Below are 60,948 nucleotides of genomic sequence, written 5' to 3' on the forward strand. Positions count from 1 at the left end.
TCTGGAAGGGGCTGAGCCGGGGCAGCTGGGGTGGGCACGACCCCCCAACCCCGCACAGCCCGCTCTGTACGCGGAGGGTGCGCACGGATGGGGCCAGCGTCTCCAAAGCCCTGGGGCCGCTCCAGCCCTGGGGGAGAGGGGTAACATTTGCCATCAAAGGTCGGAGCAGCAGAGCTCGGCATCCCCAAGTCCCAGCACAGCTCAAGTCAGCTTGTCCAGGGGATACTGATGGCCTCTTCTTTATTTCATTTTTCTTCCAGGGCTGAACTCCAGCCCAGAAGCTCTTCCCCAGACCTGCACAAGGGAGTTATTTTTAGGCGCTGTGGTGGGAGGCAGGGGCCAAGAGTTTGGACCTGGCTGCAGGAAAGCGGAGCTTAGCGAGGCAGGAAGGAGCCGGAGGGTGGATACGAGGAGCCCTCCCTGCCTGCAGCCACCGCGGCTCCTTCCTCTGTCACACACCACCGGCTTCCAAGAAGCGGCCGCCCAAGGGGAAGACACTCGCTTGCCCACCCGTGCATGTGAGGGGCCCCGTGCCGAGCCGTGGGCAGGACAGGAGAGGGCAGAGGTGGTGGTGGGAGGAGAGGAGCTTCCAAGAGCATCCCGTGAGACCACAGCCCGGGGGGATGTCCCCCGCAGAGGCCACGCTGGTCACTGGCTTTTGCCCCCATCCACTGCTGGGAGCGGGGGGAGCAGAGGGAGGATGGGGTGCGGAGGGAGGCAGAGTGGCTTGGCGAGGGGCTGGGTGCTGCAAGGAGAGGATTAGGGGAGCCCGAGAGCTGCGCCGCTGCAACTGAGCAAGCAGGCATGAGTTAGATGCTTAAGTATGCCTCTGCAGGGTACATCAGCAGGCTGGAAAGGGTTTGGATCCAGGCGCAGAGGGCAGAAGATGCTCCCTCCCGAGTGCAGAACCTCGAGGTTCCCATCCTCCCCATGTGCCTGCAGCCTGAAAGTGCTGCCCCAGCAGCACCCCCATGTCCCTGGGGTGCCTGGCAAGGGCTGCTCAGCCAAGCTGCCAGGTCCTCTGCGGGCTCACGGGACAGGATTGAGAGCTCTCTGCTCAGCTGGTGCCTGGGTGGCATCACTGTGATGCTGGAGGACACCTGGGAATCGCGATGGACGAGGAATAAAAAGAAAAAGAACAGCCCGAAGCGGCAGTTCCCAGGCTTTAAGGCAAACCCGCAGATCAAGGGACTGTCTGATCTCAGTGTGTCACCTGCATCCCCGTTTGCCTTATGCCAGCGAGAGGATGCCCCCTCTGAGAGCGGCAGCAAGAAGAGGGATGGCAGACCCCCAGCCTCCTTGCTTGCAAAAACGTCGGCAGCACGTTCCCTGCTCCGTCAGCCTCTATGCACGTAAAGCAGACCTGATACTCAGGGGCAAACCTGCTGCTGCGTGTTTCCCAAAGCGTTCTGCACCCACCTGCCCAGCAATACGTGTCCCAGAGGTTTTGGGTGTATTTGAGGAGGGTTTCTTCTTTCTTGTCTCATGTTTTTGGGAAAGCCTATTTGCATCAGTGGTCCGTCTACCTCCAAAATCCTGTGCCTGCCCTAGCTGTGTATCTGACATTTCTGGGACTTTGAGGTAGATTTACTTCTGTTTTAGGCAAGAAGACCTGGTAGACCAGTCTTTGCAGATCAGATTTCCAACCCCCGTGCTTTACCCAAGCAAATGCAGAGTCTTGCTGCAGGAAAATGGTTTGCAGGCTTGCACCAGCGAGTTCCTTGGGTCTGATGGGCCTGGGAAATTGCAGCTTATCTGTGGGAGAAAGGGAAAATCAGCAGGACCAGAAGTTTTCTTTGCTGTCCCTGCGCTCAGCTCCCGGAGACGGTCCCTATCTCCTCGCCTCTAAAGCGCCTGCAGGTATTCCCACAGTCCCCCCCCAGCTTTGATGGACAACTTCCTTCATGCTGAATGACACTTGGGGACCCACCAGCGTGTGTGAGGGGTTTCGAGGACGGCTGACCCGGTCTCCACCCTGCAACAGTGACAAGAATGAGCCCTTGCCCCCTCCTTAATCCACCTTCGCCCCATCGCCGAGAGGAGCCGGTGAACCCTGTCCCCTGACCTGTGAAACGTGAAAGGGAGGAGGCAGCGAGGTGGGGGGAAAGCCAGGACCCACCGTGGTCGGCCGGCACTGGGCATCCCCGGGGGCTTCAGGCCACCCCCAGCACTCGCCGCCCCGCATTGTGCATCGAGAGCGGGGAGGAAGGGGCACCGGCACGACCCCAGCCCGCCGGCACCGTGAAAGCCGCCTTTGTTGCGGGTCTGTCACCCCGGCACAGGCATCCTGGCCTCTGGTTTCCAGGACGACGGGAGGAGGAGGAGGAGGAGGAGGGTGGGTTGATGGGGAGGAAGGTGAGAGATGGCAGCAGGGAGGTTTGGACAGTGCGGGCAAAAGTGAGTCCCAAAAAGTGGCTGGGTGGTTTCTTCAAGGCACCCTCTTGCTGTAAGGGGAGATGCTGAAGCTGATTGCAGAATCACAGCCAAGCCCACGCTGGGAGCAGGGTGAGCGCTGGGTCAGGATGCGGCCCATGGGCCTGGCTCGGCTGTACCCCACATCGGTGGGGTCCCTTCTGCCCGCATCTCTTGGTCTCAAGTCAAACCTTCCCCAGCTCACAGAGGGGGAAGCTTGCAATGGGACCAGTCAGTCCCAACGGCTACTTGCCCGCTCTAACTGCTAGCTTACGCCACCTCCAACCCCCCCACCCATCCCACCTAGCAGGCAGAGCTCAGGTATATTTTTAGCCAAATATTTATGGTTTGTCCCTTTGCAGCTTTCCATTTCCATCAGATTTCAGGGGAGTTCAAAGGTGTTTTCCTGCCTCCTACAAGCTCTGGGTTATTTATAGCTGTCCGATGTTGGCAGCCCAGTTTTCACGGACAACTGTGCGGTGACAATGTGCGCATGGAAATGGCTCATTGCCTGTGAGTAACTCCAGGACCAGCCAGGAGCCTGAGGAGTGACGGGGTACTGCTTACGGTCCTGGATACAAGGGAGAGTCAGGAAGGGTGGGTGGTGAAGAGCAAAGAGACACTCCTTTAGGCTGGATATGAGAAAAAAGAAAAGTAATCCAACTGGCCAGGGAGATCTCTTAAGGCTTGGGATGCTCCTCGGGGGAAACGATGCTAATCCTGCCCCATGGGCTATTTCAAGCAAGGGTGGCCTAGTTGCCGTAGCTGTTCTCACTGGTTCTAGCTCTGGGGATGCTCTTATTCTACCTTAGGAGCTCAGGAGAGGACAAACATCGTATTGGCACAACGTCGTTGCTGATCTCAAAGCCCTGCCCGCTCAGACCTGGGTGCCTCCACAAGGCACGGTGCCACGAGCCCCTCAGATGCCCGTGCCCAGCTCCTGGGCTGCGGAGAGCCTTCCCTTGGCTGGGACCGGGGAACCAGCACCCGGTGCTGCGTCACTAGGAGCCAAAAGGGTGACTGCTTACACAGCCACCGGCACGCAGCCGGGCTGACCCTTCCCAAAGCTGCCAACGGCCCCGGTGGTGACCAGAAGAGCTGCCAGCCATAGGCGAGCTCTGACCCCCCCCATCGCGGTGCAGGGAGGGAGCGTGTCCTCCTGTGCCATCCGGCAGTGAAATCTGGCCGGGCTGCAGGGAGAAACCAAAGGGGACTTCAGACCAGAGTTTTATCTTTCCGTGGTGACCATCATGTCCGGGGACGCTGAAAAAGACGTAGCATTTGGGTCTTTAGGGATTACGTTGCTTCGGGGAAAAGGAGAGGTGAATCAGGACTCTTGCTTGCATGTCTGGTGTGGTGTTTTTCTTTCTCTCCGCGGAAGGTGCTTATCCCGCACCACTGGGAGAACGCGGCAGGGTGAAGCAGGCATTTCAAAGCTTGAGAGACCAGGGGTCTGGCATCCCTATAAAACTCCATCCTTACTTACAAAGCTGCCAGGAATGACCAGGCACCTGCGATATCTGAATGCCACGAGGGCTTTGCGGAGCTGCACAGCCGGCCACGAGGACGAGCACCGTCCCATTCCAGACCTGACTCCACGCTGTGGCATTTTCCACTCCTGCTAAAAACAAGCCCTCCGCCCGCAACGCGCCTCCGCTGCCGAAGGGACTGCTATCTTCTGCATCTCCTCAAGTGCTTCCCTGCTCTGACCAAGGGCAGGAAGGGGAGAAGAATACCACATCCATCTGCAAGCGCACAGGAACTCGTAGGGAGCTGGAAAAGAACTGTCGGAGCTGGACGGGGTCCAGGGCAGCAGGGACACACACCCCTCTGCTCAGGAAAAGAGCCAGAGAGACTTTCATCGCCACGGCTGCCCCGCATCTCCATTTTACATCCCATCTGAACAAAAACACTTCACCTTCCTTTTTTTTTTTGCGCTCGCGCACACCTCTCCCTTCAGCATCAGCTGCCGGCGTATGGGAGTGCGGTGGACTATTTAAGGAAAACGCCCAATAACGTTACAATTACTTACCATAAAAGCCTCATGTTTCCAATAACAGCCTAATGTTCCAGGCACCTGTCCAACAAACTCAGATTTTTCTTACCTGCCCACTGCAGGATTCATATCCATCACACTTCCCAACAGACATCTGGATGTGCCATTGCAAAACTGCAAGGCTCGGGAAGACCTCAGAATAGCTGCCACATCCGTCTGCAGCGGGGACGGGGGGCTAGCAGGACCTCTCATCACTTACTGGGGTCTGCAGCGGGCTGCAAGCAGCGACTGGTGTTGGAGACGCAATGTTAAAACCAGCGATTCACCTGCAAACGGAACAGTCTGTCTCTGGCTGGCAGCATCTGCCTGGCTTGGACTACCACTGGCAGCTCCAGCGTGGTCCTCAGATGGCCACAGCTTCTCCTGCATCATGGCAGATGACAACGGAGGGGCCCAGTGAGACCAGATGCCGCTCTCGCCTCCTAACACGGTCACCCTGATGCTGGAATGAGGAGGAAATGGACAAATGGAGCAAAAACAAAAGGGCTCATAAATGTTTTTCTTGGTCAGATCCCACGAGCCCAATCAGCAATATCCGCAATGGCTTTTACAGACCAGGCTGGGCAGCGCGATTTTGTTCGAGCGTTCCCAGGGAACAAAAAAAACCATCATAAACATGTGTCTTGCTGAAAACAGTCCCTCTGATATGAAACCATGATTGTTCACCAGCAAAGTGACTTGTGGGCTTGGGAAACAGTTCACGAGCAGAGGAGATGGTGTAACAGGATGTGGGCACCTCATCTCTCCGTACCAGTAGACAGTCATAAGCACTGGCACTCACCCAGCAGTCAGCTACAATTTGTTTGCACGCAGGGTTTGCTGGAAAATTGCATCCAGCCATCCAGTTAATAAAAATCATCCTCACACAGCTCACCGGCAGCGTTTGCTGAATGAGAGATGGATGCTAAATTATTCACTCTGCACCATCGGAGCCTCAGTGGTGGAAGAGAGGGGAGGAAGATTTCAGCGCTGCTAGTCATGTTGTGCTGTCAATTACGGAGCACTTCATTCTCAGGGCTGTAAGGCTACCATCTGGTACTAAATTCACCAAGAAAAATGGGGGGGGGGGAAAGACGGCAGCATTTTTAAGCATTGACTGCTCATCACACAGCAGTTCTAGAACACATTTTCTAACATTCACGGGAAGTACGAATCCAGGGGGAAGTGCAGAGTGGAAGGGATAATATGCCATTTAGAGTATTCCACCTACACAGATGTAGAAGAAAAAAAAAAATGAAGGAACAAAATCCCATTCTGCCTATCCTGCCCGGTACCTGGGAGGTCAGTGGAGAGGGTCGACGCAGCATAACCTCCTGGATGTGTCACTGGCCTTCACAGCCAGGCACTTTCCCGTTCCTCCAAGTATTCGGCTGTTCTCTTTGGCTGCTGAGCCACCTCTCAGCCCACTCGAGTTTTGGACCTGACAACCAGGGACATGAAAATATTTGTAAGGTGACCAGCATTATGGGAGGTCCTTGTTCTCAGTACGCAACTAGAAATGCTCAGAGAGGAAATTTTGAGAAAATTCTGTTGGGCATTCGCAGCCAGGTGCTTTGGTGTCCACAGTGGAAGTGCTTTGGTGGAACTGCGTGGTGACAAGACTTTGGATGCACCGTCTCTGTTTGGAACCACACCTGGCCCTGCTGCATACCACACCGAGCAATGCATTTTATCAGGAACCAAGCAGAGGAGACACATTAAACAGCAGAGCAGAGCGTGTCCCCGCAGGCAGAGCTGCGGAAGAAGATAGAGCACCTTGGCTGGATATGAAAGGCGCCGGGAGAACAAAAGAAGAGAAGGAGGCAACAAAAAAAATCAGACGTGAAAACATGCTCAATAACTTGTTCAAAGAGCCGCAGAGTCTCAGCACGGAACACTAGAAATTTTTTGGGGGGGCTTTAGTAAAGATGGAGGTGAGGGCACCCTGTGATTCCTTAATCTCTTACATGGCCCAGACAGGAGAGAGGGACAAAGATGCAGTGCTGCCATGTGGCTTCCCACAGAGCGTCGCGATGCTGGGAGGAACTGAAGCAACCACCAGATGCCTTGGGTAAGTCCGTTAACTGACAGGCTTCTTCCTTTTCATGCTTTTTTCCTCCAGGCCATGTACCTTTCACCCTCAGTATGACTCTGGAGATCACAGAGGCTGGCATTGCACGGGGAAATAATGAGGGAGCTTGAAAATCAGGTTTAAGATCTTCAACCTGCTGTGGCTTGGACTTAAAGCATCCACAGTGCGCTCAGGAAGACAAAACTTGAGATGTATCCTGCCTTCCCAGCCCTGCCTGCTCCCAGCCCCATCCACACTGCATGAAGCTTGGGTTCCCAGTACGTCCCTCCCCAGAGCTCCCCGCATGGGGCTGAAGGCTCCAGTGAAGGCTATGGTGAGTCTGGTCTGGAAGGCAAGCGTAGACTCATAGTAGGTGGCACGGATTTGCCTGGTAAGGTCCTGTGATAGCTGCAGAAAGTCCTACAGCCTCGCCCATCCTTTCTTTGTTTGGTCCTTTCCTGAGTCATTGCTTCAGCGAGGGGATTCATCCTGCCTGCTGATGGGCCAGACAGCTACACATCGGTGAGATCCCTCACATGGGGTCTGTACTGCTAGTGGAGCTGCCCAAAGAGATGGCAGATCCTACAAAGTCTGAAGCTGTTGATTTACTTACCGCAAAGGTCACTTTTGCACCACATTTCATGACTGGTGCCCCCTAACACGAGAAGGACCCACTGATGGAAGGGGGCAGAACCTGGTTGTCTCTCCTCAGCACCTCCTTACATGCCCCTTGCCGTGTACTCTGACCATCGGCTTCTCCCTTTGGGCACAGTGGCTCACAATAGAGGGAAAAAACCCTGACAGAAGCTTGAATTTCCAGTCTTCTTGGGACTCTTCCACCTCTCCCATCTCTTCCTGCTCTGGAGCATGGACTGCTGAAGCTGCCGCTTTCTTCTCGCCCCAGTCACCATGCCGGTTAAGAAGTGATGCTCCTGCACAGCCGGAGGTGCTGGATGCTCCGTTTACTTTCTAGCTCTCTCTCCCCCCTTTTTTTTTTTTTCTGAAGTTGGTCTTTCTGTCCTTGAGGAGCTGAGGGATGTTCAAAAGGAAAGTAAAACCCCACAGAATACAGGTGGCAAAGCCCATGGGCGCACGCTCCAGGTAAGGCACTATTGCCCTCACCCCGTTAGTCATTCTCTAGCATGTCAGACTCATCCAGCCCACTTCTCTCCCTCCAAAACACGGCGGGCTTTTAGCCCGAGCATTGGGGGGCGTTTGATTTTTAATGCTTACTTATTTATTTTTGACATTGCACAGGCCATTCCAGCACCCGCTTTATCTCCAGTGATCTTTGACCCCTGCGTGTCAGGAGTTCAATCTGGTACGTTCCACTCTTTGCCCCCACTTAATTCTTTTTTAGCTGCTCAGCCTTTGAAACCTGGTGCCATATGCCAGCCCAAAAGAGTCCTGATCAATACCGGGGGACCACGTCTCTGTGACCTTGCAACCTGCACCGCAAAGGGCAGAGGGCAGAGCAGAACGTTGGCCATGTTTTCATTACGAGATTTCGGCTGCATTTGTTGGAGGGGGAGGGAGAGCCTTTCTTTCTTGCTTTCTTTCTTGCTTTCTTTTCATGAAATTTAGTCCAGCTGGGACACCAGAGCTCCTGGCTGCCTGATGATTCCTCTGCCTCGCTTGATGGGAAAAAAAAAAAAAAAAAAACGGGATGCCTGAAAAGGTGAAATAGAAAGACCAGCAGCACATCTCAGCCTAAGAAAGGAATTGTTCGTGCCTGTCCCTTTCAGACAGCCAGGGTGCTGCGGGAGCGCAGAGTATTGGTGTCCCTTGTAATGGAGGGACCCGTTAAAAATCGCTCGGTCCGAACAGAAGCCCTGGGCAGCACAGGTTGCTGCTTGGCAAGGGGGGCACCGGATTTCTCTCCCCCAAAGCTCAATCTCTTGCACAGCTGAGCCTCTGCCCCGGGGAAAGAGTCCCAGGAAGGTGCTGCGGATCCAGAGCTGGGGTGCACGTCCCTGCCCTGCACCCCGCATCGCAGGCACGGTGGTGGGGGTCCCTCAGCCCACCCTGCTGTGTGAACCGTGCCTTCTCGGGGTGCGCTAGTCAAGGGCCGCTGTATTTGGAAGCCACTCTTTTTTCAGGCACAGTCCTGCCTCTTGGTCATTTTTTTCTTTTTTTTTTTTTTTTTTTCTCGTCTGTGCAAAAGGCACAGGCACCTGCTTTCTGCCCCGGCTGCTTTCATTCCTAGAACAAGGAGAAGAACAGACGAAAAGGGAAAAGCTTGTGCCGTCTCCTTGAGACAGCAGGGCTTTGATGGTACTGGTTCCAAAGGGAGATTTAACCCAGCTTCGCTTCATCAGGGAGGAAAACCCAGCAATTAAGTCTAAGCCAGACCTGTCCAGCCGGGAACGGCCAGCTACCGAGTACCTACGGGATCTTCTCCGTTTGGTGCTGCGGGTCCCGTCCCCGTGGCGTTTGGTGCTGCGTCCCAGCAGAGCAAGGCTGCCAGGGACCGTGTGGCAGGACCAGGCTGATGGTGCTATCACCTTGTGTGCAACACGCCAACACGCTCTTTCCCTCGGGCAGGGGTCGTGTCCAGCGCCATATCCATAGCTGGGAAAAAGCTACTCCCCAACACAAGGTCCAGACCTCCAAGGGTTACAGGACAGAGCGTGGCCGTGCCATCGGCCACCACCGCGCACGACATATTGCCCGGGCCACTGGGCTCTGAACTCGGCAGCCAAATCCTGTTAAACCTCCTGGTTCCCCAAGGTGCTGAGCACCTCCCGTATCCCAGGTGTCTGCAGGGTGAAGCTGTGATCGACCCACACCCTTGATAAGCAATAACAACACTTGGAAATGGCTGGCGGGGTGATTTGGTTGGTGTGGATTTGGCTGCTGGTTGAAGAGTTTAATGCCCGGAGTGAGCACGACTGCCCAAACCAGTCCCACCACGACTGTCCTTTCTCCTTTGCCTCCACCTCTCTGCAGAGGGATGCACAGCCCATGCCCGGCTCTGCAGGACCAAAGCTATGTCCCAGCAGGAATGAAAGCACTTTTGAACCATCCTTGCAGACTACCACTTTGGGGTCAGCAGCTTGTATATGACCCTCTTTGAGGGCTTTTGGGAGCATTTTTGAGCTTCGATGAGTTGATGACTCCTCCCTCACCCTAATTACCCCCGTGGGGCTCTCCCCAGGGTGCCCGGATTTCTCTCTGAGGCTGGAGAGCCAGGAAAGCCCCCGCTTGCATTGGTCTGTGACCCAACTCTTTGCCCAAGGGCAAGAACGATGGAGCATCTTATTCGTAGTGTGCGTACCCACTGGCGGCAAGGGGAGCCCGTACCCCAGACAGAGAACTAATTAACCCTTCTGACAGCTTCGATTAAAAATAAAGGGGCCTTCAGGTCCCTGCTGGAGTGGCCTATTTTACGTGTGCATCTCCTTGGTTTTGCCTCAGCATATGATGTTCAGGAGGCGGTTATTTCAGGAAAGGTACGCTATAGATAACTGATCTGCCAGCCAGGTGTCATGTTCCTTCATTTATTTTCAATTACTTTGTCTCTTTAGCTCCGGTGAGAATTGCCTGGTGTCAATTCATTTGGTCACCTCCGTGCTTGCTGCACCTCTCCGGAGGCACTTCTCCGGTGTGGTGTGATCTCTCCCCAGGGGCAGGCTGTTACAAAACAGCTCTGCTTCTCTTTCAGCTTCATCTTGTTCTCATCTTCCGGGCCACCCCCAGCTCCGTGCCCTTTGTCGGGGTCACGCAGAGTTTCTGGGAGCAGCAATAGTGTGACCACGCAGAGGAGAAAAGCTCTTTCGCTGCAAGAAACCCGGTCTTTGGGGCGGGAGCCTCCCCTCTGCTCCTCAGGATGCTCACGACAGCGATAGGCATGGGTAGCAGCCGTGCCCAGCACACCCAGCTGGAAAGGTTTCCTGCAAACCTCCTTTCCCAAGTGCATCTGGCTGTCGTTACTTACTCGGTGGCAAGCTCCTGGAGCACCACAGGAGCCGGGCACTGTCCCGACAAGCATCGGGGTAAGAAGGTTTGTGCTGGCAGCCCCAGGGCTCATCTCATTCCCTCCGTGCACTCTGCTTTTATCGCTTTTCTCCCTCCCACCGATACCAGCACGATGCTGTGCCCCTCCGGCAGCCCCTGCTCCCTCCGCAGCCCAGCCAGAGCTGCTCGCTGGGCTCCCTGACCATCCGTCCGTGCCCACCCCGACCCCAGCTCCCTCTAACAGAGCCGGGACAACTGCTGAGACAGACGGCACCATGCAGAGAAATAGGGACACTCCTGACAGGAGGTGACACCAATGTCACCAGATGTGTCTGGGAGAGACAATCCAGCCCTCCTGCCTCTCGCCGGAGAATCCCACGCAGTGCTTTGTGATTAAAGACAGGCTGAACCCTTGAAATCCAAATTCCCCTATGCCTAGGGGAAGTCCAGACCTGCAGTTTGAGTCTAGGCTCTCCTCTAGCTGAACCCTCTCATGGTGGACCACCTTTAGGATGAAGTATCTTCATGCTTGCTTACACATCTGGGCACCTTTTTACCTGCCTGAGCTGCTCTCCAAGTGCAATCCGAGCCATTCCTGGCATGTCCCCACTCCCGCTGGCACCGCCGAGCTGGCAGGGCTGGTGACATGGGCTCGCTTGCCTGCCTGCTCACTGTCGGCAGCACGGCCAGCTCAGTGCTGATGGTGACAACGGCAGGGACCAAGAAGGGCATGATGTAATTTTCAGATCCGTCGGGAAGGTTTCAGCAGCAACGGCTGGAAAAAAACAGCATTTTCCTGTGAAAAAGGGCACATTTGCTCTGGTTTCAATGAGAAGGAAATAAATAGAAAGCCTGGTAGTGACTGTCCTTAATTGATTAGTCATTTCTGCAGATGATAATTGCACATCAAAAGACTGAGATCCTACTGTTTCATGCAAATGTCCTTACGAATAACAGCAAGGCACAGGGGAAGTGAGTACAGGAAATAAATCCTTTAGAAGCTACCCAGGAGAATTTGGAGTTTGAGCTTCATTTGAGGAAAACAATTTTGCTCTGAATGTGCCTGGAAGAAATATCCTCAACCTCAGGCACTCCCCGAGCACCAGAAACACGGAGAGGGAGGATGCCACGGGCAGCGCCCAGGTGAGGAGCTCTCTGAGGGGAAAGCGTGGCTTCTTCAGACACCAGTGGAGAACTTTACGGTGCAGTTGGCTGCAGAGCCAGGGGCTGAGGCGTTGCTGCTTGTGCTTGTAGGGGTATGGTAGTAACCCCAGGAAGAGCAGCATCCCTGCAGCTTGGTGCATCAGCTGCCAAGGACAAAGTCTGGGGCAGGACTGAGGTGTCCGGAGGAAAGTGCATGTCAGTGCCTGGACTAAAATTGGAAGATGGACCTCCTGCCGCTCCTGCTTTTTGTGCATCATCCCCAGTTTAAGATCTTCTCCGCACATTGCAGTTTTCTGCGCTCTCTGACACGTGTCTGGGGTGTCCAGTCTGACTCCTGATCCCCAGGCTGCAACGTCTGGGGCACCGGTTGAACCGCCGGCTCCTGGGCTCACATGAGAATCTCCGTGCTCATTTAATTATTTCAGCGAAGCTGCTAGCCCTGGTGTCTGGCAAAAGAGGCTTGTGAGCATGACTCAGTCAGCCTCCAAAAGCAGCAATGAAAAACAAGAATCTGCTGTGAGCTGCATCTTGATTTTTAAGCCAATCTCGTGATGTGCTGCAGGGCCAAAGCATGGCTCTGTAATATCGGGGCAGCACCATAAACTGCAGGCGTTTCGGGGTGCTTATAAGCAAACTGTCCATTTTGTAAAAGGACCGTGGGACATTGTCATCACTGGGGTCACAGACACCCTCTCGCCTGCAGGGAGCAAGACCCCCCGCTGCATCCCCGGGGCTGCAGTCACAGCGTGGGTGAAATTTTGCAGGTGTCATTTCTTGTCTGGGCTACTTCAAAGGCTCCTGGCTGCCCTCACACCGGCCCCCTCGCTGGTCCGGGTGAATCCCAAAGCCAGGATCCCTCCAGGGCCCCATTCCCCAAACATCACTGAGCAGCTCTGAACCGTGGTAGGCAAGGCAGACCCGGCGGGGGGGAACACAACATCAGACGGTTCTCTCGTATCTGCCCTGACTGGAGCAGCGTTCGCTTCTTCAGGCCAGAGCAGCGGTCAGAGGTCTGCAGAGCAATACTCTGCCATCAGCTCTACATGGAAGATGACCATGGCCAAGCGAGGAAGTGTTTATGGCCGTGGAGAAGCCATTCTGCAAATCCCTCCAGCCTAAACTCCCGCCCCATGGTCCCCACAACCGATGGTGACAGCGGGGAACTAGATTTGACCTTCTTCCTGGTCCTATCCCACTCTGAATGCCCGGGTTCCTACATGCGTATCACCTTCAGCGTGAGTCAAAAACCAGCTGGCATTTAATTATTCCTTCGTCTCCTCATCACCGTCACTGATGAAGTCACTGACGAAGCAGCGCTTTGGATCCTCAGGGTAGGCTGAATTCCCCTGCTGACCCATTGAAACCGCCACAGCGGCCAGGTTCAGATCCATTACCTTCAGATGTCTTCGGCGTGGAGGGCTGTCGAGAGCTCCTTCCCTCTTTGTAGTCAGTGAAGAGAAATAGGCACTTTCAGGGCATGAGTCATCTGACCTATTTAGCCATCTTAGGAAGAGATGAATGAGTCCTTAAGAGGGCTTGTTTCTTTCCACTGTCTAGACAGCCAACCTCTCGACTGCAAACACCTACCCTTGCTCTCCTGGTGCACGCCAGGAACCCTTCCCAGGCTGGTGAGGGATGATGGCTTCTTGCGGGTTTCCAGCACAGGCAGAGGGTAGGATCACACCTGGACATCCTCAGAGGGATTTGAGTTTGGCCTAACTTTGCTTGCTCTAAAGGCAAGAGAAGATTTTTAACACCAAAAGGGTGGAAATCTACTTCTGGAAAACCTTCTCTGAGGGAGGGTTTCGTGGAGTTCTGGTCCTAGGACAGCATGGTGCAGGCCATTTCAGCTCTGAACAACATCTGGCTGTGCTAGCCAAGAAAAATTGGCTTATTGTTCTAGGCTAAACCAGCAAGAGTGGCCCAGCCATCCAGGTGGTAGAGCTACGGACTGCCACCTGGTGCCACCACCACAGGGGCCCTGTGCCATGGCATGCCTGAGCCCGTGGAGTCTCCACCTGGTCTTCACACAGATGCAAACCAGAAAAGATTGTGCAGTTTAAAGAATCACCCTAATCTTAGGAGAAAGCCCAGTTCCTGTCACTCTTTGTGATTCCTGGGACCACGACAACTTTCTTTACACAGGAGAAGGAAAATGCCTGAGCAAGCAATTACCATCTTTCTCAGATCATCATGGTCTGTAGGCCACCTGCCCGTGCTTCTCTCTAATCTCACATTACAGTTCAGCTCCTGGGCTCTCCTTCACCCTTCCTTTACAGGACCACAGCTGATAAAGATCCGTAGATGCCGGTAAGATTTGGTGGCATGAACTGATGAGGACAGGGAAGGCTTGGGAAGGTGGTACTATACAAACCAAAAGGGCTCTAACGTAGTTAAAAGAAGGCTGTGCATCTAGGAATGAAACTGGTTCGCTGTGTCCAGGAAAGAGGGACTTCGGCACTGGAAAGAGCCAACGGGTGACAAATGGCCTATAGCCATCTTTTGTTTCAAAAGCAGGGGAAGAGTGAGCCACAGCAGGGATCGGACTCACATCTGTACTCCACAACCCTGAGGCAGATCCTCAACGCTGTGGCTGAGGCATCAGAACACATTTTGGAAAGCATGCTCTGATACCAGCAACGGTACAACAGGACTCCAAGACCAGTAAAACAACCTGAGAAAAGGCTTTATGGGGAACGACACGGAGAATGCGTGTTTTTAATTAAGCGCCAGGGTTGAGAGGGCTCTTGAGCACAGGTCTAGCCTAGCAACACTGTCCTACGAAAGGACCCTTGCAGCTAGAGGAAAAAGGTTCAGCCAGACTCAAGGGCTGGAAGCCGAAGCCAACAAATTCACATGGGAATATGGGAGGTGCCACTAACCACGGGATTCATTAGCCACCGAATCGGTGTGGAGGGACTTCATGCTCTGGAAGTGCTCGAATAAAGATCCGCCGACTTTGTGAGAGAAGAGCTTTAGGCAAACAGAAGACACCCTTGAGCCAAGAAGTTGTTACTGGGCCCTGTGCATGCAGAAGTGCACGGAACACTGCCCTGTGATATGCACGGGGAGAGCAGAGGCACCAGCCTGATCCAGCAACTGCTGGTGCTTTGGCCCAGATTCATCCTTTTGGGGCTAAACACATCACCGAGGTGCCTTCTGCAGCTGGTGGGGAGAGACAGCCGTGCCCCAACCGCAGTTCCTCCTGCAGATGCCCATTGCCCTGTGGCATCACCCCATCTCTCCTGGCAAGCAGAAGAAGCCTTCGGAATGTGTTGAAATCTCTGTGGAGTGACTGAAATCCCCCAAATCTCAGGAACTTCTTACCTCAGTCCCTCCCTATTTGCTCCTTCCTCAAGGATCTGGGACAGTCGCAGCAGGGAAGCTCACACTGAGATTTTTGAGGTTTTCCTTAAGCATCAGGAGAGGGCTACCAGGGGAGATCGCATGGAGATAAAAACGATGCCCCCAACACCCAGTCCGTGCCAGCGCAAGCCCAGCCACCCAGCACCCCACAGCCAGTACGAGCCCTGCCGAAGCAGGAGTCTGAGTCATGCCCCGGCCATCAGGAAGACAAGAATGAGACCACGTTCAAAATTAATATATATTTTTATTGAATAGTTGCTCTAAGTGGGCTTGTGAAGCCACCCATAGAATTACTTCTTTCATCTCAGCAGTGATTCAGTAACATTTATTAGCTTTGCAAGAGAAGAAAACCAAACAGAAGAGGGTGCATTAAAATAAATAGGTTTTTTTTTTCTTATCTTTAAAATAAACTTTTCAAATAAATACTTTGGTTTTTTTTTTTTATTTTTTTTCCCTTAAAAGGTACAAGAGTATTGTCAAAAAACAGCCATCAGGTTATAAACATATATTATACCTTATAGAAAGGAACCCAAATCAAGACAGCTGGGGGAGGGACCTCTTTATACACTGTACAGAATGCCTTTGTACCAATTAAACGGAGAATTAGAGGCTTCGGTTCTTGGTACGAGACTCTCCTTTGAAGCCAAGGGTGATCCGTCTTCTAAGGAGAACTTTGTGCTGAGGACACCCGGGGAAGCAGGAGCCCGCGGCAGCCGCTGCCGGTCCGCAGAGCATCGCGAGGGAACGGCTGGGAAGGATGGGCGGGGGGGAAAGGCAGGGCAAGGGGCTCCCATGGGGCAGAGCACGGGCAAGGCAGGGACCGGCTCCAGGATGACCACACACCTCTCGGCTGATGCTGCCGTTGGGACAGAGGGTGCGAGAAACCTCCTCTCCCAGTGCCCAGGCCTGCTGACCAGGGTGGGTTTGGTCCTGCTCATGCTGAAGCTCCTTGGGATGCTGCGGGAAGGTGCAGCAGGAGAGAAACCCAGCGAGAGACCTCACGCTGCTTCCCCTCGCCCCGCACTCGCACGTTCGCTCTGCCCCGCGGAGGTGCGTCACCTCTTCCCATCCGTCCCGCGTCCCTCCTGCCTGCAGTCCCCCTGGAAGGGCAGCGTTCAGCCATCTGGGGATTCTTCCGCAACATCACCCCAAGCAGGACAACAGATCCCACCTGCGCAAGCAGGGAGAAAGACTTTGCAAGAGATCCCGATGCTCGCTGAGAAACACCCCGAAGCAGACTGAGCCCAAAGATATCACAGCTCCGGTTTGGCCCACGTGGACCAGATGCCGACCAGCAGCACCAAGTGCTGCAAGCATCCCGCAGGTCTGGGCTCCGCGGGCTCCTTGAAGGAGACAAGCCTGAACTGGATCCTATTCAAGACCAAGAATGGGCTTTGGGGTGGGGGTACATCCCTTATCTGCTTTCTTCACATGCTGATCACTAAAAGTTAAACCTTCTGATATCTGAAGACCTCCCAGCTTTCTCCAGCCTTGAAACACCTGAGGGCGAGAGACAGAACAAACTAACAAAGCGGGTGCTGGAAACAGCAAGTTTGGGGCACGGTGTGCTCCTTGCCCGTGCAGCCCAGCCGTGCAAAGCTTGCAGCAGCTCCTCTCACCCCTCCGCTCATCCCTCTTTATTGCACTAAAGCAGCCGCTCACAAACCGTTATTCTGAGCTTTGGCATCTTTTGGTTGATGACGCTTCCCCGCCAGTCTTTGGGTTCACATATGGGGATGGGGGAAAGCGAACTCAATGGGATTTTATGGGAATCTGAGAGTCCCAAAGAGCTTCCTCCCTATTCTTTGAGGTACTTGGCTGGCACCGAGATTTCTCAGGGACGAGTGGACAGCACTCCAAGGACCACTTCTGCCCTTCCACCAGGAGGTTTGGGGGAGTTGGGATGGAAGGGAGACTCCACCTCAGTCCCCAGTGACCCCCCCGCTACCAGCGCTGGGACTGACCACACATTTGCCAGTAGGGAAGGAGGGGAGCAGGACCAAGGGAAGCCTTGGAGAAAGCAAGCACCAGCGGGAGCTCATGCGTGGACGGAGCTTTGGAGGTCTGGGTGGGAAGAGGAGGCTCCTGAATGGGGAGCAGAGCGGGGGGACCTCAGGTCCTACTCAGTAGCTCCTGCCTCCTGCTCCTTTGGCACCTGAGTCTCCCTTTCCATGTCTAAATCTGCCCTAAATCTGCATGTTTCCTGGCAAGGGAGCCCACAACAGGTAGAGACACACAACACAGAGCAACGTTCCCTCGCAAAGCAGATCCATCCTTGTCAACTCACAGGGGCGCAGGGAAAACGGAGGACTCAACATGCGACTCTCCCATAAGAAAACCAAAAAGACACGTCAGGACAGAGAGAAACCCAAACTGCCGGGACAAGCAGCTGCAAACAAACATCTGGAGCAGATGTTATCTGACTCATTACAGGGTGGGGCAGGAAAGGGGCTCACAACCCCAACCAAAATTGGAGTCCTCTCTGCAGGGAAACCAAACTATCTGGCAGCCGGAGGTGGGGAGGGAGCAGGATGGATCTGGTCTGAAGATGTTAGGAAAAGCTCAGGAAAGAAACCACAATCGGAGGCTCCCTGCAGCCTTCCTGACACCAGATGAGCTCAGTGAACCAGAGCTGGCCTCCTCAGAGAGCTTTTGGCAAGTCCCAACCCGTCCTTTCTGCTGAGAGCGAGGAGTGGGAGCTCGCTGAGGGCCCCCCAGATGGGGTGGGAGGCAGGAACCCCACGTGAAGCCACCGACGAGCAGGGTGGGGGCTAACACCTCTGCACTTCTCTAGCCCATGCGGCTGCAAGGCTGGGATGTGGCTTTGCCCTCAGCACAGTCAAACCAAAGCCCTGCGCTGGTCTGAGCACCCTCAGCACCCATCCAGGGTTCTCCTCCTCCCCAATTCCCTCCTACGCGCCCCGTATTTTGTAAAATACGTCTCGCGGGTTTGTCATTTCTTGGAGATGAGAGACATCCAAGAGACCTGGAGGGACGACTCAGCCCTGCACCCAGGCGATGGCACGATTCCCCGGTAGAAATGGGACTTCTGCACCGACCCAGAAAAAGCCCATTAGGCAGAAGGCTACTGGCAGGCGTCCTGGCCTCCTACCAGCTACCGAAGGTAAATATGCTGCAATAGTAGTGCAAGGGCTCCGCCTCGCCGTGCTAGTGCCAAGCAAAACTGGCTCCGGGGAGCTGGGATGTGGACAGCCATCTTCTCATCCTACAGCTCCAGCACCTGGGGGAGGTCACCCCGTGCTTGCATGACTTCGGAGGCTGTGAAAATGATGAAGCCTCACATGTTGAGTCATTCCACCATCAGGAGAGGAAGCAATGAATTGCAAAGATACAGAGGTGGTAACTAAATTTACAAGTAGGATCCATTTAAAAAAAGGAGGAGAAAAAAAAAAATCAAAGTAGAGCAAGTTGGAAAATTCTGTTCATTAGTTTTCTTTAAAAAGTTTCAATGAACTATTTCACATTCCCATTCAAGTGAGACAGTTCCTCAAATCCTCAGTGAAAAAGGGACCATTTTTCCCTAAAAAAGTTTGACATTTTTTAGGAATGAAGGAGTTTAATCAGCACCAATAGAAAAGTGAACCGAGCGTTCAAAAGGAAGGGTGCCTCTTGGTGGAAGTCTCTCCCCCCAGCATCGCTTGGAAGTAGGGAGCCAAGCAACTATTGGCATATGGATAAGTATGTTTGCAGTATATTTTATAACTGCTGCCACAGAGACACGGACCGATCTTATGGGGGTACACGCACCTACGGGGCATCCTCTGAGAAGGGCATTGCCTTGAAACCCAACCGATTTCAGAGTCTGGCCTCAGAGGATGCGCAAACTGCACAGGCGCAGCCCTCTCCCGTCCGAATGCCGGGAGATCCCGACTGTAACCCAGAGCATCGTCCTGAATTCCCACAGCTTATGGGAGCGGGCTCTCCATCTTTGGCCAGAGGAAGCATCTTTCAACACCCACCCCTCCCCTAGGCTCCAGGTGAAATCAGGGTGAGCATTTCGGTCAGGTCCGTAATGTGCCCCAGGCACAAACTTCCCACCAGGGATGGGATTCATCTCCCCGTCCACAGGAACCGCAAGTTCAACGTTTGGGTCCCATTTAGGTCAAGGGAAACAGGCACCACCAGAACATAATCTAATGAATAATGTTTTCAAGCAGGATGAATCACTCTCTGGAACCGCTTTTCTCTGCAAGAGAGGGAGCTTGGATCAGCCGCGATTTTTAGATAGCACATGTACAGAAAGAGGAATCCCATCGTGAGAGCCTACCTCCTGCCTCCCCCCACAGCCAGCACTAAATCGCACCCTCTCTCTGCAAAGCAGACCCCCCCCAGGACAATCTGTAAACCTCCCTTTCCCCCCTCTCCCGACTACCTAGGAACTAAAGGTCTGGGAGTAGCAATAAACAGACTGGGACATCATCTTCCAGCATGTGCAAGTGCACCAGGAAGCCAAACCTCGCACCTGGCACCGTTCACAGCAGTATCGTGAATATTATTAGTAATAGACCTAGCCATCCTAACGTTATATTTATATATACAAAAATAGATCCACAGAACTCTACGCAAAGAGGTGGCGGAGGGAAGGGATGAGCCCTGGACAGCGGGGTCTTGGAGGAAGCCAAGGGACATGTTGCATATATTTCTCCGGAGGAACCATTCGCTTCCCTCTGTGCTCACACCCCTCGTAGGAGGGACAGGCGGGCAGAGCCGAGCCCTGGGACACCATCCCGGCTCCACACTCCCCCGACCGATGCCAGCAGGGTCACAACTGAGAGCTGGCGCCGCGCGCTTGCAAGAGGAGATGGGGCTGAGTCCAGGACCAGGAGGAACTCCCTGCAACCGTAGGGTTTGGCTTATCATCATCATCACAGCAAGTAAACCGTGCAGCCCTGACCCCCACCCAGATTTCCTTCTGGTCTGCAGACGGTCCAGCCCCAGGGCTTGGTTCAGACCCATCTCCAGTTTGCCGCCGGCGTCTGCTGTTGCAGAACACCCTTCAGCAGTGCCGGCAGGGTTTGCTTGCCGGCGTGACGCTGGTGTCGGCGTGACACGCCGGGGCGGGCAAGGAAAGTGAGGTGAGGATGCAAAGGCAGCTTCTGCAGGGAGGGAAGGTCAGGCTCCCCGTCTTTTGACACCCCCTTCTGCTCTCTGCTTCCCTCCAGCCCAAAGCAGGAGCTGCAGAAGTCCCCAGGAGCGGTGCTAGTTGACACAAGAGCAGTGCGAGCGGCAGTTGTTGGCAGTTGTGTTTGGGGTGGTTTGGTGTTTTGTTTTTTTTTTTTTTTTAAAGTGAATTCAGTGCTGGTGGAAGGTACCAGATCGGGGGCTCGAGCACGGAGCCGGTGCCTGTGGCATCTGCTCGGTGGTGGGGTGGAGCTGGGCGGCAGCTCCCATCCCACCAGGGTTTGTGCTCTGGAGGCAGCCCTTCAAGGCATTGAGAAATGAATGGCAATTTCAAACCAGCTTCTTGTTCTCAGCCAAATCCCAGAGGGGACCTTTCCCTCGCTGCAGTCGGGCAGAAGCGAGTGGGCTGGGCTGCCTCCGATAGCTCCTTCCCCTGCCAGAAGGTTTCTAAAGCTTCCCACACCTTCCCTTCCTCTTTGAGACAGAAAAATACGATGCCACCTCATTTTGAAGCTTGCTTGCTTCTCCCAGCAACTTCCAAGCCCAGAGGGAAGCCACTGCCACTGGTGGGACCCCACGGCACACCAGCGCCTTGGGGAAAGCAGACCTACTGCCACATGAGAGGAGAGAGACCACCCATGAAAAGTGCTGGAGAGAGAGAGAGGAAGAGAGGGAAGGAGGTCTGGCTCCTGGAGGACTCTTGCACAGGGGATGCGCCGACCTGCCTCTTCCCCGCATCGGGAGGGACCACACCGTGGGGCAGCGGCAGGTCCTCAAACCCTCTGAGAGCAGAGTCCAGAGGTGTTGTGTCCCCCCCCAGCCCAGCCCTGGGTCGCCCTTCCCCACGGGGAAGGTCCAGGGAGGGCACCCGCAGCTCTCTGCCTCTCCCGCTCCCTCGCCGGGGTGTGCAAAACCGCCGTTCCCCCACCAGCTGGTCAGCCAGCCGCCTTCCTGCCGGACCGGGGGACCCCCAGTTCACCCATCTCATTCCCAGGAGGTGATGGTGGGCAGGGGGGAGTGCTGCAGAGCAAGGGGAGACGAAGGAGAAGGGGGATGGAGCGGAGAGGAGGAGGAGGAGGAAGAGGAGTAAAGCCTGCTTCTCCTCCCCGGGAGGGTCATACCGGCTTATCCAGCGTCTTGGGGAAAGGCGTGCCGCTGGAGGAGGAGATCTTTCTGCAGACCGTGTTGGTGTGGCTCTGGCAGCGGCAGCCGGGTCGTTTCAGACCGTCGTAACCCCGCTGGCAAAGTTTGAGGCACCCCAGGGTAGGAAAGTAGCAGCAGAGGCAGGGCATGAGGAGAGAGAGGAAGCTCATGGCAGCCCAGCGGGCGCAGCAGGACCCCGGCCCGCAGGAGCAGGGGTCGTCGGCGCAGGTGTCCTCGTCGTCGGTGGAGCAGTGGTAGAAGAGACCCTTGACGCAGCAGAGGCAAGTCCCGTAGTCGAGGAGGCTCTCGGGGGAGCAGAGGCAGCGCTGGTTGCAGAGCCAGCAGGAGGGCAGGCTGCGGGCGGCCGTGCAACGGGCACACTTGCATCGCCCGCACTCCTCGCAGATGAAGAGGTGGCCGGTGTGGAGGGTGGGCTTCTCCGCCACCCCCTTCAGCGGCGATTCCTCCGGTTTCAGCTCGCCGGCCCGGGGCTGCGTCCGGATGAGGGAGTGCCCGGAGTGGGAAGGCGTGAGGCTGCTCAGGAGGCGCTGGTCGGAGGCGGTGGTGCTTTGGGAGACGGAGCTGGCTGTGCTGGAGTGGCTCATGTGCTGCTGCAGAGGTGGCATCTGGTGCTGTTGGCTGTGGCTGCGGTGCAGGTCCTGGAAGGTGGAAGACACCAAGCGGTCCTGGGACCACTCTTGCTTGTGCGGTGGCTGCGACAGGGATGGGTTGGAGCGGGCTTGCTGGAAGCAGACGGCCGGTCTCTCCACGTAGTTGTTGCTGGCACGGATGGAGCGGATTTGGTCAATGGACAGGACCTGCTGGAAGTCCTCAGCGGGTGGGTCCATCGTCTCGTCACAGCTGAGTTCAGCCACACTGGAAGAGAGCTGCATTTCCAGGAGCGAGGAGACCCTGCGGCATCAGGGCACATCTAAAAATCCTAAAGGATGGGGCAGGAAGACAGAGAAAACATTTGGGTTACATTTTATAATGGATCCATCCATACAAAGCAGGAAGCAAAGACTGGCTGGAGAGCTCCTAATGAAGGTATTTCCAACAACCAGACTCAAAGTACTTCTGCGCCTGGGGAGAGAGGCTGGACACGTCCAGAAAGCAAGGGCTGTAAGATCTGTCCCTTGAAACAGGTGGACGCAGCATCTCCCCACACTTTTGACCTTTCCGTGTCCTTCCAGAGGATTTCCCATCCCCTCGCCAGCACTGATGGGCTCCATCTGTCCTCCCTCTCCTTCCCCAGGGGAAAGCACCGGCCCTCTCTAGAGGAGGGGAAATTTGAAGTTGCGACTTATCCAGAGCCAGTGACAGGGCTGGGAACGGCATCTCCTCCGGAGCAGGAGACCCTGTTTTGGGGCTTCCCAGCACTCCCCGCTCAGCATCCCGGTGCGGTACCTTGTACGCGCCCAGGGGCGCCGGGATAGAGGGGAACTGAACGCGTTTAATTTCAGGCGGCATCAGCAATAAATTGCAACTAACGAGGGACACGCTCGGCCAGGGACACGCCAAGCCACAGACTCCCCGAGTCCTGGCGCTTCCCGCTGCAGCATCCTGTTTTCCCACGCACAACCCAGTGACAGCCCAGCAATGAATTTACCCCCGTGAGGAACACTGAGAAGGGCAGGCTTCTCTTTAAGCCCGGCACAAACACAGGGTGAAGCAGGGAAAGCAGACTTTGCATCAGGCAAGCCCCGTCTTGTTCCTCACAGCGATGCTGCCATGCTGTTCGCCGTCGTTTTCAGGAAACGGCACTTCCCCGAGTCTGCAGTGCTGGCGGCGGCGCCGGCTTTATCCAGAGGGAAGGTCAGGAGCGTCCGAGGGCTGTGGGCAGGGAGCACCCCCGTGTCCCACAACTCCCCCCTTCCCCGGCAGGTTTGTCCTCATGGCATCAGCACCTTCGCCAAAACCTCGGGGCTGCCAGACCCTGCCGCCGGCATCTGGGTGAAGCCTCCGCGGGGCTGGGGCTGGGCGAGGAGAGGGGGCAGGCAGGAGTGGGTCTGCCACGGAGCCACGGCTTGGCCCTTAGCAGGGAGGGAGGGAGAAACTTCCCGCTTCTGCTGCTGGCAAAACGGAGCTGCCCAGGAGCGCGCAGAGGACGGAAGCCATTCGTTGCATGCCAGCCCCCAGCAAAGAGCTTTCCCCCAGCGCCTCCAGCCCAGCTTTCAGTATCGGATACGTGCTTTCCGTGCTCAGCCAACTTCCCCGGGACAAAGCCGTTCTCCTCTGGCAGATCAAACGAGTGATCCCTCAGTGACACAGATATTGTCACGGTGCCCGGGCCCACAGGAAGACTCTGTTTCGATAGGAAGCTCCCCACGGGCCGTGCACATGGTCAGCAGGCCAGGCGGCCGGCAGCGGCGGAGGCTTTCAAGTAGGTGAGGGGCCACAGGTAGAATCTGCTCATGCAGCAGAGAGAGGCAGAGGGAAGATTGATTTTCATTAGCTAGGCTGACCTTGAAGAGCAGGGAAAAGCAAAGGCAACTTACGTTGACTGTTCAAGCAAGATCTGGCCTCTCCCATCCCCCTTCCCCGGAAAGAAAAGGCAACTGATCTGCTGAGATTTGGGGTTTTTCTGCGCACGGAGCCCACCTGCCGCCCCCTCCGTGTGCTCTCAAGTGAGATGCTCACCCCGTCCAGGGAGATGCAGACGGAGAATGAGTCACTCTCCCAGGACACCCACAATTGGTTTGGACACCAATTTGTGTAACAGAAATATCAAGGTGAATTAGGAGGGCATGGCTGACCCAGGGAAGGTTTTGTGAGCACCGTGCCAGGATAGGAACGGGCCACGGAGGCAAAACACCCTCTTGTGAGCTGTTACGCGCCACCACTGAGCTCCTCACCTGGGAAAGCCTTACTAAAGCACAGGCTGGTGAGCTGGAGCCCTCCGGACCCCTGAAGAGATACGACACATCTCAGTCCGCAGCCAGGACCACGCAGAGGGGAGCAGAGAGCAGCCTCAGGGGGTTCCCACACCCCTCATGACCCAGATCCCGTCTTGGGGTGGGATCGTTAGGGGACGATGCTGATTTACAGCCAGGGAGGAGCTGCTCGCATCTGGGTGTCCGTCACCTCTAAGACGTGCGCTGAGTACTTGGGCACTAGGACTCGGCCAGCGAGACTCCCGTCAGGTTCCCGTGTGGGATTTAAACCAAGGTGGGACCCAAAGGGAGAGACGGAGGCAGCGGAGGGTCCCACTGCGATGGAGGCAGTGGAACTGGGAGATGAAGAGCAGCCAAAGATCAGATCCAGTACAGCTACACCCAATCCTCTGTGCGAGACCTGGAGCTCAGGAGGCACGAGGAGACCCGGGAGCTGTGCCTAGGCAGGACAAGATGCACCGGGGACACGGCGGGACGAACAGAGCCGCAGGGACAGCAGGCAGAGAGGAGCCGGCAATGGGGCCACGCAGCGTGTTGCAACCCGGACACGTAGGAGCTGGGTCCGGGGATTGCACGCAGCATCCCGGGCAAGACAGGTCCTGGGAGGACCCCCAGCACTCAGCGCTCCTGGACGTAGGATCTCCAGGCGTAGGGTTAGACATGGACCCAGGCTTGCTGGCGAGGGGAGGCAAAGCTCCCTCTGGGACCCAAGGGGACGTGAGCCTGAGGATCTGTGGGATCCAGTCAGCGGGATGGAGGGGAAGAGGGACTGAATGACCGGAGCTGGGACCCCCCTCCTTCCCCCACCCCGGGGGTGGGGGGGGGCGCAGTGCCCCCCACTTGCTCCCAGCCTTCCCAGCTCCAGCCCGATCCGCGGGGCTGCAACCAGTCCACATCCCGGCCCCCATCCCCGAGCACTGCTGCAGCCCTCCCTGCCTACCTGCCCGCCCGGGGGGGACCGGGCAGCGTGTCCCCAGCCTCCTCCTCCTCCTCCTCCTCCTCCTCCTCCTCCTCACACCCTGCCTGCGAGGCAGGCATGCCAGCCCCGGAAACCGGGCGAGCTTTATGGCCGCCAGCAGCCCCAAACATATAAAGTTCGTGTGATAATGGGCCAGAGGAGGGATCGTAAAAGCAAATGATTTACAGGCTGGCGGTGGCTGCGAGCCGGGGACGAGCTGCACGGGGCGCCCAGGTGGGAGAGAAGGGGCTTTTTCCCTCCGGAGGGACCCCCGCACCCCGCGCCGGGTGCTGCGGGGTGGAGCGGGGCGGTGGCGAGAGGCCGATCCCCCCCCCAGCCCCGCTCTGCACGCAGCCCACGCGTGGCCCGGATCCGGGCTGTAGCCCCCCGTGCACAGACCCGCCGTGTGCTGGCTCCTCCAGCCCTCCGTGCAACACAGCCCACGCGCGGCTCGGAAACGGATCCGTCCCGCAGCCCCCAGCCCCACCGTGCGCACAGCCCACGCGTTTCCAGGACCTCCGAGCACCGCCGTGCACGCAGTCCGTTCGCGTCCAGGACGCCTCAGCCCCTCCGTTGACACAACCCACGCGTGACTCTGACCCGCACCTAGCCCCCAGCCCTATCGCATACACCCCACGCGTGTCCAGGACTCCCAGCTTCATTGCACACTCACAGACCGTGCGCGCCCAGGGACCCGCGTTCCCTCGGCAAACAGCCCACGCGTGTCCAGCACCCCCGCCCCCTCGACACGCACTGCCCACGCGTGTCTACAACCCACCCACCCCCCTCCTCACGCCGCGCACACAGCGGCGTCCCCGGCCCCGGGATCTCCACCCGCGCCTAGCCCCGCCGCTCACACCCCACGCGTGTCCCCGTCCCGCAGCCGCGCCGGGCGGACTCACCCCGCCGCCGCCGCCTCCGCCGGTCCATCCGCCCGCGGAGCGCCGAGCCCGGCCCCGGGACACCGGCCGGCCCGGAGCGGAGCGGGGCTGCCTAGGGGCGGCCGGCGGCGGGCATGGACGCGGGGCACCGCCCGCCCGCCCGGCCCCGCAACCGCGCCGTGCTCCGCGCCCCGGGGAGCGGGAGCGGGGCCGGGCCGGGCCGCCCGCGGGGGCAGCGAGGCAGAGCCCGGGAGGGCTGCCCGGCTCCGGGTTGTGAATGCGGGCTGGTCCCCGGCGCTCCTTGTGAATGGGGGCAGCGTGGAGGATGGGAGGGAGGGATTTATTGCTGCCCGTTAGCATCTCTCTCTCTCCCTCTCTCTGCCGCTCGCCTTCCCGGAGCTGGAGCTCTTAATGCTTACCTAAGTGGCGTCATCCACTGAAATTGAATCGGCCCATTAGCGGTCCCCATAGAGCCCCGGGCATCCGCTCCCCAGATAATGACTGCAACGGAGCCGAGCGCAGCGCCGGGGCTGCGGGATGCAGCAGGCACTATTTAAACATTTCCGTCTGCCTCGGGCTCCGCTTCCCCCCCCCCCCCCCCCCCCCCGCCTCCCTGCGCCCACCGGGACAGCCCGCCCCGGGCCCCGCCGCCCCCCAGCCCGTCGTGCCCCCTGGGACCGGCCGCAGGGGCCGCGCTGCCTCGGCACGGGAGGGGGGGGGAATCGTCGGCTCCCGGCGGCGCAGGGTGGGCTCGGGTCAGGCTGACGCGGTGGGCAGGTTGTGTCGGGCCGCGAAGGGCCGCTACGGACTATCGGGGTCCGTCGCCTCGCGTGGATCGCTTGATCCGTACGTCACCGTGGAATGGGCACGGTCGCCTTCTCCCCTCGCACGCGCCTGTCCAGCTCGACTCGTCCTGGGCATCTCGGGAGGCATCAGGGGAGCCCAGAGGCCGTCCACCCCGATACCACCAAAAAAAGTCTCAGCCGATACCTGAATTGGGTCCGGTAATGGAAGCTCAGGGCAGAGAGGCTGGAAAGGGGCTTTTCTGCACCGAGATCTGCAGAACCAGTCCACGCCCGCCCCATTCCCCCAGAAACAAAACCCTCAGGCTCAAGGTCCAAACAGGACCTGGACTTTCCATCCCAGATGTTTCCCCGAGTCGCTGCGCGCTCCCTCCTGGTGCTGCTTCCTCTAAGGCAGCAACCGCTGCTGGAGCACCAGGGACCCTTGTGATACCTCTCGGCCCCGTTTATAAATAAATTGGACCTGGTTCGGCAGTCCCAAAGACACAAGGCCTCTCCTTGATGACACCGGACATTGGCTATGGACCCCACCAGAGCTCCCACCCTCACTTTATTCCTCTCAACACTTCCAGGTTGGTCACCCATCCTCTCTGGTAGCGTTCGCCGGATGAACGAAGCAACATTACCAGCTCAGGGAGGGCTCAGAACCTGTCTCCAAGAAGTGATGCTGAAGCCACCAGGCCCTCAACCGCCCCAGCCAGTCCCTGGCAGCGTGGGAGCCCAGTCCCCCGGGGCGGGCAGCTGCCAGAGGCTCGGCCACGCGTTGCCGGTGTGGGCTGCTGATGGGCAGCGCGGGGTCTGGGTGCGTGAGAGCAGGCTGGGGGGACAGGGAAGAGAAGGAGCCTGGATAAGGGCAACCGAACCAGCTCTGCCGCTTGTTGCCCTAACAGATGGGCATAAACCGGGATGATCCCACTGACCTCAGTGGCTCCCTCCCAGTTGATGCCAGCAGAAGCGCTGGAGTCCTCCCAGCAAGGGCCAGTGCCCCTGCTCCCCCCACGGGGTACCCAGCTGAGCCTCTCCAGGCTCATTTTTAGGCATTTCTAGGCTGAGTGTTTCTCCGTCTCCACAGGATCCCGCCAGAGATGCTCCTCCAGGAGGGGTTTCTCCAGGACGAACGAGTCCCTGACAGCATCCCTCAGCTACAGCTCAACGCTGCATCCCCCTGTGCCCCCACGAGCCCCTCCTCTTCTCCCCATCGCTCTCAGCTCCCTCTTTAAAGGCGCAGAAAGGATCCGAGTTGCCCGATTCCCGGCGACCGCCAGCTGGCTGTGAGCACCTGACTCCTCAAAGCACGTGTGATGTCCTCCCTTTCTCCCAGCCCAAATCTATCACTCCCACCTTGAGGTGCCGGTGATTCAGGCTTCCCTCCGCTGGCTCACAGCATCCCTAGCGCAGCCTGCGTCGTGCTCAGCCAGCGCTGCTTTATTCCTCACCCGCTGCCGAGGGAGGGCCAAAAAGGCATGAATGCAGAGATACCGAGACAAGTGGGAGGGTGGGAAGCCGAGGGAGAATAGCAGCCTCCTGGTGAGTTATTGACCGCAGCATCTCTGAAGAGGAGGGCTGGGAACCCGAGTGCATTTGAAAAGCAGAAAAGTTTAGAGCCGCTCCCAAAGGAAGGGTCTGGGACAGAACCTCGGGCAGGTTTTCGGAGGGTTTTTGGCTGTCGGAAGAGGGATGGGGTTCCCTGACGGTGCACAGCCATGATATGAGCCGTGTCAGAGGAAGGTGTCAGACTTAGGAGAATCTCTCCCCGCGCGGGGTCTGCGGGAGCGAGCGGCTGCCCCGAACGCGGGATTTAACATCCCCGGGGCCCCAAGCACCGCTGCCTCTGCCCCTTTCGGCCACTACCGGAGCCGACCCCAGCTCCTCTTCACCGGCTCTTTGGACTGATTTCACTCCTCCTCCCGGTTTGGATTCAACACCTTTTAACCCCTCAAACACCCTTGGGGTCCTGTTCAAAGGCACAGGGAGAGAAGCAGCTGCCAGCAGTCCCCTTCGCTGCCCTTATTTTAGGTGCTGTCAGCACATCTCCCGCCTGGGACAGCCGATAGCACCGAGATACGGGCGCTGAGCCGGCAGCACCGCATCCCCGTGTCCCCAGCTCCAGCCGAGCCCGCTCAGCCAGTCCCCAGCGCCTGTTGCAGATCTCTGCCTTGGGGGAACCCTCACCCCCGGCAATCCCCACGGGTCACCAGTGTTCCTCCCTGCTTTGCTCTTTCTGCTCCCCCTGCACATCCCCAACACCACAAAAAAAGGTGGGGAGTTACTCGCCTTCCTTTCCCTCCTCAATAAATGTTTCTCTAGCTACACGTGCACATTTCACAGCTAAACCTGGAGCCTGAAGAACTTAATTGCGATTTTAAAACAACCAGGAGAGCTCGGCACTGTTTTCTAGGCACGTTGTCCAGCCGCCTCCAAGCCTGACCACCGCTGGTCCTGCCTGTGCAGACAGCCGAACAATTAACCGCTGCAAATCAGTCCGGAAGCGGGCAGCCGAGAGGAGAATATCCCAGAGCAAGGCCGAAGATGTCTGGTGTCTTCTGATGCTATTAGCCAAGCTTGGGCACAGGGGGAGGGCAAAGTCGTCTTCAGTGAAAGACGATGCGGGGTGGAGGGGGAGAGAAAAAAAGGAGGGGATAAAGAGAAGATGCGATTCCCCTGATTAAATCAGCCAGAAACAATGAGGTGCTGGTGCCCTCTAATTTTTAGATTCACAGATTTTAGGGCCAGAAGGGACCGTGATGTTCATCTAGCCTGACAGTCTGTATTACGTAAAAGCCACTTGAAGCCAGACAGTGCCACTAGCTTTTTAGAAGCAACAGCAAGCGCTGGGGAACTTATTAAAAGACCGCGACTCTCCTAGGGCGGAGGGACACGTGGCTCCCAACACACGCTTTGCTAAGGAGGGGGCCAGGTACATCCACCCCACTGGGCTCCAGCTGAACGGACGGCAGCGCTGGGGGAAAGAAAACATCCTTTCCCTTCCCTATCACCGAGTTCCTCTGCCCAGCAAAGAGGGATAAGCAAGCAGGGAAAAAAGCCAGCCCTTCCCTGGGTTTTCCTTTTCGACCTTCCCTAGTCCCTGGAAAGAAAACGCCCCGCAAGGATTCTGGCCCCAAGACGTCTCTTGGCCACTTTGCTGTAAAAACCCCTCCGTTTGCAGTGGTGCAGCCTCGTAGCAATCAGAGCTGAGCCCCAGCCTCCGCGCGAGCCAGATCCTGAGCTCCTCACTCAGCCTGCAGCACGGCGGAGGTGTAGTCATTGACTGCAATGTGAGTTTTCCTCTGAAGATGGAGCCAGGCAGCATAAAACATCAATAAAGAGCTCAGGATGTGTCCCTTTAATGAGATGAGATTGTAACACGCTGACGGAGCTTGCCAGAAGCTGCCCATTCTGTCAGGAGGAGTAGATCCTGCTGGAGAAGTGTTAAGTGGGTCCTGCTGACTCATTGATGCAGATGGCTCCGTCCCCACGCGGACGGCGGTGCTGTCTCAGGGGAGAGCATCCAGCGCCCGGGCTGAGCTGGTACCTGGCGGGTGAACCCAGCCGGAGGGTGAACAGAAAAGCAGATGTATTCCCCCCCGCCCCGCCATGGCCCATTACGTATAGCGAGCGCCAAGCGTTGGGCAAAGCTCGGGGCATCCCGGTGCCTCGAGGGGCTCCCTGTGCTTCCGCAGCAGCTCTTCTTCCACAGAAAACACGTTTGTCCCCAGGAGGTCCCCTGCCCAAACCCACACTGCCCTCCCAGCAGAGAAACCAGAGCGGAGACGTGACTCGAGCAGCGAGTGTGGCTCCAAACACGCGACCCAGGGACCCCAACCCTGAGCTGGACGGTGCATTGGTTATAGAGATATCGGGGGGGCCGTCAATACGAGCGTTACCACGCTGGGAAATTGTTAACTCCATCTTCCAGCTCCCTGGAAGGACCGGCAGATGCCTGGGCACGTGTTCTGCCTGCGGTGCGGGCAGCCAGCTCTGGAGCCGGACCCCTCGCACCGTATCGGCCAGCCGGCTGCGCGGGGTCCTCCCTTCGGCCGACGAAGGGCGCGGAGCTGAAGGCTCCTCATTCCCGTTAGGAACAGGCTGGCTTTGGTGACCCAAAGCTCGAGGTCCGTGCGGGGTGCCGTGGGTGGGTGCCGTGTATTTCCCCACCCAAACCCCATTGCTACACCCACCGGGGAATCAAGTACCAAAGGGTTTGCACCCTCCGGACCCTGACTGTCCCCAGAAAGCTCGTGGAGCACCGGTGCCTCTTGCCGGGCCTGACCCTGCATCCGCAGGAGACGTCACCTTCATCCAGCCTGTGTCCGTACGGCACATCCAGCCCCTGGCGTGACGGGGACGTGATGCTCCCCCGGCTGTCTCTGCTGTCCCCCAGCCCGCAGGGCCATCGCTCTCCCTGGCTCCTCTGCCCCAGCGATGCTTCTCCACCACCCTGATCGCTCCTGGGAACAGCCACCCCCCGCCGTTTCAGGCCTTCTTCAGGCTTTGCCGAGGTCCCGGACCGAGTTCCACCACGAGCGTCGGGCATCCCTCCTGCAGATGCCCAGATGTGCCCAGCTCTCCGCAGAGCAGCTGCTCCACGCACCCAGGAGCAGATCTTCCTCCTCCTGCTCCCCTCCAAGCCCGGGTACCCGACTGGAGCATCCTCCCCCCTGGGTACCACCCTTCCCACTCCACACCCAGCCCCCTCATGCCCCACCGAACAAAACTCATTCCCCGGGGATGGAGGTGGCGGGATGGGGGGGACGCAGCTCCCCCCGATTTCTTTGCCTTCAGCACTTTGAGTTCCCTTTTCAATGTCACTTTAACTTGAGCGCGTGCGAGTGCAGGGGAGAAAGGCTCGGTATTAAATTGCCAATCTGGTCACATGTTGCCTGGGATTTGGCCGTAGCTAAGCAGCACCACCCCCGCATTCACTTTTTTGGCTGGTGACTCCTCTGCTCGGCGTAAGGCAGAGCCAGCGAAGAATAGGAGAAACCGGAGGGGGAAGGAAAAAAAAAATAATAATAAAAAAATAAGGCGAGTCATTGTGAATGTCAGGAGCTCCTCGGCTGCGGGTGTGACAGCGATCCTCCCCCTCCAAACTCGCTCCGGGTGAGAGCCAAAGAGAGGATTTCATTAGGATCTGGTAGCAGGCTATTTTCAGAGCTGACATCCTACCCACGACTAAAAATAGCCGGTCCCCTCCACGCAAACCAGGGTTTCTTTTCTGTTAAACTTTAATAAACCTCGGCAAGGCTCAGACCTTGCTTTCTCCCCACACTTTGCTCCCTTGCTTGCTCCGCTCCCTTCCATCATCCCTTGCTTTCCCCCTTCGCCATCCCTCATTTCCCGCTGCCCAGGTGTCCTCTCCCTTCTGGTCCCAGTTTGGAGATGTCACCGCAGCGGGGCTGGGGGGGCTGGGCTGGGCTGGGGGGGGGGGGGCAGGGGGCTGGGCTGGGGGGGGCAGGGGACTGGGGGGGCGGGGGGCTGGGTTGCCTCCTACCCAAAAGCAGCATCCTGCGCACGGAGCCGGGGGCTCCGGGAGGCCAAGCAGGCAGCGAGGGCTTGAGCCCCCCCGAGCTGCTGCCAGGCAGAGGCAGGAGCCTCACACATCCCTCCGGCACCCAGCCCCACTCCCGGATGCTCCTCGGGGTGCCCCGAAAGGAGGGACCACCCGCTGCGCCCCAGGAAGGTGCAAAAGCGCATTGGGAGTTGGGGCAGAGCCAGCCCCACCGCAGCCCCCCCCGGGCTCAGAGGGGTCACGGCACGGAGCGGTCCCACTGTAGAGGCCAGCTCCAGCACCCGGCCGCAGCCACCTCTGAGAGGCTTCTCCTGAATCTCCTAAAAACCCCAACCAGCCTAAAAACCGCCTGCCTCCCCCGGGCCCCCGGAGCCACCGCTGCTGCTGCTGCTGCCGCTGCTGGCCCTCCTCTCCGGGGGGCTGCTCGCAATTCCCTCCCTTCATTAGCGCTGCCACCCCGGAGGTGTTTATAGCCAGCACCCACCCCCTCCTCCCGGCTCCTCTAAAGACAACACCAATTTCAGCCCTTCCCAAGCTCCTCTTGACTCCAGCCCAGGTAACCAACCTCTGCAGAGACCTTCCCCGCTCGGTGCATGCACCCTCCCTGTCCCAGCCCCAAACCTGCCACCTCTCTCCGATCCCCACACGGCCGAGCCCCGGCAGAGGCTGCAGCCGGTCTGGGCTTTGCTGCTCTGCGGATGGAGCAGCGGTTCCTCAACAGATGCATTCTCACCCCGTCCCGGCTGCCCAAAGCAGCAGGGAACGGACCCAGCCCTGCCGCCTCGGAGCATCCCTTGCCCCGCAGCTCCAGGCAGCTTTCCCCCCCCCGGGGCACGGGCAGAGCTGGCTGGGGGACAGCCTTGCACACCATGGGGACATCCAGCACGACCAGGACTGGTGTCATCAGCTCAGCCTGGTGCCCGCCGGCACGATGGGCTCCGCTCGCCTTCTCCCTCCGCTCCGCGCCGGGTGTGCGCCAGCCCTTCGGAGGCCCTGGCCGCCGGCCAGCCAGCCATTTCCTGGTAATCTAATAGCTGCAGCAGATGAACTGAAAATGCATTTCCTGCCACCGTGCTGTAAAATTTTTATTAATGTAAGGAGAGAACGTAGCGCTGGCTCGCGCCGCCCGGGGCTGCAGCGGGGCGGAGGGCAGCGGGGGCCTCGGCAGAGCAGCCGGGGCCGGGGGTCGCGGGGACGGCAGCGGTGCCCCCGTGATGCTGCGGGAAGGTGGAGGCACGGGGCCGCGTCCCCCGCCGGCAGCATCGCAGTACGGGGAAACTGAGGCACAGGCAAGGGAGGCACCTCACATGGAAGTAAAATCAGTTCCCCAGGACAAAGGACCACCGTGGGTGGGTTTTGCAAAGTTTGCCCTCTCCAGCCACCGGACAGCTGTGTCCTTGAAAGCCACCTGAGACAGGACCGCTGATGCTGCGGGTCCTTCTTCCTCGTGCTCCTCTCCCTGGGCACCCGCCTCCGCGAGGATCCCGGCCAGCAAAGGCAGCGTGGAGGGGACGGAGGCAGGGTGAGAGGAGCCGGAACGCCCTGGCAGACGGGCACCGCGGTGGGAGACCTGCCACGCATCCCTGCCTGCTCTCCGTACGGCAGCTCGTCCGCCTCCTGCCTGTCGTCGTGGCCTGGGCTGACCCCTTCCCCGGCTGGCAAAGGGACGTCCCAGTTAAAATCCCCCGTGACGGTGCTCCTGGGCAGGGAACAGCCGATAGCAGCCAGTAAATAGTGACCACCGGCCGCTGAGTTTGCCCAGGGAGGGGGCAGAAACGCCTGCTAGGGAGGAGCAAGGTGCTGGAGCTGGGGCACACGTGTCCTCGCAGCTCCGCTTCGGCAGCGGTTGCTGTGTCCGCACACGATCCGCAGCCCTCAAGGGCTCTGCAAAGCACCCGCAGGGCCAGCAGCCAGCTCAGCACCCCCCCACACCCCTTTAGCATCCCCCTCCCCAGTGACCCCCAGCCCCACATCCCACCCGGACCGTGGCACCACCCCAGGGCACCCTGCGGAGCGGAGGGGGGGCCGCAGAGCTGGAGCCCTTTGCGCAGCCCTTTTCCCACTCAGAGCCTGCTCCTTGCGCCAAGGCAGAGCTAAATTGGAAAAACACACACAATGACCTCTTGTGGAATGTAGTATGAATATTTGATAGGTCTAATGTAATCATATCCAATCGATACAGGCAGGAATATCTCTCTCCCCCCCGTGCTCTCACTCTGCCCTGTCCCTTCCTCTCTTTTCCTCTCTCTCCCTCGCTCTCTCTTTCATTAATGCATTCTCCACTTTACATTATTTATTAACTTCCTTCCTTTTTTTTATTTAGAAAAAATAAATTAAATAACAGTGGTTATCTGGAGGCTCAGCCCCTCCTGCCTAAGCGCTTTTGGGCCAGGCAAAAACTTTTCTGACCTTCTCTCACCTCCTCGCCTTCCTCTGCCGAGACAGAGAGGCTCTGCCCCACGGCCGTGACCCCTTGACACCCCATCCCTCGCTGCCCCCCAACACAGCCCATCTCCCACCTCCCTGTGGGCACCTGCTCTGCTGTGAGCCCCAAAATCCCCTGGGCACGTCCACCCATTGCCCGTGGCACAGCAGAAGATGCCCGAAGCCGTTAAGCAAGCCCCCGAGGCGCAGGCAATGCCTCGGAGGTCGAGGGTCTCCAGGTCAGGCCAGAAGGGTGGTCTGCTCCCCCCCCTCCAGCACGGCAGGGCCAGAGGATTTCCCCCGCGGCCCCCAAACTGAGCTGGGCTGGAGCCAGCGCAGCGGCGGGGGTGGTGGTCAGCCCCGTGGTGGGCGGATGCTCTGCTCCAGGGTCTCCCAAACCCAGCTCATCCAGCCCTCCCCGCGGTTCCCAGGAAAAGCATCTTCCCAGACAGGCTTCGGGGCTCCACCGGAGAGCGGGGAGGGGGGTGACACCAGTGTCCCCCAGCTGCCCGCACCCCCCCCAAAAACCACCTTTCAGCAGTGGCTGGAGCTTGTCCGGCTGCAGATCCCGGCCACCGGCACTTGGTGCGGTGGGACCCACAAGCGGGAGGAATGGGAGGCCAAGCACGCGGCGAGGAGGGGTCTTCTCGCGCACCGGCACCAACGCGGGGTGAGCTCCAGCCGCACGCCCCCCGCTCCCCGACACCCTCAGAGCTGGTGACAGAGAGCAGCGGAGATGCTTAAAGCCCCTTAATGGGCTGAGAAAGGTGGGGGGAGGAGGTTGAAGCTCCCTCCGTGGGGCTGGGCTCTCCCCCCCAGCTGCTTCTAGGGCTTCCCGGAGTGGCCAGGTATGTCCTGGCAGCCCAGGGATGCTCCCCAGGGATGCTCCCCAGGGATGCTCCCCAGGGATGCTGCTGGTCCACGCTGCCCTACCAGGGTGGGCTGAGCGCGGGGGCTTGCCTGGATGGGGACAACCCCACCGTCTGCCTTTGCGCCAAGCGTCCCTGACACCCAGACCCCCCCCCCCCAGACCCAAAGAGCCCCCGGGGCTGGAAAGCCGCATTCCTGCGCTCTGAGCCGGACCCGAGGGGCCGTGGAGGGGCTGGGGCAGGGCCAGACGCGGCTGCAGGCAGTGGGAAAGCTGGGGCGGGTGGGGAAAGGGGCTGTGCGGCAGCCAAAGCGGTGACCCCGGGGTGACACCCCATTTTCCCAGGGGGTGCAATAGGAAGCTGAAGGTTTTCTGACAGGGGCAATGTGAGGCTGAAGGGGTTTTAATTTTCCACGAGCGGAGGGTGTGAGCGCGGGCTGGGAGAGGACCTGCTGCTCCACCACAAATACACAGGCAATCAAATTCAAAGGACGGACTTGGCTTTGCCCACACCGGTCAACTCCTCCCTCTCTGGAGGACATCACCAAGCTCACATTCATGGAAATCAGGAAATTAAGTCAGTTCACGGTTCCTGACTCAGTTTACCACTTACGATAGGTGCAATGGCTCATTCTCAGTCTGCAGTAACTTGGGACGGATCCTTCCCGCTGCCACGCTGCGGGAGATGTGGAGGACCCCCAGGGCACGGCCAGAGGAGGAGGTTGGCCGCTGCTCTCCAAGACATCACGATCTGAAGCATCTTAGCCAGGGGACATCACAGAGCGGGCTGGAAGGAGGGCGAGGATCCAGCCTCAGTGTTGGACGTAGCTTCTCCCCCGCTGCTGGTGTCCCCGGGCAGGCCAGGGGGACATGCAGGATTCCAGCTGGGAATGGGATTGAGAAAATCACGGGCTGCCTGGGGAAAGCGCGTCCGGATCCACCTGGGTCTGTCTGGAGGGAGCGAAGGACAGTTCATCCGGATCCACCTGGGTCTGTCTGGAGGGAGCGAAGGACAGTTCATCCCCAGAGCAGAGAGGGCTGAGGGTTTCCTGCTTCCCCACCGAAGGGTTCCGGACGGGCCCCGAGGAGGAGCTGCACTTCCCCACCGCTGGATCTCAGGGCTGCTCAGGGCACAGTGGGGGAAAAGCCGCTCAGGTCTCCCAGAACGCCGGGCACAGCGCTGGCAGGGACCTGGGGGACGGGGACAGTTTTTGCCCGGACAGCTGCCCCATCACCCTCGCGCCCCGCTTGCGGACGCGACGGCACTGCCGTGGCACGTGTCACCGCTGCCCGGCCCCGCTCGCAGGGCCCTCACGGCTGGGCTGAAGCAGGGAAATCGATAGCGGCTGTCTGCTGACGGCCAGACCGGGGCGGGGGGATCAGACGGAGGAGAGGCAGGGGCTGAGGTAGGGGGGAGACAGGAGCGGGGGGACCCCAGGGGCTCGGGGAAAGCCAGCAGCGTCACGCGGCAGGAGAAGGTTTGGACGGAGGAGACCTGCGAGGGTTGGTCTCCCATCCCCGGAGGGTCTGGAGGGTTCACCCCGCTGACGCAGCCCCCTCCTTCCAGCCCCTGGCAGAGACGCACGGGAACCAGCAGAGCCTCTGCTTTAATGCGAATCACTTACTGACCCTGCAGAGCCGAGGGCGGAGGAAGATTGAAAGGAGGAAGTGTAGGGAAAGAGCTCCAATTAGCAGCATCGAAGCTATATATTACCCTCTGGAACGAGCGCCCGGGCCAGCAGGCAGCGAGCCAGCATGGCGCTGGGGTGACCTGGCCTCGCACAGAGCCCGGGGACCCCCCAGAGCATCCCCGCTCGCTCCCCAGGAAAGACCCCAGCGCCCACCACCCTCCTCCGCGGGGAGAGGCGGCACGGCTCGCACCGTCTGAGCGATTCCCTCTCACTTCTCCAAGACACCGAGATGCTGGAACAGATGAGGAAATTTGCTGGGAACCCCAGGAAAAGCTGCTCCACGGCAGATGAGCTGCTGGGACGCGGGGCCCGAGGCAGGAGGTCTGGGAGCCGCCTGCGTTGCCTTGGCTGGGAGAAGGTCAAGTCTCGCGGGTGAGGACATCAGCAGGAGCTGGGTGGTGGTGGCAGGGGACACTCCCCCGTATTTCCTGCTGTTCTCCCCTAAGGAGGGGACACCCAAAGCACCCAAAGGGCGTCTTCAGGGCCCCTCCACTGCTGCAAGAAAAACACCTCTGAGAGCAAATGCTCCATCTCCAACACAAACCCCCTGTTGCCTTCTTGCTCCAGCATTTTCCACCACAACTCTCCCTCCGGTACCTCCAGCATCGTCCTTTACCCTGCAAGGGTCCCAGGGGCTCGTCTCCTGAGCCCACCCAAATGCATCCCTGACCCCAGGGGTCCTGGGGGATGAGGCAGGGTCCCACCTCCCCCAGAGCCACCCCAGCATCCCTGGGCAGAAGCTCTTCCCAGGAGAGTTTCAGAAGTTTCCTGAGCTGATCAAGCCCCCGTTGCACATTCCCCTTTCCTTTGAACTGCATCCCTGCCCTCGACGGGGAGTGGGGAGCGAGAGGACCACCCAGCCTCCAGCTCCCCCACCCAGCACTCACCCCTGGCACATCATACCCCATAATTATTTGCCTCTTACGGGCCACGTTGAGCCCATAAGGGGGTCTGTGATGGCCTCGGACATCGCTGGATGCCCACGGTTGAGTGGGACCATCCCGGATGAAGAGGGTGAAGGTCTGTGAGAAGCGCACAGCTCACACCCCGGCCCAGGTCCCTTGCGGGTTCTCCACAGCCAGGGGTGAACCGTGGGTCCCAGCCCCACCGCGGGCGGGGGGCTCAGAAGATGACGCCAGGGCAGGGTGGAGGGAAGCGGGGTTGCGGGGAGATGCTCTCCTCGCAGACACCCCACCGAGAACGGTCCCGTGAGCCGGTGAGAACGGCGCTGCCTGTCCGAGGGGGAGCGGAGGCAGCGAAGGCAGCTGGCAGCACGCGGCCCCAGGCTGACCTAATCAGAGAGAAACCGTGACGTCAGGCCGGGGGAAGCGGGGTCCCGGCCTTTCCCAGGCTCTGCCGTGCTCCACGCTCCGGTTCCCTGCCAGTTTATCGGTCGCTGGAGCGCGACCAAGGGAACATCGGCCAGGACAGAACAAACAAACATCCGAGTTTGGGCTTCCTTCCTTCCTTCGAATAACTAAAAAAAAAAAAAAAAAAAAAAAAAAAAAGAGAGAGAGAGGGGGAATTAAATTTAATTAATTAAATTTAAAAAAACCCCAACTCTGAAACAAGTCAAATAAATAAGCATTTGTGTTTCCATAGGGACGTGATGCATTCCTGGGAGTGGGAGCTTGGCCTCAGGGAGAAGTAAAGCGGGAGCAGCGAAGCCCGCGACACCACAAGCGGCCCCGTGGGCAGCCCACCGCTGCGCCCGGAGGGACCCGGCATAGCTCCCTAGGCTCCGGTCGCCCTTGGAGGATCGCACACCGCAGCCAGGACCCCAGCCGCAGCACGGGCTTTGCTTCAGGTGGTAGCTCGCTTTCTTAACACGGTTGCGTGCTCCAGGTTTTCCTGCTGGGCTCTGATCCCTCGTTCCTCTTGAAATCAGTGACCAGGATCACTGTAAGAGACAGATGTTTAGAGGTGACTTTAGTGCTAAAAGGTGCCACGAAAGGAGTTAGGAGGAGCAGAGAGGGTCAGCCCCTGATTACAGACCACAAAATCCCGCTGGATCTCAGGCCCCTAACACACAGCCACGTCTCACCAGTTCACAGACTAATTGGGGGGGGAAGTCCTGGTGGGTGGAGGTTGGTTTGCTCCTTCTACTTCATCACAACAGCCCTGCAGCAGCGCCAGGGTAGGACCAGCGGACCATCCTCTCCCTGACCTTTCTAAAAGGTCCTCTGGATTTTCCTCTGATCCTGCTGTGCTGTGTCACCCATGTTGGGTTGTGTCGAGTTGGGCTGGGTTGCATCATTTGTGTTGGGTTGTGTCCTTCTCGTTGGGTTGTGTTACGTTGGGTCATTCGTGTTGGGTTGGGTTGTGTCCTTCTCGTTGGGTGGTGTTACATTGGGTCATTCGTGTTGGGTTGGGTTGTGTCCTTCTCGTTGGGTTGTGTTACGTTGGGTCATTCGTGTTGGGTTGGGTTGTGTCCTTCTCGTTGGGTGGTGTTACATTGGGTCATTCGTGTTGGGTTGGGTTGTGTCCTTCTCGTTGGGTTGTGTTACATTGGGTCATTCGTGTTGGGTTGGGTTGTGTCCTTCTCGTTGGGTGGTGTTATGTTGGGTCATGTTACATTGGGTCATTCTCATTGGGTTGGGTCATTCTCATTGGGTCGTGTCATGTTGGGTCATTTGGGTTGAGGTGGGTCGGTTGCGTTGGGTTGTGTTGGGCTGTATCATCCAGGCTGGGTCGTACCGAGTCGTGCTGTTCGGGCTGAGTTGGGCGGGACAGTGACGTTCAGGTTGGGCTGGACGTGCATCAAAATGAAACAGTTCCTACACCCACATTGACTTTTTTCAGCATTTTTGTCCTACGGACCATTTCCAGGAATGTCCCCTATCTGCTCGGCCACCCTTTGTTCTCACTGCTCTTGTGGAAACTGCCACGTTTCCTGTAAAACGTGAATTCCCTCTCCTGACCTGCGGAAGTATCTCCCAATTTTTGCCAGCGCAGAAGCCACGTACAGAAACCCGCGTGTGCCCTGCACGTCACCGAAAGCACTGCCTGCGGCCGCACCAGCAACGCCACCTCCCAGACATCCCGCGAGCGGGGAGCAGAGACTGATTTCTTGCACGACCCATCAGAGAGGGACAAGCGAGCCTGACGGAGGATGCATCTGTAGGATGCGGAGTCACTTTCCTCCGCGCGCGGCGATGGGCCGCTGACCTCGGAGCCCCGCGGCGCGGGAGCTGCCGGCAGGGACTGGCAGGGCCTTTCCCAGGCCAGGGGCTAATTCTGTACCCTCCAGGCCGGATGCGGTACCTCGTCACCAGAACCCGTTAGAGAAGGGAAGAGCATTGTGTGGGCTGTTGCTTTTTTTAAAACTGTTTGTGACCCCGGGACGAGCACGCGAGTGAGAGCTGCTGCTGGAGGAAAGGGGGGGGGGGGCCAGAAAATTCCCAGATCCCAACTCTCGCTGGGAAATCCCCAGAAAGCTCCCAGGCTCTTCCTTTCCCAGCACACGAGGTCCCACGTGCCGGGGCCAAGCAGCAGGTGCACCCGGGAGAGGCGGCAGCTCTGCCTGCCCCTGCCCACGCGAGCCAGCGGGTACGTGCCAGCAGCAGGAGCTCGGCTCTGCGGGGCACAGGAGGGATCGCAAACCCCGGCGAGCTCCGGAGACCGCGCTGCACGCCCCGCAGGGCGGCTCGTCGGAGAAACAACCCTGCGAACCACGAACCGCGGGACGTCCTGATGCCGCTGCACTGACCAAGGGACGGGCACTGCCCGAGGGCGAGGAGCACGGGGCCAGCCATCACCCGCACGGCTGCTGCCTCCTCCGGGGAGCTGACACCAGGGCACGCTCGCGCCCCGGCAGCCCGGGAAGTGCCCGCAACAAATTCTCATGGAAGCCGAGATGCCTCCGCCATGAGCTCACCGAGTGACTAACTTGTTTATCTCCCCCGGGAGCTGCACCGAGATTTTGGGAAGCAGCAGATCCCCGCCAGCTCCTCTGCCTGTTCCAGGCGCCGCCCCCACCCCTTTCCTCAAAAACACTCTCGGAAAACAGAAACCTGCGGTGACACACCACCACGTCCCCTCGCCGCGAAGGCTATCGTGGCAAGCAGCTGGCTTGCCTCTTGCCACACCAGCACACCCAGTGGGTGCGATGGCAGGGAAACTGGAAGGACTCAAAAAAGGCCCGAATTTTGGAAAACGGGGTGTGGAAATTAGGGCACAGCACAGATACCACACTGGGGAAAAGCACCCGCTGCTTCGCTGGGGCAGTTTGTCAGGGGCACACGATCCCCAGCAGCTGCCTGCCACGGATGTGGCCCCCACCCCAGTGACCCCTGCAGAGGCGGGGGCTCAGCACCGCTCAGAATGCGTCCGATGGGCTGGGGGGGGGGGGGGCAGCAGGGCCGCCCGCTTTGGGAGGTCCCGCCATCCCCACTGCCTGCCAGCACAGCGGTCCCCAGGGATGTCCCAGGACACCCTCCAGGTCAGCCAGTGACCTGGGAGCCCCCGCGGGGAGGAACGGGGTCTGGGGGGGGCTTCTCCTCAGCACCACACATGGAGCACGGACAACTGCTGACGGGACGGGGCTGCACGGCGCAGCCACCCACTTCTCTACAGAAACACCACATTAAAGCACACAGCTGACAGGTTAAAGCGACCCACGCCTCAGAGCTCCAGGTGCCACCATGGGCCGTTTCTTTTCACCCCACGCTGCCAGCCCCGTGCTCCTGCTTTCGGATCCAGCTCCCTCCAGACCCCGGCCCTTCTCCTGCCCCGAAGGTGCTTCGTGTCAGAGGCAACCCCGAGGCACCTGGCAGCAGAGCTGCTGCCCCGGGGGACCCCGCTCAGGGCAGGGTGACCAGCACCTCCGGCTGGGAGAAGCCCCAGGGCTGGGAAAAAGCCCCCAGCGAGGCGGCGGGAGGGCGGCGGGGCCGGGGGGAGGCGGCAGCCGCCACCGCCGGGATGAGGCGGCCCTCCAGCGGGCGGCACCGCTGCCTGTCAGGCCCCGCCGCCCGGCTCCGTGCCTCCTCTCAGCCTCCCCGCCACACGAGCCGGTGTTCCGGTGCCGTCAGATGAAAAATCAGCATTTTAGCGTTTTACACCCCAAAAGGTCCTGTCTGACACCCCCCCCCGCCGCCCCGCGTCGTGCCGGCAGCTCCCGAAGGCCCGGCCCCGCTCCACGGCACGCCTACGAGTCCCCCCGGGCGCAGAGCCGCAGTGCAGGCCGAGCGGAGAGGCCCTGGGGCTGCTCCGGGCCGGGGCCGCCGCTTCCCCCCCGCCGAGCTGGGCCGAGACGCGGCCCCGCGGCCACCGGCAACATGGCGGCCCCGCCGCCGGCCCGTGCCCCAGCGCAGTGCGCATGCGCCGCCCTCACCCCCCCACCCCCCCCCCCCCCCGCGACGTTCTGTGCTGCGGCGTGTCTCTCTATGGTCTGCCCCCTCCCCGGGGCGCTCTACGGTTGAGGAGGTGCAGCGCTTCCTCGCTCTCCCGGCAGCGGCGCTCACGGGCCGGCCCGCCCGCCGTACGGCGGGAGCGGTGAAAAGTGCCTGCGCACAGAGGCTGTCTCTAGAGGGGCTCCGGCCGTCTCCCACACTCTCAAGACACCCAGGTCTCTATGGTGCGTGCGGCGCTCTATCCGCCCCCTCAGATCTCTATGGTGCGCGCGGCGCTCTATACGACGGCCTCCCGACTCTTTATAATCGGGGGGGGGGCCGCGTTCTGTAGCGTCTCCTGCCGCTGCCCGGTGCGGGCCGTGCCTTGCCCTTCTCCCGCTGAGCGCGGGGCTGCCCCGGCCCCTGCCGCTCCCGCGCGTTCTTCATCCCGTACCGTCTCTATGGGTGCGGGCGCTCTACCCCGCGAGTCGTTCTCTATGGCGGGCGGCGCTCTAGCCCAGCCCTCCCGCCTTCGGTGGTGCGGCTCCGCCCCGGGGCGGCCCGCGGCGCCTTTTGACGCCGCCTGAGGCGGCCCCGGCCCCGCCGCTGCTCCTCGGCCCGGCCCGGCCGCAGCCCCGCGGGTTTGGGGCCCGGTAAAGCCGCTCGGGAGGAGCCGCGGCGGGTCCGAGCTCCGGGGGAGCTGCCGAGGTGGGTCGGGGCCTGAGGCGGGGGCCGGGGCGGGGGATTCCAGCTCCCCGGAGCACCCGGCTCTCGTACCGGGGCTGGGGCCGGGCCGGGCGCTCTCCGGGTCTCGCCCTCCCCTCCCGGAGCCCGCCGTGCTGGGAGCTGGTGATGTGGGGGCTGCCTCGGCTGAGCGCCCCAGGAGCTCAGCGTGCGGTCTGTACCATGGCTTTTTCTCTATTTATTTACTTTTTGCCTTGAAAAGGTCAGCGAGACCCCGACTGAAGAGCCTGTGGTTCCTCCTGAAGTCCGCGCAGCAGTAAATGTGTAAAAGCCTTCGAGCGGCGTTTGCGGCCTGGTGGGTGCGGGGCCCGGGGCAAGGAAGCGGGGAAAAGCCGTGGCCGCCGGTGGAAGCCCTTGGCCGGTTGTTCAGCGTCCCGAGCCCGCCTGAAGCCTCGCTCCATCGCTTCCCCTGCCTCAGCCCCGTGCTCGCACGGTCCCAGGTAACTTTGGCCGACCCGGAGTTGGGATAGGGATTGTCGGATCCCCATTAGCCTGGGAGTGAGAGCCTGCAGCTCATGGGCAGAGCTATTTTCTCTCCTTCTCTGATAAAAAGACAACCCCTCCCTGCCCGGAGAGCTGCCTGGCTCCTCTCTGCCAGGGCAGGACCCAGAGCAGGTGAATAAAGTGATTTAATAAGAGTTTACCACAATAAGTATCCCTGGGGGGTATGTACCACGAGGGCTGGCTGCTTTGCTGGAAAAAAAAGAGTTAGAGCTTGTTTCTGTGAAGCTGTGCGGCCTGAAGAGGCTTTGCTTTGAGATGGATGAAGTAACTGCAAACAGGAGACTGCAGTAAGGTTACGGGAAGGGGGGTCTGGAGTCAGGTGGTTGGCGTTAAAACATGGGGTGAGCAGATAATTACCTTTATTTCTTGGAAAATGAAGTAGCTGTGAACCTGGCGGTGTCTGGGATGTCTTTATTAGCTCCTTAATTTAATTGAGGTCCCTTGTGGGGAAGGGCTGGAAGGGGAATCTGATTCCTGACAGCTGAGATCTAATATAGTTGTCTGCCGCAGCGGAGCAGCCTGCGGGGGGGGGGGGCAGGAGCCTTTCTCAGCAGGGGACAGCCAATCTGCCTTTTGTTTCTTTTGTAATTAATAGGTAAGCTAGGTCAGCTCGGGCTGTTTAAAGGTTTAACTCTGAACAGCCAAGCGCGTGCCTGAGATGCCTGCCAGCCCGGGGGACTTGGTCTGCCACGGCGTCTGTCACCTGGGGGAGCGTACTTCGCTCCTCTGGTTCTGGCACAGCCCTCCAAGGCAGCAGCTCTGTCTCAGCCTTTGCACACTCCTTGGGGTTTTTATCCGTGTTACCTTCGCTCAGGCAGTGGCACTGTGTGGTGTTGGGGTACGTCTTCCAAAGCGGATGGAAATGTCAGGTTAAATGAGCCATGTGTAGCCCAGAGGCCAGCAGGATGTGTGCCCTGTCTGAGATCTGCAGACAGAGTATTTCTCTGGCTGCCTCAAAAAACAATTTATTTTCTCTTTCTCTCTCTCTCTTTCGGAAGGCCTGTTGTGCTGCTGAACTTTCCTATTTCTTATGGATCAGAAACTTTTGCTTTAGCCAGATGCTTCTAGCCATGAAAAACGATGCATGAGTGTAAGCAACTGGATGTTTGGAAATGCTTGATGAAAACCAGATAATTTTTTTTCAGATGCCAAATGAGCTTGAAAAACAGGCTGGACACGTTGTCACGGTGATGAAACAGGTCTGTTCACAGCACCAGCAGTTAGGGCACCAGAGCGGCTTCCCTAGTGCCAGCAGGCCAGCGTCCCTGTGTTCCTGGAAGGTTTTGGCTAAAAGCTGGCTAAAGACCACAGACTTGTGTGGTTTCTCCTTCCGTATACGTTTTCATTGCTGAAACTAATTGGTTACTCATTTTTCTAGCTCAGTGTTTTTCTTTGCTCAAAATGGGAATTGTGGCTTTTTACCAAAAGCCAGTCTCAGTTACTTCAAATGCCTTTTGTGTCAGCAGGGAGATGAACCGTTGAAGGGCCAGGCGGGAAGTCTCCTGGACAGACCAGCCCTTCATGGGGCCCGCTCTTCCTTCCTCCTCCTTTCACAGCATCTCTCCTCTCTTTTTCTCTCAAGAGATTTACGGTAATTCCTCAAATCATGATATATTTGAGTTTTCACATATAATGTCTGCACAGGATTTTGTCTTGCTTGGGCAGACTTGGTAACTGAATGTCTCTCCCTTCTCAAAGGCCACTTGTGTTCACATGCAGGGTAGCCTAGTGTCTTCTTCCTCCTGCCCTTTCTTTTTGAATTTTGAGGGAAATTTTGTCTCGAAATCTCTGAGCTGCTGCATCTCACTGCTGCATCTCACTGCTGCCCAGTGGACTGCATGTGGTCTGGACAACATAAAGATGAGAGGCATAAAGGTGAGATGCTCACATAACTAATTCCAGCCAGGAGAGAGCTGTTAGTTCTGATTAACCAAACACAAAGGCAGAATGTAAATCCTCTCTAATCATACAGACTTTGTTGTTGTTGTTTTCAGCTCCTCTTAGTTTTAGTATCTCTTGGAAAGATTTAATTTATGGCTTCTCTGTGAGCTGTTTGTGGTGTCTGCTTCCAGCCAGAACAGCAGAAAAGCAAGAGGTCTCATTGATTAGATTAAATATCTGGGTCACTTACCATTACCTGTGTTTATTCTCTGGTAAGTTTTGATATTGGAAGAGGACGAGATAAAAGGAAACATGTGCAGAAAGAGATAACTGTGGCAGGAGCCGCCCCAGGCAGAGGCCACCTTCGAAATGGATTTGTAGCTGAGCTTTTCCCATCAGTTTTGTTTGGGTCCTGTGTGAGGAGATACCAGGCGTGTGCAAACAAGCTTACTACTCTTTCCCCTGCCCCGCTCTTGGGTTAGTGGATGTCCTTGATATCCAAAAGCCAAACTGGACAGAGTCTTCCCTCCTGTGTGTCTTTCTCAAAGAATAATCTTAAGCTTTGTGAGTTGTAATGCTTGGGTCAGGAAGTTATAAGTTTTGGAAAGTCAATAAACATCATAGTCAGCTCCTGGTTTACTATAGCTGTAGATTTTCTTCACTTAATTAACTTTGCATATCAAATTTGGCTAATTCTTTTTCCTATACTACATTTTCAAAGCTGGGGGAGTGGAGAGGGGTGTCGGAAAGCATTCTCCCAGAACTTAGCATTGGCATTTCTGCCAAAACTGATATTCTGGCTGCCTGGAGACCACCAAAGGGAAAGTCATTGTTCTTGTGTCTTCAGATGCCTGGTAGCTCTGGCTCAGGCTCTGTAAGTTCTCCAGTGCCCCAAATTTCTCTGTCTGTAGTGAGAATGCTGGAGTCTTTCAGGATGTCGCGGCTCAGTCAGCATCGATGAAGAGTTTCCCGGTGGTGTCTGAAGTGCAAGGTCAGCTGTGCTAGCAGAGATCTCAGTTACTGCAGGTGTCAGGCAGCAAGCAAGGAGCTCCCAGTGCCTCCCCTCCTGCTATGTGGAGCGAAACATCAGCTTCTGGTCTGAAACCAGCCAACTTGCAGGACAGCCTGGTTCCCTGCAGCCTGCCGAGGCCCGAGCATCACATCTTAGCAGCTGCAGAAATCAGAAACTTCTGAGTTAAAATCTTTCTGCGGCACTAAAGCTGTCAGTGACTCGTACACAGGCTGTGGCCAAAACCTTGCAAAACTGTGTTTTATTGTTTTCCTACTTAGCGGGTTGTTGTCTGGGAATACGGCACCTCTGTTGATTTTATTGTTACTACCGAGTTTTGAGATCTCTGCACTGAGTCAGCTATGAAGTGGGGAAGGAGGTTGGACAGCCAAAGTCACAGTCCCTGTACTTTTCAGGTAAGAAAATGAAGGAAAATCAGAAGTCTAGGATAAGAAATGCTTTCCGACTCTGTATCTTATCGAGTGATACTGCGTTTCTATCCACTTCAGACCAAAGTGTTGTTAAAATCGTGCTGGGTTTAGACCTGACCTCTGGAAATTAATAAACACGATGGGACATCTCGACCATGGCTTCATATCTTAAAACTTGCAAGGTTTTTGCTCTTTTTACATTGAAGAGTTGTTACAGATGTCCCTCTGAGAAATCACTTTTTAATCTCTAGCCTAAAATTAACCACAGTTGGTTTCTCTTCCATGCCAGCTGTGTCCTTCAGCATAAGTAGAGATCTTCCTCCTCCTCATTGTTTTGCATACTTCTAGAACTGACTCAGTTACTGGGTTCCTCTAGTCCTTGCTTCTCTTACCAAGGTCACTTCACTTCCCTGATCCCTGTAGCTCTGTCGAGGAATGGTGAACTCAAACTGGGAAAGCTGGAGAGGGGACAAGACCTGCAGCAGATGAGGTTTTGCCGGTATTTTGCATAGGAGCATTGACACAGCTGTGTCTCCTGGAATGGCTTTGCCTGATAAATCCTAGCATCTCATTTGTTTCTTCTCAGGACTGTTTTCTGCTGTGGTTTACAGTGGCCACAAAATAAGCAAGACACCTTTCTCTCTCCTCCTCCTCCTGTTTCCAGTTGATGTGCACAGATTGGATTAGCTTGTTTAAAAATATTCCTTGCCCCCCTAACGGTAAATTCCCTGTTCCTTCCACTACATGCAGTTTTTGAGGGCAGCAAGTTTTCACGTGCAACTTCACAGTCTTCCTCTGAGGTGTTAGTGATGTCTGCAAAAGTATCTGCTGCAGCTGGCCTAAACGAGGGCAAAGCACCCGATTCGGTGGAGATTGCTGCGTCATCTGCGTGTTGTTAACAGTAAGCGTGGATTGTAGGCGCTGGAAAAAGCTTGGCAGTGTGCCTGATTGCGTTGTCACTGGGAGAATGAAAAAGTGACGCTGGTACTCGGACTTGGCAGTGAAGGTGTTTTATATGAGACTCCAAACTCTGTGTTTAGTTATTTTTCACGTCCAAGTGGTGCCTAGGAGGTAGGTGACTCTCTCCTCTGGCCAGGCTGCCAGTCATCGTGCCCATTTCTTTTCTTCCTCCCCAGTGGACTAGTTCTCACTCGCCTCTTTAGTCAGTTAAATTACAGTTGTGGGGATGATACCACCTTTCCCAGAAGTGCTTACGGTGCCTGGCATAGGAGCGCAGAGATCAAACCTGGGATGTGAAGCAGCGGCACAGCCCAGTCACCTTGTTCTTTCTCTCTCTCCTGGCTGCTCAGGATGTGGTGCAGGAGGCTGGCGTGTCTGTTCAAGGTGCCTTGCCGGCTGAGTGGAAGCACGAGACATCGCTCGCCGTGGCTGCCCCGTGGCAGAAGGACCATCCTCCCTCCTGCGGCTCGCTGGCATCACACAGCCCCGGAGTCCCTCAAGTGTGCCTGGCAGTTGCATGGTGATCATCTAGGTAGGTGTGTTGGGGGTGTGTGTACCTGCTGCTGAGTCTGTCTGGGGAGAGGAGTGAGGTTTTCCCAACCTTATTCCCTGGGAGTGTATTTTTTATTTTCTTCTGAAACGGCCTGCCTTAGAGGGATGCACGCTGGAGTTCATGTTTCATGTTCCCTTTGGGAATTCCCAAAGGCAGGACAGAGCAGGTTTGTCTGCTGGTCCACTTTTATTATAAACGAGGCAATGGTAAATTGGAAATGGAATTGAGGGATTCCTGAACAATAACCGCATTGCCCTGCCAGGCACTTACTTTCCATGTAACGCTCGGGGCTCTGGCAGGCGGGGTGGCTGGCTGGTGTGTGCCCAGCTCTCTTGTCCCCACTTGTGCAGGTTTTCCCTAAAACACTGATGTATGGACCACAGTCGTTAGAGCGGGTTTGCCTGCAGCCTGTCTGCATGGCTGCATGACCTGAGCAGCAGGAGCTGGGGGGCATAAAAGCCTTTTTGATGGAAATAGTACCTTGCTGTGAGACTGCTTAAGGAAAAAGCAGGGAGAGCGTGTCTTAATGTGAAGTAACGCAGCAAGCCAGTTATAAATGCTGCCTGATGCTGCTTTCTGTCCTTCTGTGTCTGGAGGTGACTTGGTACCTGAGGCACATGTTGCCCCGTGGCCTGTTTGGTTTGGTTGTGTGTCTGTCTGCCTGGGGCTAGTTAGATGTTGGTACTGAGTCACTCGTAAGCAAAAGGGAGTTGCTCGGTACTTTATCCAATGCAGTAGCCCCAAGAAAGGACGTTGTTGTTGTCCTGCTGCAAAGTGGCCTTGGATACCTGGATTTCAAAGCTGAGCAGGACTAGAGCAGGAAGGACTCTCCTGTTGCCCCTGCTGGCTCTGACCCCCTTCTGAAGGGCTTTGAGTATTGCTTAGCTGTCTCTCTTATTTGACTCTTAATCTGCATTCCTGTGCTGGGCTCTACAACTATGTACAGCAGCTGCTGTACAGCTCCGAATTTACTACTTGTTGGAGAGATGATAGATGTAAGTATGTGACCAGCATGTCTGTTAGCCATGCTTCTTCGTGTTGCAGGATGAGATTGCCTGTAGATTGGTAAGAAGGGAGACCACGGCGAGCACACTGACCGCCTGGCCTTCTGTGAAGGTCTTCTGCCTGGTCTTCATCCTGTGACAAGCTAGCTTAATCTGTGTAAAGAGCTGCTAAGGCTAACGGCCTCTGCACCCTCTCTAAGTGGGATCAGAACTTGTGCGCTCCAGGCACCAATGCATCTTTTGAGCCTGTCCCTCTTTGCAGAGCTCAGGTATGCGAACACGCTGATGCGCTTCGATTTTGTCTGGCTGCGAGACCACTGCCGCTCGGCTTCCTGCTACAACGCCAAGACCAACCAGCGCAGCTTGGACACGGCCAGCGTGGACCTGGGAATCAAACCCAAGGCTGTCCGAGTGGATGAGACCACGCTCTTCCTCACGTGTAAGTAGCCAAGTGACTGTACCCTGCGTGTTTTGCAGACCGACAGCCCTGTTTGGAGGGAGCCTCGTTGATGGATCCCACCCTTAGGCTTGCTGGGAGAGGTCAGCCTTATCTCTAAATCAGTAGCTGTTTTGGGAAGAGATTTAGCTGTAAGCAAACTTTAAAATCTGTTCTTCTGAGCAGCACTGTTACTGTAAACATGCCTCAGTCTTAAATTTGTGTTTGTCTTTCCTCCCCTTCCCCCCCAGCTCTTTTTGGGTAGAGATGTGTGTATCTGCAGTGTCTGGGTATTTTACTGGTTGGTTTGAACACTGCAGCGCTGCGGGTAGTGAACAGGTTGGTCAAGAAATGGTTGGTTTTCCTTACCCTGTCCTATTTGAGCTGGTCTCCCTGATCAGAATTCACATTTTCTGTCCTTTCTCCTCAGCTTCCCAGCTGCTTTCTTCCTTTTGTTGTAGCTCACCTTTATTTATGGGCTTGTCTTCAGTGCTTTACTTCTCCTTGGAGTCCTGTCAATAGAAAACAAAGCCACTCAAGTTGAAGCACTGAGCTCTGGAGTCATTGCAGCAAGGACAATGCTTCTTAGGACTTGTGGCCTTAACCAGATAATATTTTGGGTGGCATCAGGGTGCAGCCAGACACGATTAAAAGGGTGAGGACTGTCCTAGACTGATGATTGCACTGACCATGATCTGGGGCTGTTCAGTGCGATTGTGGTGACTGTGTCCCTTCTCCCTTGTCAAAGGGCCGGACGGGCACGTGACGCGGTATGGGCTGGAGTGGCTGGTGAAGAACAGCTACGAGGGGCAGAAGCAGCAGGTCATGCACCCGCGGATTCTCTGGAACGCAGAAATTTACCGCCAAGCCCAGGTCCCATCTGTCGACTGCCAGAGTTTCCTGAAGACGGATGAGGGGCTGAAGGAGTTCCTGCAAAACTTCTTGTTATATGGGATTGCTTTCGTAGAGAATGTCACTCCCACCAAAGAGGACACAGAAATCTTAGCGGAAAGGATCAGCTTAATCAGGTAAGTAGGGCTGCCCTGGGAAGGGTAGACTGTTGTTTTCCTTTTGTTTGGAAAGGTGCTGCCCTCTTACCCCTGTATATTGTGCGCTGTGGCCTGGTTTGCAAACAAAAGGTCTGGGTCTTCTACAGTCTCTGGCCAGCCCACTTGAGCTGAGATGGAGTATGGCCCTGTGGGATCTGCCCTCTTCGTAGGGGAGAGCCTGGAGCCGCTAGGTTATGGAGCTGCCTTGGGAGTGTGTGATGACTTTAGTGACAGCAGGACTGCACCAGAGGAGTGACTGAAGGATGTAGCCTGTCTGGGAAGACTTGAGCTTTGCAAGGAGAGACATTTCCTGTTATGACTTGAAAGGTTAGGAGGGCAGCCCTGGCCCTGGGAGCCAGGGAGATCAAAAACAATTTGTAGCTCTTGCTAAATGAAAATATTGAGAAATGTTTCTTCTGTGTTTGTATAAAACACACCAACAGCATGGCAAGACGGGGTTTGAGTTTCAAGTTTTATCCAAGCTGCAGAAACAGTTTAACTTGCCTTGGGCCATTGGAAGAGGAGGGATTTCTTTTAATGAATAGTGACCCTAAATAGAAATGAGGGCCTCCAAGGAATAACCAGCCAAGTTCTTTTTCCCCTCACCCTGTAGCCCCTGAGCACTGTTTGTCTTTACCTTCTGTCTGTCCCCTTCTGTGTGTGTTGTAGGGGGGAGGTGGGAAAATGCAGGATCCTAAGAGCAAGAAATGGGATTATTAGGCAGCCCTGTGGCGGGTACAAGCAAGGGCTAACTGCGCTCTGGCAATCCTCAAGTCAGTCAGTGGCTTCCTTGATTTGGCTGGGACTGATGTTTGGTGTGGAAAGAAGATCCGTGTTTGTGGAGGGGAAGCAGACTCATGGCCATCAGCCACCTCGAGGAGGAAAGGGACAGACATTGAATACTAGAGGAAGCATTGGAAGCACCATCTCCTGACAGCGTGAATTTTGTTAAGTCATTCTGCTTTAATTTACTCTGTACATAGGATGAAGGGGAGTAGCTTCAAATGCAGGAGAGGGTCAGCTTTACCACCACCCTGATCCCCGCAGCACTTTGTGATAACCGCCTGCCTCTTTTGCAGGGAGACCATTTACGGTAGGATGTGGTACTTTACCTCCGACTTCTCTCGGGGAGACACTGCCTACACCAAGCTGGCTCTGGATCGTCACACCGACACGACCTACTTCCAGGAGCCCTGCGGGTACGTGATCTTGCTGGTTCACAGACACAGTGCAGAAGGCAGGAGCGATTCGCAGTGGTGCTGTTTCTAGCGACGTGGGCTTCGCTGTCTCCCATGCTGCTGATGGGATGTACTTCTGCCAGTCGCACAGCAGTCCTGGGTCCTCTCTGATCCCTGTGGAGCGGGGTAGTCTGTAGGTCATCTTTTTCCTATGTTTGAAACTTCTAGGTCTTCCAGAATGCAGGCGATGAAGGACTTGGCTGTTAGATAGCTGGCTTGGTATCCCTGTGGTTCAAGTAGCCTTTGTAGCCACAAAGGTGGCTCAGCGCTGTAGTCCATTTCTGTGCTACCCCGAAGCTCCTCTGACAGTTTGTTCTGAAATCACCCTCCTCAGGCTCTGAAGTGACTGACACAGCATTCAGCCCCACGGACAGGAGCAGTTCATTTGTCTTTTGGGTACCTCTGGCAAGGCTCAGCTCCTCCTGCAGCAAGTGCCCCGTATCAGCTGTTGTCCAAAGGTGCTGCAAAAGGTTGCTTTGACTTAATCCTGCTGACCTGGGGCAAACCCTCCTCACCCACATCAGCACCGTCGGTTTTGCTGGCTGAGCTGGGTTAGCGGTAGCCTGTGGGGAAGGAGGGAGAGCAGCTCACCTTGGCACAGCCTGCAGCAGCAGTCTCTGCCCTCCTGAGCTGCGAGCAGCAGCGATGTACGTGCCGTGCTCACGTATGCTTTGTGCAGTCGCTCTGCTTCAGACAGGTTGGGGTTTGTGTTTTGGCAGTGGTGCAGCCCTGTAGGTATGCAGAAACCGGGCTTCCCCAGCCCTTCGAAGTTCACCCGTGTCTGTGCTTTCAAAAGCAGTTTGTAGCTACAGCACTGTTCCTCAAATGCTAGTTTGCAAACTGCTTTTCTGATACAGCCTCTGGGCTGCGAGTTTTACACACAGCTGGAGAAAGAAAGGCAGCAGCCCTGATCGTGGTTCACAGTGAAGTGCAAGAGACTTAGGCTTTATTTCTAGCTTAATTTTTTTTGTCTGCTTTCATTTCAATCAAGAGGGGAATCATGGGGAAATGGCCTGGGGGAGAGCTCATGGAAGTACTGTGATCTGCTATGGAACTGGGGCTACAAAGAGAAGTCATCCAGTCCACGCCTCCTGCCCTAGGGCAGGATTAGCTCTTCCCAAGTGAGGCAGTTAACTTGCTAAACATCTTAATGGCAAAGGGCTGTGGTGCAGAGCTGTAAAAGCAGGGGAGGACGACGAAGGGGCGAGACCTGCTGGCTGCATGTGGGTTGGGGAGCAGCCCTTCAGACCAGTAGCGTTCATTCTGAAGCAGCTCGGTGTTGGGAGCAAGGTGAGTGGGTTTTAGTGTGCTCTGCGGAGCTGGAACTGTATGCACAAAGGTACTGCCACACGCCTCAAGCCAGATCTAGGTGGATTCCCTGTTTTCAGTGAACTGACTGCAGAACCCGTGTGCTTTCCTGACCTGCACAGGGTTACATGCTTGGCTGACTTGTTTTAGGAGCCTGCAAAATCTTCCCCAAAATCAAATTAAAAAAGTAATCAGTAATCAGAACTTCAGCTTACAAAAGAGCTTTGATTGAACTGCTTGGTGCCAGAACCATAGAGCTCATTACCTACTTTTATACCTTTCTTTTCCACTTGGAAGGGTTCCCTTCAGGTAGGTGTAGTCTCATCTGCAGTCAGCTGAAGTATATCAAGCAATGACAGCATGGGCTAAATTGGTAGGGCTAACCATTAATGCTTGCAATTCTGCAAAACCATAGTTGTGCAGGAAGAACATGAATTTCTGGCTTTCCTGAGCCCCCACCTCTGCCAGACATCCCTTCTTCTCAACCTGTTTTAGACTTGCTTCCGAAACACTTGAAACAATCTTTGACCTGCTTCTAAATGAAATGAGGGGTTTTTCAAGAAAGATGTGTTCATTTGAATGTCTGCTTTCCCCCACTGCTTTGGCTGAAATTGGCCAAATCTGAAGTTACGTTACTGCAAAGGATAGAGGATAGAAACTCCCCAAGCTATGGGAAAGACTGCAGTGTTCTCTCACCGGCCGGGTACCAAAGAGCCTGCCCTCAGAAGAGGCTTCCTCGGCACCCTGAGCTCCAGGAGGAGATTGTTACCTTCGAGGCACAGAGTGTCCTTTGCTCCCATGCCTGTGGGCTGACTTTGTAATATTATCCTGAAACTGTTGTGGGGATAAGAGTGGTGAGGGTGGAGCTGAGAGGTCCTGCCACCATCCACCATCGCTTGCTGTGGGACTGGGTTAAGAGAGATTAGAGGGTAAAGGCTTTCCCAGAAGCTCACAATTAATCTTCTGACAAGTGAAGTTGGTACAGTGCAAAAATTGGGAGTAGGCAGCTCCTGGGTATTTGTTCCTAATGGCACAATGCCTGCCTTGCTTGGATGAAGGGAAAGAGAAGCTTCAGAGAAGTAATAGGACAAAAGCTGGGTTGGATGGTTTCCCACTAGGGAGGGGATGTCCCTGGAGGCAGACTCCTTGCTTGGGGACTCCTCTGCTCCAGGCTTTCCAAAGGGTCTTTAACGTGCGGCCATGGAGGGTCTCCTGACCGCCTGGGGAGACATGATGTACCGCCTCTGAGCGAGAGTCACCCTGGGCTCCCCTCCTAGTTCCTGGAGAGCTCAGCAGTACAACCAGCATTTCTTTAACTGTCCTCTTGTTCCAAGATGTTCTAGGGAAGTTAGTTTTGTGCTCTTGAAGCTCTGCATCCTACTGCCTGGGTAGACTTTGCGTGATGTGAGCCTGATCTTACACCTCTTGAAGTCTCCCAGACTCACAGCACTTGATGTGGGAGACGGTGTATGCAGCTAGCACTGTTCTTGGAAAGTGAAATGTGTGAGGATGGGACTGAAGAAACAGCGAGTACAGGCGTTTCTTGCTGGTCTGTCTCCATTCCCTGGCAGGTCTTAGAGAAATAAAGTGTATTGCAAGTACGTCTGTCGCAACCATCAGAGAAAGGTTATGCATCCATCTGTGTCTGTCTGGGTCCGTGGGGAGCACCTTCTCCCCACAGGACAGGCAGCCAAGGTCTTTCATGCTCTGGATTCTCTCGCCCATGCAGCATCCAGGTGTTTCACTGCCTGAAGCACGAGGGCACGGGCGGGCGGACGCTGCTGGTGGACGGTTTCTACGCGGCAGAGCAGGTTCTCCGGCAAGCCCCCGATCAATTTGAGCTGCTCAGCAAGGTGCCACTGAAGCATGAGTATGTTGAGAACGTGGGAGACTGTCACAACCACATGATCGGAGTTGGGCCGGTTCTCAATGTCTATCCCTGGAACAACGAGCTTTATCTGATCAGGTAATATCAACGTGAGGCCTCTTGCTTATGGGGAGGAGGGGGGATTGTGGCTGATGGTAGTGGTTTTCCAGAAGATATCGTAAACTAAAAACCAATGTATGTTTATGGGGCAGGGGTGAAACCACAGAAACATACTACGTTTCCTCCTGGGCTGTGCATTGCTGCTTCAAAGGAAGTGTCAGAACCACCGATAGAAAGATGGGTGTCAGTGCTGAGCTTTGATTTGTCACTCCTGTCATCCTTCCTTCAGCTGCCTGCCCTCATCTCGCCTCATTTCAGAGGCAGTACAATTCGGCCGTTCTTTGAAAAAGCCTCTGGAAACTAGCCTGGCGCACAGGGAATGGGGAGAGCAGAGACCGGTCCCCTTCAGAGGAGATTCGGGCTGCTTTCTGAAACTCTGGCTTGGCTTAGTGCAGGAGGCTGTCCAGCGCTGCTCCGCACTCTTATTCTCAACAGCCCTCAGTCTTGCCTCTCGCTGTGGCGTATCCTTCCATGGAAAAACAGCGAGAGCAGTTTTACACTTGCCAGTAAACTCCTCCTTGCTCCCAGTGTTGCGTATTCTCCTGAAAGTCCCTCACTTGCAGCGTAACCTCCCTAGTCATCTGCGTAGCCTCCCTTAAATACTGACTGATCTTATGAGCTCCTGAGGTTCCCGTTGGAAATACCTGGCTGTGCTCCTGGAGCCACGTGGGCGGTCTCTTATCTCCTCTTTACTTCTAGGTACAATAACTACGATCGTGCTGTCATCAACACTGTGCCTTACGATGTCGTGCACCGCTGGTACGCTGCTCACCGCACACTCACCACAGAGCTCAGGAGACCGGAAAACGAACTGTGGGTCAAACTGAAGCCGGGCAAGGTAGGACATGGAGCTGGGAGGCTCCTGTGTGTTTGGTAGAGGGAGGGTGGCAGGGCGCTCCTTCGGACGCACAGGCTTGTTAGGACTGAGGTGAATGCTTCAGGCAAGCTCTGTATGCTGCAGTTTTCCTCTTTACAGCTGGTTTAAGGTGCCCTGTGTTGCACTACTGGCATCTGGGGGGTGTGTTCCTACTGTCCTAAAAGACTAGGGGCTTCCAGATAAGGCAGAAACGTTTAATTCAACCCCTGCCTCAGAGGATGTTTGTCCCAAGTGGGGGAGAAGAGGAATATCTTTCCATCTTTGCAGTCACTGAGATGAGGACCCTCAGAAGGAGAGAGGCTGGGAGCACTTAATGTTCAGCCTCTAACTTCTTCTAGAAGAAAATATAAAGGTGTGGGAAGCCAAATTTACTTCTGAGGTTATATTTGAACCCTTACATTGCTAGTGGATCACAAGAGACCTGGGCTATCCTCGCTGTCCCAGAAGTGGCTAGTACACCTTGGTACCGACAGGAAAAAGCTCTGCCCTGTGTCTGGAAGGTCGATGCTGGGTGCAGCTTTGGAGGAGCTTAAAGAGCCAGAGCCACGGTTGTAGACTTGAAGGTGTTACAGTGCATGGCTGCTTCAGCTGTGCCTGCTTGAAGGGATTCTAGTCCTGTAAAGTCTAGATTCAGCCTGAGCCCAGGGCCCCAAAAATTAAGCAGCCCAGCAGGGAAGATGATCATATCAGAGCCCCTACAGCGCTCTGTTCCCAAGGACGCCTGGGGGAAGTGGCACGCAGAGGCTGAAGATGGCCGGTTTCTGGTACTGGTGAACTATTGCACAACCTCTCCAACAGAAAAGCCAAGAAACAGCCCAGGATGTATTTCTGGGCTTTGCTGGCTGTCATGTTTTAACTTGTGTTAGAAGCAGAACAAAACGCTGGCTTCAGGTAACCCAGCTGTGCCAATCACATGAAACATCTGGCTGTAGTCCGATGTGGTGAGCGGGACAGGTCATGCCCGCTGCGGCAAACCCTTACTTGCCCTTCCAGTCCCAGGGACCTCCAGCCCTGGCCACGGTGGTTTCCCTTCTTCTGACGGCCCTTTCTCTTCGCCTGCAGGCACTGTTCATAGATAACTGGCGCGTCCTGCACGGACGGGAAGCGTTCACAGGGTACCGTCAGCTCTGTGGCTGCTACCTGACGAGAGATGATGTGCTGAACACCGCGCGCTTACTGGGACTCCAAGCGTAGCCCAGACCACCCTCCATGGAGAGGCAGTCAGACCTCCAGCACCGCCATGCGGGTGCGTCACCGCGACCGAGATGTTGCACATACCTCAGACACCTCCACCCTCTCCAAGCAGTTCTCGGTGCCCGCTCAGGAGAGGGAAAGCCAAAGGTTATGGGAGCTTTATGGGACCCAATTCTGCCTCTGAGCATGGTCGGCTCTTGCTGTCTGTGTGCCCAGCCTGGTCTTTCCAGTCAGTCTGTCCTCCTCAGCTCTGCTGACGCCACGGGAAGTGCTCCCAGCACCTATTGATGTGTAGTGCTCCGATCAAGTGCCTTCAGGATTTGAAATATTTGCAGTTTTCCCTGTTGTTCAGCCTCTTTGTCAGCTGGCAGTCTTCGTTTGTTGGGGTTTTTTGGCAGAGCAGAATGGAAATCTTTGGGGTCTTGTCTCACCCCAGGCTGGACTTTACCCCTTGTAGAGAAAGCAAAAACCTACTGTCCCTGTTTGATGAAAACTCCACTACTCAAGCTGAGGGCTGTTGGCACGTTTCAGGGACTTCTTTCTTCTTAAACCCACTGCCTACCCCTGTAACAGGCACTGGTACAAGCCATGCTGCCTGAGAGGTGGCCGGGAAAGAGAACCTGGTATAGTTAGGGTATTTCTGGAAAAGTTTAGGCTAGAAGGAAAGGGGGAAGTAGCAAGATCTGCGTGTTGGGAAGGAGAGATGACTGGGTTAGATGAGAGATGTATTTCTTGCATTTCCTTGCCTTCCAATAATGTAATGCTTCTGTTCTTTCTGCCTCTTGCGCTGTGCTTGTATCAAGGGCGACGGCTCAGCAGCTACAATATTTGCTGGCAAATTTCCCGCTGTGCCTGCTCCTTCATCTTTTCTGAAGAAGGAATTTGCATTCGTTTGTCACCACACGGGCTGCTGGATGAGGCTGACCGTTTGTTCAGGGTTTTTCCCAGATTCCCCCGCATACGGAGGCAGCGAACACAGGGGTGCCTCTCAGCTCCTGCTACCTGGGAGGATAAACTGGAGTCTGGCACACTGAGGGCGCAGTGTAAGGAACAAAAGCAAATCCAATCATTATTAGAAACATTGGCATTTTAGAACCAGAAGGGGATTTTAGGATTGGTTTATCTTTCATTCTCTTGTATCTTTGGGGGTGTCCAGTCGGAGGAGCGAACCTTAAAACAGGGCTGGTCCCTTTTAGTCCTGGCTTTCCTGTGCGAGCAAGATGCTTTCGTACCCAAGGTACAAGTGCAACACAGATGCATATGTGCTAAACTTGCTGCCCTCATTTAATCTAAATACTGACTATACAGATCCTAGTGTTGAGACACTCTTGAAAGCTTCTCCTCATGCGGACTGAGCTGCCTTGATGCTGTCTCTCACAGTATTTCCCACCGCTCCAGTCCTCAGGGGTTGAGAGGGGTTTCCGAGTGAAGGCTTGGCAGGAAGCTGTTGATCAGAGGATACGCGAGGAAGTGAAACGTGAGCAACGGTGGCAGGCAACACAAGCTTGAAGTAGCTGGCGTCTGTCAGGTACGTCTCCCAGGCCTGTGAACGGCAGCCGCAGACACAGGCAGGAACTTGAATTTTCCTCTAGGCTGAGCCAGTGAATTCCTTGAGCAGCCTGCAGCGCGTGTTCTGTTACTTTATCAGGCTTTTTGTTTATAGATTTTCCTTAGGTGCCAATTGCACCAGCACAACTTAGATGTGAAGTTTTACAAATCTACGTTAATCGTGTTGAAGTAGCAAAGCACAGGAGTTAACGTCCGCTGTCGCTCACGCACCTCAGTGCTCCGGGGCTGGTTTCACCCTGGGCTCCAGGCGAAGCCGTGGCCTGGAGCATGGGGGAAGAGGAGACGTGGTCACAAAAAACAATCTCTGTGTTAGTCGACAAAGGAGCCTGATCAGTATTTGAAACCCATGAGCGCTGGAGCCCTTTTTCATATTATTTGAGGGTATCAAGGGTTCCTGAGCTCTTTTTGCCCCCCTATGCCCCTAGGCTACGAGGGAAAGTTCTTGGGTAATGTGGAAACCTTCCCTTGGTCAATGAGATTGACTTTACCTTCCCCTGCTCGGGGGACCTCAGTCTATCAGCTGCAAGCTGAAAATCTGCCGCTACCCTGAGCTGGAGTGTGCAGGACTACGGCTGAGCCCAAGGGAGAACTGACCAAAGTGTATCGATAACATTGTCATGACAGAGGTGCCTTTTTGACACAGAACATGGTGACCGTGGCTCTGCCTCGGCAGCTGCTGCCCGGGGCTGTGGTCTGCAGACGCTAAGCTCTTCTTCTGAGCCAGCTCCAAGCCAACACACTCCTCAAGGCGACTGTGTAATCTGTTTTGGGGAGAATTCTTCACAGTGAATGTAGAAGCAGCACACTTCCTCATAGGTGTTACTCAAACTAAATATTCAATAAAACGGGGAACGGAGAGAGCTTTGTTTAGATGTTGTGTTTCACCTCTCCCCACTTCCCAAGAGGGCTAAATTCTTCCTAAGCAGCTTGTGAGCATCAAACCTTTAGTTGAAGGAACAGGACTTCTTGGCGTTGTTTGTGCCGTGTTACGGAGCGGGTTCTGTTTGCTGTAATGATACCGGAGCAGTTTCTGTAATCGAGCTTTTTCACTTCTTTCAGCCAATAAATGATGAACTGCTTCTTTCTCCTTCCCACTCCCGTAGTGATCCAATGTGTGTGTTTAAGACATTTTCCAAAAGGAAGAAATCAAGTCTTCACATAAATGATTTATAAAGTGGTCAGCTTGGCAAAATGTGTATTTCAAGCAATGATGAACTTGAAAATAAGTTTTTATGAACCTCAAAGGTGGAATAAACATGAGGAGCAGTAAATCAATGCATGGCCCTTGACTTCTCATTGTTCATTCTTCCACTGGCCACACGATGGCAGAAGATGCAAGAAATTAAGATTGAAAAGTCGAGGAGTCCCATCCCTTTGTGGTTTAGGGCTGGCAGTGGTGCTGGTTCTCTTTCTTTGCTGTCCGTTTCTTTTGAGAACCCCCCGACCTGCCGTTCCTGGTGACGAAGGGCTGCGAGAGCCGCAGGATGGGTGACTGTCGCGCCAAGGAAGGGTGGCGAGGGGAATGGGGTGATGGGGGACGGGGACACACGGAAGCT

General features: G+C 56.4%; 2 protein-coding genes and 1 long non-coding RNA gene across 7 annotated transcripts; 1 reads left to right on the forward strand and 2 right to left on the reverse strand.

Moving 5' to 3' along the window:
* Nucleotides 1-15,246: 15,246 nt before the first annotated feature.
* Nucleotides 15,247-28,268, reverse strand: SPRY3 (sprouty RTK signaling antagonist 3). 3 transcript variants are annotated; one of them, XM_054839602.1, is made up of 2 exons: nt 28,168-28,268; nt 15,247-22,230 (listed from the first exon to the last, which is right to left on the reverse strand). In XM_054839602.1, the coding sequence occupies exon 2, from the start codon at nt 22,181-22,183 to the stop codon at nt 21,263-21,265; it is 921 nt and encodes a 306-aa protein (XP_054695577.1). In that variant the 5' UTR covers nt 22,184-22,230; nt 28,168-28,268; the 3' UTR covers nt 15,247-21,262. The 3 variants fall into 3 exon arrangements, with proteins under 3 accessions (XP_054695577.1, XP_054695575.1, XP_054695576.1); XM_054839600.1 differs by lacking the exon at nt 28,168-28,268 and adding an exon at nt 26,443-26,600; XM_054839601.1 differs by lacking the exon at nt 28,168-28,268 and adding an exon at nt 26,045-26,412.
* A 7,551-nt stretch (nt 28,269-35,819) lies between these two features.
* On the reverse strand, nt 35,820-42,608 carry LOC129211642 (uncharacterized). The gene is made up of 3 exons (XR_008578903.1): nt 39,363-42,608; nt 36,614-39,218; nt 35,820-36,568 (listed from the first exon to the last, which is right to left on the reverse strand). It is a non-coding gene; the product is annotated as an uncharacterized LOC129211642 (long non-coding RNA).
* A 585-nt stretch (nt 42,609-43,193) lies between these two features.
* Nucleotides 43,194-60,667, forward strand: TMLHE (trimethyllysine hydroxylase, epsilon). 3 transcript variants are annotated; one of them, XM_054839032.1, is made up of 11 exons: nt 43,195-43,356; nt 43,595-43,832; nt 45,360-45,487; nt 45,616-45,771; nt 48,528-48,709; nt 49,997-50,173; nt 50,919-51,198; nt 52,299-52,418; nt 55,495-55,731; nt 56,452-56,590; nt 57,692-60,667. In XM_054839032.1, the coding sequence occupies exons 5-11, from the start codon at nt 48,529-48,531 to the stop codon at nt 57,821-57,823; spliced, it is 1,266 nt and encodes a 421-aa protein (XP_054695007.1). In that variant the 5' UTR covers nt 43,195-43,356; nt 43,595-43,832; nt 45,360-45,487; nt 45,616-45,771; nt 48,528; the 3' UTR covers nt 57,824-60,667. The 3 variants fall into 3 exon arrangements, with proteins under 3 accessions (XP_054695006.1, XP_054695007.1, XP_054695008.1); XM_054839031.1 differs by lacking the exons at nt 45,360-45,487; nt 45,616-45,771 and having other exon boundaries at nt 43,194-43,356; XM_054839033.1 differs by lacking the exons at nt 43,195-43,356; nt 43,595-43,832; nt 45,360-45,487 and having other exon boundaries at nt 45,553-45,771.
* The last annotated feature ends 281 nt before the right edge of the window (nt 60,668-60,948 follow it).

Source organism: Grus americana, chromosome 12, assembly GCF_028858705.1.
Source record: "Grus americana isolate bGruAme1 chromosome 12, bGruAme1.mat, whole genome shotgun sequence".
Taxonomy (NCBI): Eukaryota; Metazoa; Chordata; class Aves; order Gruiformes; family Gruidae; genus Grus; species Grus americana.

Coding starts and splice junctions, on each gene's coding strand:
- SPRY3 (XM_054839602.1), bottom strand. CDS start 22,183: ATGCAGCTCTCTTCCAGTGTGGCTGAACTCAGCTGTGACGAGACGATG.
- TMLHE (XM_054839031.1), top strand. CDS start 48,529: ATGTGGTGCAGGAGGCTGGCGTGTCTGTTCAAGGTGCCTTGCCGGCTG. Junction 52,419..55,494: donor TACTTCCAGGAGCCCTGCGG/GTACGTGATCTT, acceptor TCGCCCATGCAG/CATCCAGGTGTTTCACTGCC. Junction 56,591..57,691: donor TCAAACTGAAGCCGGGCAAG/GTAGGACATGGA, acceptor CTTCGCCTGCAG/GCACTGTTCATAGATAACTG.